General features: G+C 37.2%; 8 protein-coding genes across 10 annotated transcripts in view; 7 read left to right on the top strand and 1 right to left on the bottom strand.

Annotated features, from left to right (window-relative positions):
• The window catches only part of LOC139146794 (uncharacterized), an 11,037-nt gene extending 6,306 nt beyond the window's left edge, over nt 1–4,731 (bottom strand). For both annotated transcript variants that reach the window (XM_070717783.1, XM_070717784.1), the window contains exon 1: nt 4,645–4,731. In XM_070717783.1, the coding sequence (XP_070573884.1) occupies nt 4,645–4,714 (70 nt within the window). In that variant the 5' untranslated portion in view covers nt 4,715–4,731. The remainder of the gene's footprint in view (nt 1–4,644) is intronic.
• An 18,503-nt stretch (nt 4,732–23,234) lies between these two features.
• Nucleotides 23,235–35,825, top strand: LOC139151811 (uncharacterized). Its single transcript, XM_070724812.1, has 2 exons — nt 23,235–23,335; nt 35,095–35,825. Exons 1-2 carry the CDS (start codon nt 23,242–23,244, stop codon nt 35,823–35,825), a joined length of 825 nt encoding a protein of 274 aa, XP_070580913.1. The 5' UTR covers nt 23,235–23,241.
• Nucleotides 35,396–52,050, top strand: LOC139151784 (uncharacterized). Its single transcript, XM_070724771.1, has 11 exons — nt 35,396–37,999; nt 39,241–39,627; nt 43,160–43,234; nt 43,948–44,046; nt 45,376–45,507; nt 46,665–46,763; nt 47,649–47,777; nt 48,338–48,427; nt 49,291–49,419; nt 49,844–49,930; nt 50,466–52,050. The coding sequence occupies exons 1-11, from the start codon at nt 36,020–36,022 to the stop codon at nt 50,754–50,756; spliced, it is 3,498 nt and encodes a 1,165-aa protein (XP_070580872.1). The 5' UTR covers nt 35,396–36,019; the 3' UTR covers nt 50,757–52,050.
• Nucleotides 50,893–51,957, top strand: LOC139123818 (cylicin-2-like). Its single transcript, XM_070689973.1, has one exon. The coding sequence runs from the start codon at nt 50,893–50,895 to the stop codon at nt 51,955–51,957; it is 1,065 nt and encodes a 354-aa protein (XP_070546074.1).
• A 7-nt stretch (nt 52,051–52,057) lies between the features above and the next one.
• Nucleotides 52,058–54,295, top strand: LOC139123807 (enolase-phosphatase E1-like). Its single transcript, XM_070689962.1, has one exon. The coding sequence runs from the start codon at nt 52,058–52,060 to the stop codon at nt 54,293–54,295; it is 2,238 nt and encodes a 745-aa protein (XP_070546063.1).
• A 670-nt stretch (nt 54,296–54,965) lies between these two features.
• Nucleotides 54,966–58,938, top strand: LOC139151791 (protein starmaker-like). The gene has a single exon (XM_070724784.1). It carries the CDS (start codon nt 55,627–55,629, stop codon nt 58,936–58,938), a length of 3,312 nt encoding a protein of 1,103 aa, XP_070580885.1. The 5' UTR covers nt 54,966–55,626.
• A 107-nt stretch (nt 58,939–59,045) lies between these two features.
• Nucleotides 59,046–59,984, top strand: LOC139123796 (dentin sialophosphoprotein-like). The gene has a single exon (XM_070689951.1). The coding sequence runs from the start codon at nt 59,046–59,048 to the stop codon at nt 59,982–59,984; it is 939 nt and encodes a 312-aa protein (XP_070546052.1).
• Nucleotides 59,985–60,527: 543 nt separating this feature from the next.
• Nucleotides 60,528–64,507, top strand: LOC139151800 (otolith matrix protein OMM-64-like). 2 transcript variants are annotated; one of them, XM_070724797.1, is made up of 3 exons: nt 60,528–61,455; nt 61,766–61,881; nt 62,622–64,507. In XM_070724797.1, the coding sequence occupies exons 1-3, from the start codon at nt 60,528–60,530 to the stop codon at nt 62,661–62,663; spliced, it is 1,086 nt and encodes a 361-aa protein (XP_070580898.1). In that variant the 3' UTR covers nt 62,664–64,507. The 2 variants fall into 2 exon arrangements, with proteins under 2 accessions (XP_070580898.1, XP_070580903.1); XM_070724802.1 differs by lacking the exon at nt 61,766–61,881 and having other exon boundaries at nt 62,622–62,751.
• The last annotated feature ends 7,582 nt before the right edge of the window (nt 64,508–72,089 follow it).

Genomic DNA, 72,089 nt, shown 5'->3' with positions numbered 1-72,089 from the left:
AGTCCTTGATGTATCATTTGGAGAGCATCAGCTGCTAAATAGCCTTGCAAATTACACTTTACGAAACAACACTCGATATGAAATACGGTACCCATATAGTAAGCATATCCAGAAGATAATTTTGTGCAAATGTAATTTTACCATTCGTGGTATTCATCGGCGACTGGGTTCTATGTAGAGCTGACTCTTACCGTTCTCAGTCATTTTTGTTTTTCTGGTTTAAGCACTGTATATACATCTACATATACATGTATATACATTTAGATTTTGTGTATATTTTGACGTGAAATTGAATTTCATGATAATTCAGGCAACAATGTCTCTTTAGATTGTCGAGATTTAATTACATCTCGACAATCTAATGTTTTCGGACGTTGTTGTCTGGAAGAAGAATAAACTCCAAAGATGAAGCGAAGCAATACAATGATTCAACACGTGTCACATATTATGATTGTATGGTGCATGACTCTGAGATGCTGGAATATGCAAATATGAAATATATTAAATACTAAGCAATACTCAATATTCTTTGTAGAGATGATTATTGTAATGTCTGGTTTCGTGTTACAGTATCAGATGTCACAAACTCTATAAACTATATGCTTTCTAAGAAGTGTAGCTCGTGAGATCAAAACGGAAAGCAAATGTTGTGATTTTTACAGAATTGAGTGTTCATTAGAAAACAAAAATATTATCTGTGTAAGTAGTTTATCAACTTTATCTCAAAAATGATTAAATTTGATAACACTCATAAAACGACAAAGGAACAACATATGCAAATATGCAATGCCTTCAAGAATTGCTGTGGGAACCAATGAATGAGAACTGTAGTTTTAATATGTCACCACAAGATGTGACATGTCACATGGCATATGCGTACCGTGTCGAGAAGTGTGCCTCTTTTTAATTGCCTTATAGAAAGTGTCTTAAACCCATTGTCTTAATGCCTTATATTAATTTATGTAAAAATACTATATTTCTTTTAACTTGTTAATGTCATCCAAGAAACTGACATAGTTGTCCATCATTCCTTGAAATAGACAACATTTGGGCATAGCTTAAATTTAGGAAAATTGAAATGTATGAATCGTGTTCATTGAAGGATACTCGGTTGGTGTATGATGAGGACATAAACATTACAGTTGTGTTGATTTCAATAGCTGATGTTGTAATTCATCCACAGTCAGCAAATTTAGAACATGCTCATAAAAGGCCAACGTAAGGGCATGCGGAGTATTATTTATTCACAGACATTGAAAATACCGACGGAAGCTGGACCTTCTATTATTTTGTTTAATGTATCCCATCATGTGTTTAAACCTGGCTTTTCATGAAATGATACGCTTCTAGGAGACCGTGCATGACTTTAAAAGACACTTTACTTTGGAATTCGATAACACTTCAGAGAATACAATAAAAGTGTTATGCTCCAATTAATCACCTGCCAATTCAACCGATTCAAACATATCCAATTATAATATTGAAAACTACACGCAATACTAATTCGTTGGCGCAGTATAATGAACAGGTTACTAACTCTGTTTTAACTCTTGCATGCATAACCGTTAGCATTCTGCAACTTAATCGAACAAATTTAAACAACAGGTCGAATTTCATGCCAGCAATATATTTGAATTAAACTTGAAGAAATGAAATGTTCCTAATATAACGTCACACGTGTAATTGACCCTTTATTTGGTTCATTTTAACCAGGTAAACTTGATTCTGCTCATATTCCAAGCCCGTCTTGACGTCATTGATGACGTTTTGATGGTCCTCTAATACAACCTCACAACCACTGTGACGTAGATACTTGTAATAAGAACCCATGCTTTTCTAATATTGATTGGTGAAGGATCTCTAAACGCCCAAACATTTGAAAAAGTACATATTATTTGAAGTAACGATTCAAAGAGAGGGCATATGACCTTTTTTGCATCGTGACTGTGAATAACATTCTTAACCCGGGCATCTTACTACGCAAGTTCACGGAAGTTTTTAAATGAGAAATAATCGGTTGAACAGAAGCAGTCTTAAATCAAGATTAAAAAAATTATGGTTTAATTTAGAACATTGTGAACCGAACAAAGACATACGTCACTAAGATTTAAAGCCTCCTCGACTTCTAAAACTCTATTTCCTTTCATCAAGTGAACAATCCAACGAATCTTAGTAACTGCAATTACAGTTGTTGTTTGTAACGTTGGCACACACGTACGTCGTTCTCTGCTGACCAGGTGACTACTTGCCACTATGATAGAAGGTTTAACTCGGACGTACCACTTCACGTGTTGTTCTGATCATTTTTATCGACTTCACGAACTAGAACTACGTCACTTTATCATCATCATCATCATCATCATCATCATTATCATCATCATTATCATCATCACCATCATCATCATCATTGTCATATGATGATGATGGTGATGATGATGATTATTATTATAAACTTAATCTTTATTTAATTATTGTCTGTCTGTCTGTCTGTCTGTCTGTCTGTCTGTCTGTCTGTCTGTCTGTCTGTCTGTCTCTGTCTGTCTGTCTGTATGTATGTATGTATGTATGTATGTATGTATGTATGTATGTATGTATGTATGTATGTATGTATGTATGTATGTATGTATGTATGTATGTGCGTGTATGCATCTGAACACACGTCAAAACAAGTTTACAAGTAATTTGGTGAATTCACCAAATAACAATGGATTTGTCGCTTTGGGTCAATCTTGATGGGTGCAGCTAGCTGGCAGGGTACGCTTACATATTCTGGACACCTGGTACCACCACATTTCGTGGTTCAAGATGACCCCATTGCCTTTGTCATTTCGATATATTCCTTGGACCTGGTAAATTTCATAGTTACCTTGAATTATAATGATTATTAGACCTGATTTGATGTCTATACTATCTATACAAATGCCATTATCATACTGACCCACTACGGTGCAACATTCCTTGTGACTGTCCTCGTCTAAGTCACTCAAATTATGCAAAGATAAAAACCACCGAAAATGGTCAAATAAAGCAAAATCCTAATCACGTCTTGCCATATTCATGCAGATCTTCATACAGAATGCATTGTCACTGTGTCCCTACTCTTAAGACACCAATCACAGAAAGTCATAAACAACGATGAAAGGGGTCTGGACGGATGTTCACATCAAAAGTAATAGAAATTACATTGATTTCAGTATGGTATCAGAATGATTTTCCTATAAATAACACAAGCACTGAAGAGTTTAGATTAATCTAATTTTTATGCGTCGTGCCATAATGATCAGCACCGGACATAATTCTTCGAAATCGTGATTACCCAAAATACTTTATTTCTAATCTAGGATTACAGCTTCCCCGTGTTACCCGAGGAAAAATTACGGCAATAAGTAATAAAGCGATGTGATCGCTGTCGACATCGACGTCAGCCTCGTAAACTTTTCACGGAGTAGAATGAATGCTTGCATACTTTTACTATATGGTGGTAAATTCCAGAGGGTCACCAGGGTTCTCCTTGTCATAATTTGATCAACCCATTGAATCCTATTAAGTGGTACTTTCATTTAATAGCGTACTTTTGATCCTTCCCATTGCTCACATAGATTACATTTTTTGTGAATTTAGAATTTATTACCGGACAAGCAAACAAAACATTTACAAGCAATAGTTATTCAGGAATCATCTATTTATTTCTAAAAAAAGAATAAAAGTCGTGCGGGCAGCATAAAAATTAAAAAGCTTGCTTTACAGCCTCCTGATCGATTTTTTGCGAGTTACGTCACTGCACGGAACTCTTTAATGGCAAGACAATAAAAGATGACATGACGCGTACGACCGACGTAAAGAAACGCAAGATTGACTGACGTAAAGTGACGTAAGATTGACCGGTTTTACCGACGTTCTTTACAGGAGAAAATTTATCGGAATATCGTGTGTAGAATCGGATTCACGGCTTGAAGGCAACAAGTCAAACAGGCAGCAAGTATCAGGGGCTATTCTGTGAAGTTACTTTCTGTACAGAAAGAGTGACATTTGAATGGCTCGAATCTGCTCTAAAATCATTATCAGATTGCAAATTAGTTATCATTTAGTGATCCAGTGTAGTTGACGTTCCGATATTTCATTAAGTGTGAGATAACCTTCAATACAACTTTTATAACATAATTTTATCAGCCATGATGCTTTATTGATTTAGATAAAGGTTTCGATGACCCACTGAAGCAACCTAAAGGATCGTCTGTTCCAATTAAGTTTAAGAGTTTTCGCCTGAGAATCTACTGATCATTTTTTAACCTTTTGAAAAGTAATTATAAAGTTGGTGGACAGGGTTTTGGTAAGTAAAACTTTTTCTTTTCAGTAGAAAGTAAACGTCAGCTATTTTCGATCCGACACATTATAATCAGTCTATATTCCCTCTGCATTTCCAATTTTGTGGTCACCTAGATGTAACATCTATATTTGTTTCGTTAAGTGGCCATTCCATTTAATATGAACACTCTTGTGCTTCAGATCATGCGAATTACTGACAATATGTAAAACTTTGCCGGGACTCGTTACACAGATTGAATAATGTATACTCATTGTCGGAATAATAACATGGCTTGGATAACGCAAGTTTCTAGAAAGGATAAAAATAAAGGCACTTACCAAACTGTAGCAGTATGATAAAGCTACATGAAGAAATCACCAACAGCCTCGGCATACTTTCGCCGTTCATCTTGATGCTTATGAAACACACAACTGATCTGAACTGAATTTATAGCGTCGATGTGGCTCAGTCCTTGTAAAACGACACTCTCATTTGCATGAAAATGCCTAATTTGCATAACGATACTTAATGTAGGAAACGCTTTTCGAGGGCGAATAAGCTTTGCAGGTATTACTTTAGGGCGTTCCTACCAAAGTGGCCCGGAAACCAGAATACAGCCAGGTAAAGATGTGAACACAACTTGAAATTATGGTTTTAAAAGTGTACAGGAAATTGTCATTTTCTGCCTGGGGATATACAGCACACGATACTTTACTTGATTGATACAGGCTATGACAAGCTGTAGTGAAAATACATTTTATATCTATTTGACTTGTCATTAAAATACCAGGAACCCACGGAGATTAACGTTGAGGCAGAAACAGAGTAAATTTAATCCATTTAATGAACGATTGAATTCCAGGAATTTAAGGTGTAAAGAGGACTTTAAAAATAAGGAACTTAATGGAGAGAGTGGGGTTTTTTATTATTCGTTGAACAGTTTACCGAGAGGTGAAGAAAATACAGACAAACCATTGTAAAGCTATGAAGAAGGAGCGAGATAATTAAAGGCTATCAACGCCAATGATCGAAGACATTTAGCGAATAAACTATCTACTTAATCATGACACAGAGAGAGTTACAAACTTCTAACACATAAGCTTAGTGTCTGTGTTCTTCGATGCTCAACGGAACTGAATACGTCAGGAAGTAACAATCTCATTAAGCCTGCAGCGAACACGACTCAATGCAACAAACTGTGTATCAGTAAGTGAAACAAACGCTATGTGTGTTGCAATCAACGTCGAAAATATTTTATATTGTGTGTATGTATGTATGTATGTATGTATGTATGTATGTATGTATGTATGTATGTATGTTATGTATGTATGTATGTATGTATGTATGTATGTATGTATGTATGTATGTATGTATGTAGGTAGGTAGGTAGGTAGGCAGGTAGGTAGGCAGGCAGGCAGGCAGGCAGGCAGGCAGGCAGGCAGGAAGGTAGGTAGGTAGGTAGGTAGGTAGGTAGGTAGGTAGGTAGGTAGTAGGTAGGTAGGTAGGTAGGCAGGTATGGATGGATGATGGATGGACGGGTGGTTGGATGAATGGGTGGGTGGATGAATAAATGAATGGATGGATGGATGGATGGATGGATAAATGGATGGATGGATGGATGGACTCGAATGGGCATTGGCGAGTGATGGGCAGTCAGGGATGCCTGATTAGTTTGTTTGGTCCGTAGAATGACATTTTCCAGACCTTAATTATGCAAAGAAACATTTTGCACACCGGTAATACACAATCGTAACTTCCAGACGAGCTTGTGACAAAACGTACATCTCGGCTTACGTGGCAACCATAGGGATTACTTATAAATGTTAAGTGGAAGGTGAAATCGGTTGGTTTTACAGCTTGTGTCGCTTTGTGCTAGAACTAAGCCATTCAGCAAGGTCAGAGTTTCACGGACACCTTGTCTGCATGCTTTACCGTGGGTTACCATGGATATTAAGATCAACATGGTACTTAATCGGGATAAAGTTACACATCAATGACATTGTAGACTTGCCTCGCAAAACGTGTTCATCTTCTCTTAAAGACTGACCTACCGTCATTGACCCTTAAGGGATCGTTCACTTATTCTGGTCGCGGTGGGCCGACAAACTTGTCTTTTGCCTGTTAAAATTGGTAAGCTCCGTGCTCCCCCTCCCTGAAAAAAACTTGGTTACCCCATCAGAAGACGATAATTTTTTTTGTCTTTCAGTATATTATTAATATTACAAATTTTAGTAGTTCAATATCCTTGTTCTTTTAAAATGTGTTGATTACATTTACGCTAAAAATTACAGTATTTGGCTTAGCACACAGTATGCAGTTTATCTATCTATCAATCTACATACTCATTTACTCCTTAAGAAATATTTCAATCCATCCTCAGTTTGAAATACGTCTTTTTGATTTCGAAATCAAATGGCAAATCACAAAGTACCTCAAATACGTTTTTATGAAGGTGGATGATGATGTTTCGACATTGGATCGAGTTTCCACATTTATTGCCTAAAACTTGTTACGCTAGCAGACTTTCCTTTTTACGCCTATTCTTTCCTATTTTTAATAGACGTGCGTATGTCCTTCTATTAGACATTTAATTGTTATTTTACCCCGACCATGGTACCGGTACCATCTATACTCGAAATCTAAATCAATCTAATCTATGATAACATTGTGTCTTGCTTACCAACATACCATTGAGTACACCTGTGTTGAGTGTAGAAATTGTACAAAAACTGTTTTCTGTGTTTCTAAAAGATTTTTACTGTCACTGATTTTTGCAATTAAGAAAAGTCATACACTTAAACTGCAGCTTTTAATGTATTCTCGTGTGTTTTTTCCAGTATGTAAAAGATACAGTCTTGTTCTACTGCCCATATCATGTTGAAAAGCTTAGTGTTCAAGCTGTAAGCTATGCCAGTATGCTCGTCATATCAAGTGTCTTTGAAGAGAACTTCAAGGTCGTCCTCACCAGAATTTATTTGTCGATGGTAACTTTCAAATATGATATAATGCAGTGTTGTCAAGACTTGTGCTGTGATATTCAACATGCTATAGTCAGAGAGAATAAAACGAGAAATGTGTACTTGTTTTGTAGTGAAAAAAAAACACACGAAAATATCAATAAAAGATATAGCTACTTTCCCTTCAAAGTCCACCACTTTCAGTGGCTTGAATCACTCTGTAAAAATGAAACTGGTTCCACATCCATATCTGCGGAAAAGGTTTATAAGTTGGGTGATTCTGAGGGGAATGTAATGAAATCAAATGCATTGTACGTGCACGGTGCAAATATCCAGATGTACAGTGTAACATATCATTGCTCGGATATTCGCGTTTTTTCAAGCACACTTTCCTTTCGATTTCTGTAGTCTGATGGAGATGAAATTTTACTAGGCATTTGTCTCAAATATTGCTTCAAAATGTGTGGAAAGAAAAACAATCAGCATAGATGTAAACTTTTATCCATCAGTGAGCCATTTATACTAAATCTTCTTGAATACTACACATTCGTCAGGTGTTGCCCTACCCGTTATTATCATAGCGGGAAATTCACCGAGAACAGCCACATCGGGTGAATCTGTCACATGTCAAGGCCTTGCATATTCAAAATCCCTTAATTTGGCTAAATTGTTGATAAAAGTAGAACACTGAAATTCAGTTGTGTTCGAACGAAGTCCATTGAGTTGTACAATTAGGCGTTCAACGTGACCGTGGGTCTTTCTTCGGTCACATTCACTACAAGTCCATAGATTCTGAAAACAATAAACAAAACGCTGCTACATAATGACATTAACTGACAATATTGAATTTATGGAACCGCTATACAATCTACAATGGGAAGGTAAAGAGATTTGAGTAAAAGACAAATGTTCAAATAAAAGATCCCAGACTGATATTGTCCAGTATACGTGGTGGAAATTTATCAAATGACGTATCGAAGACTCTGGAACTAGGCAAAAATTGAGGAATGCCATGAAATACTGATATCGGGCAAAAACTGTCTTTCTAACCGGGCATGTGGCATTTCGACAGTGAAGCCTTAGTATTTAACGTCCAGAATGAGAAACCATATACTTTTGTAGACATGAATGTTTAAGTTAAAAATCACATGTTTCAGAAATTCAGGAATGTCTTGAAATGTAAAGATAGGCTGGTCAATTCACACTTCGCTCAAATGCCACAAAAACCAATTCAAGTTTCTGACGCAAACTTCTCATCACTCTGTATATATTGATTTTTGATCCTACTTTCCTTTCACATTTTTTAACATTGGAGGAAATCGGCTGATACAGTGATCTACACAAGTGATGAAAGTAGCTCTATGGAAATGAATCTAAATACGTGTAAACCTTGAAGTCCTATTATGAAAAATAGAATCGACGTGTATTTACATCATTATCGATTATATATTTAATGGATACATGAATGATACAGAATTTGTTACAACCGATTGTATGCACGTTCACTTGGTACCGACCATTTTTCAAAGTTTTTAATCGACGGAATATTGAACAAGTATCATTCTATTAAAGGTATAGAATAAGTCTCAGGGATAGACACTTGGGCTCTCAAATATTCACAAGGTCTTTTAGGTCTACCGTTTGTCGGGACTAATCTTGAAACTCGTCGATTACATACAATTTTCGCCATCTTATTTTGTGAAATAAAAACTCCCAACTTTACCCATAGAATCAACAAACGGGTGGCGGCCACTTGGAATTGCAAGTGTTGATACATGTGGAGTATTTTGTAGAGTGAATCCTGAATATTTATTCTTTACTTTAAAAAGGAACTGTTCAGTTTGCCTGAAGGGAAGTTCAAACATAGGTTTAGGTTATACAGTTTGAAGCTGCGCACTTTAACGATAAAGAATGATTTTGTTGTTATTTTAACGGCTTTCACATCACTTACTAATCGATGTGTTTCACACAACACCACCAAGTGACGTGAAATGGATAGTCGATACAAATCAGCAACAGTTGGATTTTGTGCCTTTATGTAAAAATGAAGATTTAATCAACCAAGTTCACTCCAGAGTCTACATGACAATACCTGCACGATTAAAACTCACCAGAGCTGCTAAATGTGCAAAAAATGTTCAAATGTTCACTGTATACGTTAACGTCGCATTATGTGTGTCTGATAGGATCCAGGCCTACCGAGTGTTTTCATGATTGTCAAGAAATTAACCTTAGCCTTAACTTAGACGTTATTTTAAGCATACAAAAGGAATTATTATCACATAATTGTGGGAAATTTGCATAATTTCAAAAAATGTCATACAATCATTTAATATATATTAAATACAACTGAAATTTAGTTGAGTCAGAACTGAGGGCTGGTGATCTGTGCCGTGATTTCATTAAATTTTACATAATTGATTTATCAAATCGTAAATCAAAATGGAAAAATTCTCGATTTAATGCTTAAAAGTGTATCGACTTTAATACTAATTCTCCTCTGATTTCATATTTCTATAGCTGGACATCACGACATTAAATTACGTAACTATTTTATGATGTAACAGTTGCTGCTGCAAAGGTCACGTCTTTGTCTCATCGTATTACACCCACTAAATTTCCTGCTGTTTTCAAAAACGAGACTATCTTTGTCGATAATCCTGACCAAGGCCTTGCAAGGCTGTGACGGCACCTGATGGTCGGTAGCTGATCGTCTCCCGGGGATAACCCTTGTATCTTGAGACTGTTTCTTCTATAGTGGTTCAAGTACTCGTGTCCGACGTTTGTACTTGAGATCTTGACGTCGATATATTTGAGACGAGGGGATTCGACTCATATCATGTCATGTAAACGTGACAAAACTCTGTTCTTTGCACGCAAATATCAGGGTACTTTTGCTGAGACTTCTTATAGTGACAATGCTGCAAAGTGGTATGTCTACTTTATCCAGTTAATTGCGTCAAACGCCCTCTTTTACTCAAGGTGAGTTGTTGAAACATTGTCAAACATGGCCATGGTTCAACAATCAAGAACTTGTGCCGTATATAGCCTACTTGATCCACATCACAAACCGATAATGAGAGAGTTATTTCGCTTATATCAAAGCATTGTTGTTTTTATCATGGGAAAACAAACAATGACAACAGACGATATTCTTTCATGCATAGATGGTTTCCTTGGTAACTATCTGTCAGAGCTAATTATAGCTGTCTGTATAAATACTGGCAAGTCCCTGAAATGAAATAAAACCGAGTAGGTTTCTTAGTGTGACATCTGCTTCGCTATATATCATATCTGAGTAAGCTCTTGTATCCTCTAAATAACATAGAAATTATTTCATAAAATGCATCATGACACTGTATAAAAATTCAATCCATATACTTTGTATTATACAGATTTCTTAAGAGTGGCCATCATAAATATCTGAACTTAGTCATGACTGTCAATGATCTGGCGAGAAGAGAATACAATGAAGACTTACACTAGGTACTTTTGACAAACCGTATTTGAAATGCTAGTAAATGCTATCATTGCTGTGTAAAACAGAAATGAGTGTGATATTTGGAATATTAAAATCAGTGGAAATAGATTGATATTAATAATCTACTTCCTGAGGACTGTACAGAGAGAAAGAGGGAAAGTTTATCGTATGGCAAATGGGATGACTTCAATGATTGTTTTGATATTGACTGAGAGTTAACGACCATATCAGCAAGTCATGAATAAATTAAGCAATGTGAGCAAACACGATATGTATATATATATATATATATATATATATATCTATATATATATATATATATATATATATATATATTATATATATATATATATATATATATATATGCAAAATAACGTACGATTGTACAATTGCTTGAGGTGGGATACGACCATAACACCAATGTATCATGTACAAATGTCTATTTTGTTTGAATGTCACGGATTGGGGATTATCAGAGATTAGCAGTCCTTAATTCTTTTTAGATTTGCCAGGATAGATGTCGTGTAAGTAAAGTTTGGATTGAAGCATACTGCTGTTCCTGAGTCGGGCATTTTGTCAGTACACAGCTCTGAGTGAAGTAAAGAGAAAGAGGCACGTTAAATCTCGCTGTCCGAAACTATCACATAACGTTAAAATGAAAATTTCAGCAGAACATTCGATTTCTACACTTACCCCATCCATAATTTCTAAAGTCACCTTTCGTCTCAGGACGTCGCGATGGAAACCGTATGACATATCTTAAAGCTATGGGTGCCGGAGTCGTTCAGTTTTAATTGACAAATATTTATGAGATGGCTTTCATTCTCTTTCTTGGGCAAAATATTGAATTTTCCTAAATGAAAAGTTCCGAGCTAATTTCCTAAATGCCAAAAACGCCCAGAGATAGACAGAGCCGGTACAGGAAATCAAAATCAATACAGTTGATCGACATTCCACGAAAGAAGACGTACTATGCATTATTTGAAATTAATTTTTGTAGCCTCAAAGTTCAGTCAAAGTTTGCGCTGTCGGGATTTTACAAAGCATGATATTTCCCAAATATCACAAAGAAAATTACTTCCTTTGGTGACCAATAGCTGCAGACTATCAACCTGGATATCAACTTTAAAAGTATTACTGGCTAAACCTTGCGAATGAACTTTCTCTTAAAGTCTCGACAAAGATTGCCGCTTCAGATCTGAATGTTTCCAGAGCAGTACTTCTGTATGTCTGTACACTTTGAATCTTTCTTCTATGACTCAACGTAGACGTAATTAACTTGTCTTAGTTATTATGATATTAGTCGCATAATAGGCGCCTAATTGACACCTGAGACCCATGTGTACATATTCTGACTTGGCGTATTCAAATTACAGCAGTCTCTTTACACACAAACAACATAGTTCTGTTTGCGTTATCTCAGAAAACTAAAACAATCGGTTCCTTTCTAGGGTAGTTTGGAGCGTTCTGAAAGTTATGTGAATGTTTTTGATGATAGGAGATCTTCGTCCTTTAGACTTTGCTTATAAAACATTGTATGCAAGAACAGATGATTTTCACTTTTAAGTGTGCCGTGCAGGTAAATCTGATCAAGGAAATAACACATCAAGTGAAATAACCTAAATATCGCTGGGTTTAATTATCAAATGTCAAATTTCTAACCTTAGAACACTTAAAAGCGTTTGATACTTGATCTTTAAATGTGTATATTTAAGCTTACTTCTAGAAAAAGAACATGTTTATTTGTACTCAATTCCGTTCATCTTACCGATACTTGTGCGATGACCAAGATCTTGAAACACTAATCTTGAAGTGGATACAGAAACATTGACAATATCTTATCAGGTGAAATCACGTCAAAAGCCTCTCGTCACAAATTTGAAACACTCTCCCAAACTTGTCATTGTTTACCATCGTCAACGTTAACATGATAAAAACCAACCGCACAACGTCTGTCCCGCAGGTTGGTTGTATGTATTGAATGTTCTTTTCATTTTAATGCATTTCTTTCCTTGCCACTGCCTGGAAAAAATAAAAGCCCTATGGCCCTATGGCCCTATTTTCCGTGTGTAGTGAAGGTAGAACTTGAGAGAGAGAGAGAGAGAGAGAGAGAGAGAGAGAGAGAGAGAGAGAGAGAGAGAGAGAGAGAGAGAGAGATTATTAGGCCTCTATTTTATTTATGACATGTCGTGGGCTTTGACAACGTCTCTTTATTGTCAGATAATTACCTTATTTGTCGTTTTGTCTTACGAATTTTAATCTACACAACTAATGACGCCCCATCGTGTCTGCTCAATACGGCTTTGTAACGCTATGTACCAGCGGTAGAAGATTTGTTCACGTATTTGTGTTGTTTTGATCACTACAAGATTCACGGCATCTCACCATAAATAGTATAATATTTGACAGTAATGATCATTTTACTGACAGTACTTTGTTATAGACTGTTTGATATTATTGTCGGTTAGAAATATCAGAGAAACGACTTTATGTTTGATTTATCTAGATGTATAAAGAATATTCAAGTGCTAGAATCATAGATCCACCAGAGTCAAGTCTACAGTTGGATAGATGAGGAAAGTGTTGTTAAGTTAGTAAAAGTTCCCGTATTTACAAACGGTAATGTACGAATATATTCCTATCAGTGTATCTAAATAAAATATATCTATATAAAATGTGCATAGTAACGGATGAATGTGTTTACACATGCTACTAATCTAGTTGTAATTTTCTGTTTATTAAGTTTGTGACGCGCAAAGTACACACGGCAAAGAAGCGTTCATCTTGAATTGCTCAATGTCATTGTCTATTAGGTTTTTACAGTAAACACAAGTGTTTTCTTTATCATCATGCAATGCAATGATACTCAAGCATCGTGAGTATAATTGCTGTAACAATGACTAAAATGTGCAAACTTAATATGGATATTTTCAGCCTAACTTTTGTGATCACAGTCGTTGAACATTCAACTATGTCACGTGATGGTTGTAGGTTTCGATTACTTTTAGTTAGAGCCTGAGTACATCCATTTTAGGGTTGCGGTGTGGGTCAAACTTTGCATTGAGATACCGGATATCACCATTGCATATTGAATGAATTGCACCTTGTTCACTGGATATCGATATAAGGGGAACGAACTCTGATCTACATACGTTTAGAGCAGCACCTGGTGTACGTCAGCTTGCCACCAACCAGCATAAAGTTTGCAAGTATGAAGTCATTAATTTGAAAGTGCATTACTAATTTGGAGTGCTTCCTAAAATACGAAATATATAATTAAAATGCATCTGCCGACTGCCTCGATTCTTATGTGTAATTAATTTATGGACTAGTTTAAACATTCTGAAAACGTACATGTCTTCTAAATTCCGCATTTCAAATGATTTGGAAAATAATATTGGTTGAGACAGGAGATAGTATTTTTTAAAAAACTTTGCACCTATTATGTTTGCAACATACCCAAACAGTTAATGAAAAGTAGGGAAACTAGTGGCACCTGTTTTCATGAAACAAACTTACATTCATTTTCCCGATGGAAATGACAAAATAAATTTTAGCATGTTAAGTTTCTCAGAGAATTAACCCCTTTAGTTTGTCATAACTTGTCCAAAGGTTTAGTATTTGCAGTATCTTTTAATAAGCAATAGTAATTTTCGCCGTGATATCTAAACCTGATTTTACTAGATTTAAGTAAACAATCATTTAGATGTTTTCACATTGGTGCTTACATGTAGAGGAGTAAAAGTTGGTACAAATCAACACAGAAATCTTGGTAACGTATGGTACTGGGCGCGAGACATAAGAACAAACAAATGTGAACTCTTGAAATCATAAATCATTATGCCGGCCACGCTTAACTTCAGTCCAATCGTATTAAAATCAGATGTAGAGTACGGCAATGTCTATACTTAGTACACGTCGGTGTTCTCTTGCTACCGGGTAAGTATAGACGTCGCCGTTCTCTACATCTGATTTTAATCAGATTGAATTTAAGTCATGAGGAGAGCAACTCCCAGGTTGAGCGTTAATATTTGTTAGTCATACCCGTCGAAACCGTGTAAAATATGAACATCTATAATATGGAAAATTACTCGAAGTTTGACGGCGCTAATACTGATTCTGAAGGAAAACATGGACTGGAGAGCCATCTCTGATTGTCGGAGAGTTCAATAAACAAAACTTTGTTTGTTTCAAAATGAAACTACTTCCGTCCCTTCACCTAAATGGTAATTGGAATGGTGAATGTGTTGACTTCCTACGGAGAGTAAAACATAACTGTTTGAGTGTAAGCGAAGTCATGAATTCACTTTGACGTGTGCCCAAACAATTAACTATACTATATTATATAAGTATGTAATATGTGAAAAGGTATTTCTATAGTTAATCTTAGCCCACCGGCTGAAGTTGTCAACCATTATGCAGTATGTCAATCGGTCATTTTGTAACATTCGCCATATACACTTTTTACCTTTCACCTATAAAGCAGAAATAAAAGTTATATGGCAGTGTGAGAGGATGTGATCACGCATGACCTCAACATATACATGGCATGATATAATTTATTGTACATTTATTGTATGCAGATAACCACTGTATATTATAACGAAAATCTCGACTACTTCTAGTTGGTAATTCCCTGATGGGAGACCGTTATGATGAGATTACCGCCACATATTTAATAGCATTTGCATATCACAATAGAAAAAAGCAAAATATTATAGGGAGTTCGTCGGAACTGCGCTCGAAGGTCGTATGGGTCTCGTAAGTACACATATGGTCTGATTTCTGAAAGTTAAAACATCATATGTTTGCCATAATGTGAATCGTAAAGTTTAAATGTTGCAGCTACGTAGATATCGTGCCTGACACACATTGGTTGTAAAGAAGAACATCTATTCTGTATTCATTTGAAACTTGGAAGATACTGAGTACCCGGACACAAGTACAGAAACGTCGCAGAGTCAAAACATTACTGACATTTCCTACAGAATCCGTGAGAAGGTTTTGCTTGACTGTGCTGCCAATGGCATTAACAGTTTGTTTCAAGAGTCGTGTCCTGGCGCCTTAAAGTTTATCAATCAATCAATAGAAAGATTGTCGGGGATACGATTTTATTGGTGTGTGGCTGTCTCTAAGGACGTTTATGCTCAGAAAATCGAAGGATATTTTTTCTCCGATGATTCCTTTACTTGTACATGATAGGATACGAACTGATTTTGTTTAACTGTCCTATATATATATAAAAAATTACACCACTCACAATGACATCAAATGCGAAGAACCATAATCTCAAAAATATCTATATAAGTTTAATTTTTAACTGAGTGTTCCATTTATTAACGTTTTGAATGTCAGCTATATCAAAAATTTCACACCTAAATTCCATTCTTTAAGGTAGAATGCGCCTCAGGGACAGACATTCGGACTCTTAAACTTTTACAATTCATTTCTGATACACCACTTGTGGGGGTTCATTTTAAAGCTATTCATGTAAGAAAACTTGTCACTCGCTTACTTTTTCGAAATTCGAAATTTTTATTTTTCTCCACAGAGTTAACACAGGGATGGCGGCCATTTGTATCGATAAATCTTGGGTTATTTGTTTCTGTAGTACTTAAATTGTCACGGTGACCCCCGATTTTTATTCTTAATTATGAAAGCAAATTGTTGAAAGATTTCTTGAGGAGAGTTTCAGCAAAAGTTGAAGTCTTTCACTTTCGAGGCGCGAACTACCTTAAATAAATACTACGATTATAGTCCACATACTTTATCTACAGCCAATGTATGTTATTTTGTGTAAATAATGTTTTCTTTTATTACTTTTAGGCGAAGTGTATAGTCCATAGAAATTGGTCGGTTTCTTTCGAAGTTATCAAACACTCACTATGTGTATAAAGAGTTTGAGTGGCCGGAGATGAAGAGAGATAAAGCAACGATGTGCATAGGCTGGCGAAGTCGTAGTCTAGTAAATCTAGACGGAGTAATTTTGCCTTCGGATATTTTTGGCCTTATGCAAAGGCAAAAAATCTCCGAAGGCAAAAATACTATGTCTATATTTACTAGACAAGCAAAGTAGATGTTCCACCATTTGATTTTGCTGGCTATCACATTTAACATCAAAAGGACGGGTATCTTATCATAAACTTGACTTAGAGGGCGCTGGGTGCTGAAAGATTGGACTTTTTCATGAATACATCAACACTGTCTGAGTATACATCAGATATTTTTGTGTACAAAACGTGTTGGGAATCTAGGATTAATTTGACTGGAAACGGTATTGTAGAGCATCAATAAGGTTACCATGTAGCTTATGAAATTGGTCCACTGCAATACAAGGCAGTGCTACACGAGTTACATACCCACAGAATGCTTTCTGTTTAAACATGGTGTTGTCATATCTGTCAACCGATTGCGTCGAATCCAATTCAGCTGGACGGACCAATTCACAATGTCAACTATAGTAGCAGTGATACATAAAATTATACATCAAGACGGACTTCGGAGTTCGATGAGGCTTCCCCTCCTCCTGAACACCGAAAAGGAATACAAATTTAACTTTGTCGTATTAAACTATTCAATAACTGGTCACTTACTCGAGGGAATTCCTGATTTCACGCTCATTTAATCACGCTCACGCCTGGTGAACGTTCCTCTTTCATTATACTTTTCATGTGAAATGCTGGCTAAATACGAGTCTTTCGTACGTGTTATGTCATTTCCTGACTTATGTTAGCGATGCTAGTGCCTTATCAACACATCTGTAGATAAACTCGACTCATACCACGTATTTCCGATAACGTTCTCTTTGTTTGAAATAGAATTTTACAAATGTTAGTCCTGTTTGGCAAGGAAAATTTACTATTTTTATTCAGCAATTGTAAATTTGTTGCCACACCCTTCATAACTTCAATTGTTATATCGACAACTTATACCAATCATGTCTTGAATTACAAGAAGGTGGCCCGTTTTCATAATAATAAGCTTAAGCCTGGGCAAAGCTTCTTGGATTGACCGAAAATACTTTTGCCTTTTTAGCAACCTGTCCATCATAACTTAACCTTCCATGTGTGTTTCGTGAAACTATTCCCAGATTATCAGATTATCGTTTATGTGTGAAGGACAGACTTCATACAGTTTCAAATTTTTCACAAACCTCCATTTCGTCTGATTTGTATAAGACCGTGAACTGCTCTCACAGCATGTAGGTATTTTTACACCCAAAAGATTTTAACAGCTGCTGCAGTGTCAACTGAAATGATTGATTAAGTCGATGGCATGACGTCATAACAGCAACGGACAAGTACTACTCAATGGTGAACTGTACATTTTCCTATGTCGACACTTCGTATCTTTGAACATTCGTGCAGAAGACGATGATGGCTCTGACTTCACACAAATTTTGTTTGCTTTTGAATCTGAGACTATCCAATGTCACCGTAGAGGGCTTACAGTAAAGAGAATAAAATCAGTCCTTTTTTCTACTCGTCTATTTAATTTTTCAAATTCACGGTTTATTTCTTCATCTCACTGATGTCCATTAACTTCTAATCTTCTTCGTCTTTGATCTTTATTTCAATGCTTATTAATTTCAAATTTCCAACTTTAACAGAGCTTTTGTCGATCAGGATCACATATTCTTATTGCACGGAATCGATGGAAAAGTGCCTCAGGGAAGTCTCTTTTTCACAGTTTGACGTCGTTGAAGATCAGATAGATTTCATCAAGGTAGTTCATCCTCATCAGATAATTCTCACTCGATGTTAAAAAGAATCGAAGTAAATACTCCGATATAATTTCATATACCTTAATGTCGGAATACGTTGGAATACACACATCCAGGGTTCATGCTTCCTATGAATTTCAGTATGGACTCGGTCTTCGCCTATTATCTGTATTCTGACATAAATTCGAAGTTAGATCTCTGAGAATTTATTCTCATGGTTGGGTTAAGTCATTTACCGTGGTGGTAAAAAACCATTGCTTGGTTTTTGAAGTGAACTGCTCTCAATTTTCTTTGTCTCGCATGAAGAATATCTGCAGCTAAATGATGTCAAACTATTGAGATGGATTCCTTAACAGGAGGACCTCTCTCTCTCTCTCTCTCTCTCTCTCTCTCTCCAGAATTGGCATGATTCGGCATCTCATCACGATCTACAATAGCTGCTATGGTATATTGTAGATCTTTTGGAGATCATACAGGAGAAAGGGTATAGAAAACGTGTAAAGTTGCTTTTTGAAAGTTTTCGATTATTCGTGTTTCAACTGCGGATAGCGCTCGTTCTTGCGACATCGTTTTCATAGCAGTGCTTGTGCTGACGCCCTCATCGTCAACGTAAGACAAGCTTTGTACAGAGACTTTTAGATGTTGAAGCCAGCTCTCCATTATACTACAAGTATCTCACTTCTTACATGTATCATTTGGAGTAGAGTATCAAAAGTAGTCTACGAATTATTTCTAGCGAGATATGCTCATCGGGAGGGTTTGCGTAAATACGTAACAGTGTTCTGGGCTTGTTTACCGAATTAATACTGATATGACAGAGCAACAAACCAGTGTTTGCTAAGCTCAGCCTAATGACAATATGCAATTTACAGCCTATGTGAACAATAAGGTTTTTTACAAGTTTATTTCAAAGATCAGTGGTGCAATTCAAATTTTGAGGTTACCTGCAGAAAAGACAATTATCTATAAACAATGACTTGGAGAAAAGTCCTCTAAAAGTTGAACCATGGTTATTTTTAAGAAAACCAACATACCTTTTATATGTAAAATCATGAACATTAAAAAAGAACTGCAAAAGTAATTACGTTCCTTGTTTTACATCCTTGCGTACGTAGATTTTTGAAGTCTTTTAGAACCTCTACCTCTAGAAAACAAAACACAGATGTGTGTATTAGAATTGGACTTTACGGCATAGCTGGTCTACCTACAAATGTTTATTACAAAGTTTTTGCAAATGTACTTCAAATGCACTAAATGTACTGAATACAACGTCATTGTATACAAAGACAAAGAAAACACAAAGTCTTTATTTTTATATAATTTAGATATATGTAAACCGTATATATATATATATATATATATATATATATATATATATATATATATATATATATATGTCTGTGTCTGTGTCTGTCTTTGTCTGTGTGTGTCTGTGTGTGTTTATGATTCAAATATAAGGATGATGACAAATTGTAATGCTCTAAATATATATATATATATATATATATATATATATATATATATATATATATATATATATATATATATATATATAATGAATACAATATAAATATAGTTAAAGACAAGAAATTGAAACCGCTTCGATATTTCATGTCAGTATAAATAATTATCTCAAACTCACGCATGTTTACCCTCGATTCATCTGTTTATCACGTGATTTGGTTTCTGAGTAAAGAAAACATAATGACTATTTAACCACGTATCTCGGAAATGAAATACTAGACCCAACTTCCTGAACTCATAAATCTGGTAGTTTGGTAAGTTGTTTGTATTTTGATAAAGTACATTTAGTACATCTTACCTGATAATATTGCTTTTGCTTAAAATTAAAAGTAACTACTTAGTATATATGAGAATGATTTGTAAAACTTTTACTGCCCATTCAACTCATATATGTCAAGTTTGCCGTGACCTTCAAGTTTTAAGATAAATGTACATATAAGTTATTTTGTAAAATGGTGATATTTTAACTGTGACATATACACTAGTCATTCGATGTCAATACAGCAAAGCGGTGAAATGTTTAAAGTTTGTTCTTTGCATTAATTCAAAATCAGGATTATCGGTAGTACATCGATTCATAGAGGTCATGTCATTTTCCTATATGCCCACTTATACAGACACTGAGGAGCCTTCATTCACAAAACATTGAGACAAGTTGACCTTTCACCTCCATTCATTGTATTTAGGTCACTAAAATCTAGTCAAGGAGGTCAATTTGAGAATTGAGGCCACGGATAATCAACTTAACAAATTAAATGTCTGTGTGTCATCCGGTACGTTTACAGACAAATGTTGTGAACTCTTGTCGGAGGCAATAGACATTCCTGGAAATTTATTTGTGTCAGCTAGCCCATATGCCACCATATTGTACATTTAATAATGTGCAAGTTTCTTTAGTCAGAGAGTTGAATCAGTAATATGTGGCAGTTTTACTTTGATAGCTAAATTTGTGACTGTAATTTTTGGAGTTTATTTCATTTTAAACATTTTGTTACAATTTGTTACTGAGGAAAGCTTCTTTGAGCAGGACAAAAATGAATATATTTTATACAAATAAATAAATGTATATACTTTTATATACAGTATACTTTACATACACATCGAATTAAAATCACACATTTGAAAGTATGCAAATATTGTTCTTTGCTATTCTCAGGCAAAATTTCACAAATTGTTGCAAAAATGTTCTTGGGGCAACTAGTTTTGTTTTATTCGTGGCAGTTCAAACTCATGTAGCCCCTCCCTCCCCCTCCACACGTACACACACACTGACAGGGTTTGGTTCGTTCTTCCTCATTGTGTGACATGTATCTTGACTTTTGCTCAAGGATCGATGTTAAAAAAAAATTTAGGCTGCGTTCACAAAAAACTTGAAGGGGGGCTGGAGGAATTCAGGGGAAATTCGAAAACTTTGGGGGTTGTAGGGGGAGTTGTTGAAAGTTTTGCTCTAGCTGTAGGGGGACCTGAAATGTTTTTGGATCCTTTTACTTTTTACATTTCCGATTCCAAGGTGAGTAGCATTCTAATGTCATTCAATTGTTCTGATGTTAGTAATAATTAAATAAAATCTAGACAATTTTGTAATATTTTATGACTTTTACCTAAAAAAATCTAAACATGTATGATTTTTCGTAAAACATAAAACGTGGGCCTGCAGCAATTTTTTTCAATATTTCTATGCAATATATCAAATACACTTTTTTGCTGTCTCCCTACAGCATGCTGAAACACACAATATTCTGTTTGTCGACAAAGCCTGTATACATAAATATGCATTTGGTGATGATTGCATTAGAGTCCAGACTGAAAGTCATTTAATTGTCAGTGATAAATGCACTGTACACATACACAGGCTGTGTTGGCAAGCTGAATACTGGGCAGTTAAACATACTGTAGGGAGTAGAACAAGTACGCAGTGCTATAAACTGAACAAAAAACATTGTCAAAATTATCAAAGTTAATACAGCTACAGCCCTGCTACTGCAATGTCACTGCCACTGCATACCGGCAGTGACAGGGATAGCTCTGACTCTGATGTCGTTGAAGAAAAATTTGGGCCAAATGACGCTCATGACAGTGAAATATACTGGTACACAAGATCAGGCCAGACTGAGAGCAACACATAATATGGAAGATATCAAGGAGACTTGAAAATATCAGGAACTTTCAATTTCTGGCATATAAGAGTAATCGAATATTGAAGAAAAAAGACTGGGCCACAGGATGCTTGATCGTCAAATATTACACAAAAGTAAAGCATTGAACAGTAAAGACTCTAATTAAATGAAAAAATGTGCGACTAAATGGAATTATTTATTTACCAACTTTGCCATTAGGCCTATTACATTCAAAATTTCAGAGATAGAAAGCGTGTATTTTATGGAATATTTAAGCTCCCAGCATTGTCAATTTTGAGCAGTATCTAGTTCATATATGTCCTGTACTTTTGGAAAAAAATATTTTTTGATAGGTCACTGTGATCAGTTTTTCACAATTTGGCAACATGTAGACAGGAATTCATAATTTGCATACTCTCTCATTTTTGTGTGCTCGTCAACAGATGCCATTGACCTGGCCGGAGTTGGATTAACTCAAATCGACTTAAATTGAAAACCCAAAAAGTCCACTGATGCGTTTAAAAATGAGAACTTAAGAACTTGCCTAAGGAATATGGCTCTACAAACTGCTAGTAACAGGCAATATCGAACATCTGTGAGCAGAACTGCCCAAAATTTTAATTTTGCGTTCAATCCCTAATAAATGTGCGGCTAAGCTTATATGATAATTGGGTGGGTTGGCTTGAAAAATTTTGATCATACAGACGGGGGGATCGATATTTTTTAGGGTATTCAGGGGGTGGATCTGAAAAAAAAGATTGTAATCGCGATTCCTCCAGCCCCCGCCCCTGTTATTTGTGAACGCAGCCTTACGCCCTTGCTTGGCTGTGTTTCCCATCGTGTAAATAACTGCTAGTTGGCGCATGTTGCAGCATTCATAAATCCTACCCTAGTTGTGGAGTTAGTAATTAAAATTTAACAAAGAAACACGCCTTTCAGCGCGACAGTTGCACTTCGACCTCGATCCGCCCCGTTTGGTGCGACCTCATTCCAGGCCACATATGCAGGCCACTGCACTGGTTGGCTGGACCTCGACTGTCTATGGCTGGACATACGAAAATGAGACTGCAATCGAGTTCCAGTAGCTTCTATTGGAGACAACAAATAACAAACACTTAGTAACACACATCGCAATGGCGTCGGAAGACGGAAGCAGTCAACAAATATCGCCGCAATTATTTGGTGATTTTCAACTTGAAAGTACGACGGTTGGACTACCTTCTTCAGGTACAGTGTTAAACAAAAATATTTTATTAGAATAGGTATACGGAGCGAAAGATCTATGGGGTTTAATGCATGCGCGACAAGGCGTATAGCGCCTGTCATGTCATCCGTTGCAACACGTAAGCTCACAATATGTCAATAATAAGTCTGACTGGGAACATTTTTGAGCAAGAAATGATTGTTATTTCGGATAAATTGGCCGCTCTTCTGAAGAGTGCGAAATTACCGCCGTATTTCGCCATTAAACAGCGCATATGGTTCGAAAATTACGATCATTTCGCAATATCTCCGCGGTATCAGGGAGAACTCTCTTCTGTAATATTTGACTCTAGACATTTTATAATTCTGTTTGTCCACTATGCTTCGAGTTTGTGGACTTTGGACACGATTCGATGATCATGTGGCTGACCCACAGGCGATGACGTTTCATTTTCCCTCGCTTTAGTGGTAATAGTAAAACTAACAATCGTTCCGAAACCGAATACACAAGTCCTTCGGAATTCGCTTGGTCAAAACAGCTCACTTTCCCGGAAGATCATAATAAAGGTCATCGGGACAAAGGCCGCCCTGTCCACATTCCAGAAATACAGAATAGAAAAGCAGTTTCGATTGCTTTCAGATGCCTTGAGGCAATATATCCAGTGGCCATGGCTTGCGACCCTAAAACTGTTAAGATAGTGGTTTTTTCTGAGGACGATTGAAATCCAACGCATTTTCAAATTGCAAAGGCATAGTGTCTACAATGTACACGCATACTATTGAGGTGTGGGTAAGGGGCCATGGCCGCTAGGGGTAGGTTCCTCCTAAGTCACATCACAGGGATCCCAGAAGTCTGGTTGTTTTTATGTTTATTAGTCGTGTTGTGGTTGACCACTAAAATTCAGCGAACATTATTAACTATTGTGTTGTTGTTGTTGTTTTAAACATAATGTAGTTGTCGTAAGAAGCACTACAAGTACACTGCTATAATTATTTGAGCCGATGCAACTTTCTCCCAACATACACACTCAACCTATACGTTTGGAGAGAGTTGGATTGGGTCAAATAATGATAGCGTCCTTGAAGTACCTCTCAGGACACTTACATTACGTTGGAAAGAACAACAACAACACAATAGTTATGTTTGCTGTATTTTATTGATCAACAACAACAACAACATGACTAATAAACATAAACAACAATACAAACAACAACAACAACCAGACTTCTGAGTCCCCTGTGGTGACATGAGTAAATTATGCAGTGTTGCAATGGTTGGCTATAGTTTAATGTAGGATTACACTGGTATACCAGCAGTATAATACTGTGAGAAAACATCCATGTCTAGTTTTCAGTACATTAATTCACCGTCAAAAATAAAGATTGAAAGAAAACAGTGTGTAAATTGACAGTGTCACACACACTGGCCTGATCCTACATCATTTAGCAATCATCAAAATCTTCAACTGACTGATTCCATCAATTTATTACAAAGGAATCCTTGTATGTTTATCTGTAATTGCTTGCACAGCTTTTGTCCTACAGTACAACACAGCTAGTGTTTGAGGATAGGTCATCTCTGGTCATCCTCCTGTGTTCCATCCACAGCTCAGTGTTGAAATGTATGTATTTATTTTAGTGATACAGCATCAAAAAGGATAAAAAAATTGATGAGAATTCAATACATATAGTTGGGGTCATGTATCATGTAATTAGGTGCTCTAAATTCTCCTTTGGGATTAGCATTTTTGAAGCTGAATTCACGTTAAAGATTGGTGTTGCACTGTGCTTCTGATTTCATGCTGGGTTTTCAATGTTTGCAGTGTTGCTGTGGTAGTTGTGATCCAGGATGACCTATCTCAAAGGCCCACAACGTAATATTGCATATTCACTGTACTAGGTCTTCACAATACACATACACTACTCCAAATCTATCAATAACATTAACTGAATGATAACAATAACCACAGTCCCTCTATCCACAGAGGGACTGTGCAATAACGTAACAGAAAGGATAGGAATTATTTGAATACGACAGATCACATTTGTACATGTTGCTGAATGACAGAAATACATGTATAAATAACTGCCAAATGTTGCAGCTCTATCAACAATAATTGTTGATGTGTAGTTTCTATTATTTTCCTCACATTTGGAAAGTACAGTTACTTATTCTACTCCTCAAATCATGTGAAATTTTCTGTAAAATGTGCAGTTTCACTTCGTTAAGACAGTGTATATGCATGGACATTGTAATGCTCAATGTCATTGTTGGCAACTGAATTTTAGTCCAGACTAGAATTCATTTGTCAAAAATACATTGCATATGATATTTTACTCACATGTTTGGCCTAACATGAAGAAAACGTACCTGTTACTAGAGCATACATGTACATATTGAAAATGTGATAAAAAAGTTCAGCTACATGTATTATTCCCACAACCCCTTTCAGCGCCATAGATTTGTCCACATTCATTGCCTTACATGGTGAGAATGGACCGGTTTACAGGGTATTTGGGGGTGAGTAGGTTAAACTACTATAGCTGCATGGTTGTCACTGTTTTTGTTTTTTACTCTCAGTGAATTTAGAGAAAGCAACTAAGAATGAAAAATGTTCAGCAATCAGCAAAGCTTTAAATAAAACAATAAGCAAATGTAAATACCAGTAGATAGTATTATTAATGTGGTAACCTTAGCAAATTTGATAACGTCATGGGTGGTACTTTTGCAGCTACAGTACATGTATTTTCTTTTTTGTGAATTGAAAAACTGAAACTGATAGCTGTGAGTAAAATAAGGTGGGCAACTGTGTTATCGAAAATTGAGTACACTGATGGCAGACAGTTTGTAAACAAATACAGCCTGCATGTGGCGCTGGGTTCTTTACATGGCAAGATAAACATAGCCTATGACGTTTTATAAGAGTAATTTGCCAAGCAACTATCACCTTTGAATAATTTTACTCGGATATTATCTGTTCTTTCACATCCACATTTAGTATGCATGACAATTGTAGTATCAGTAATACAGAAAATCTACATGTGTACAGTATCTGCCAGGTAGCAGTTTTACCAAATATTAAGGAGAGTATTCTAGTGCACGTAGTACTTCTATGTAGTACTACATTATTCTCATTTCATTCTCTCTCTGCTATGTCTTGAAGTGTCATCACAAGTCAGTCTTTACAGGTGATTATCTGTTGCGATATACCCAGGGTTACCCTCTGGACATTGCATTACAGTTACAGTTGAAGTCATAAGTACATTGACAGTGACAGATGTGTATGTAGTGGATATCTATCATGTGACAGCAAACACCTGTGTTTCCATATGAAAACTTATCATATCAGCAGCATTTCACTGATTATTATCTTGCCCTATGAATTCTAAATAGTAACTTAGAATTTTTACATGTCAATAAATAACATGCATGTTGTACCTTAGGAAGTTTGCTGACTAGCAATGAGTTTCTTAAGGCATGCCATGATTGAAACCATATCTTAGCATCACAAATGCGTATTATTTGGTGTGTATACATATATAAAGTGAAACAAATGGAAGTTTTCAGTGAAGGGGAAACCGTCATTGGAACTGCACCTGTGCAAGTTTCTTGTTTACAAATAATATATTGTATGCATGATTTCTAGATACACCTCATCATCATAGCTGCCACATTCAAATTATATGATGTACTGGTAGATTATGACAGACACGTTTTAACTTTCATTAATCACCATTGTATCGTTGATACAGTGTTTACATTGGATGTACATGTATGGGTCCCATACAACCTTAGAGCAGTTCCAATGACTATATCGCTTTAATATAAGAGCAAGAACTTAAATAGATTGGTTTAGCTTTGTGAAAAAAAGAAAATCAGTACAGAAAAGCTGCAGTGTTGCCCTCTCCATGGTACATGTATTTTGCCTTGTAGATCAAACAATTGTACATGTACGGCATATGTACAGTTTATGCATTTATACTTGTAGACGATACGAGCACAAATATTGTCCAATTATCAAAAATTTACTTATATTTCAAATTCAAAATGGCCAACATCCCTCTGTTAACTGGGGCAGAGGGGGGGGGGGGGGGGGGGGGTTGATTTTCCAGAAATGAAGATAGTGAAAGGTTTTCTGTTCTCCAACAGCTTTATAATGAACCCTCAAAAGTGGTAGACAAAAAAGTGTTGAAAAAATTTCAGAGTCTGAATATCTGTCCCTGAGGGACATTCTACTGTAATACAGGAAAGTAAAATATATGTAGGATTAACAGGCAAAACATAATTAAGACATACTGGTACTTTTTATGACAAAGACAACTTACCAACATACAAATCAATCTTTTGATTTATATTTTTGTCTTCAAAGTCCGTAGTCATTATTTGTAAAAAATCTCTATCAAAACCCAACAGATATTCTGCTTGTAATCTCAGCTTCTGATCATAAAACAAAGGTCAAATGGTCAATGTACACATGTAGATAGCCATGTTATCACCACAACTGCTTACCCTTGTTCATTTGAAATTAGGACAGTTTTATCAAGTAATTTACTTGCTCAATTGAACTACCAGTTACTGCAACACACAAACCACGATTAGACCTCAAGTATCATGCTAGTATGTGTAGCTTTTCATTATTCTGTCAATTGTAAAAACAAAATTCAAGTTATAAAGTAAATTCCATATGCTGAGTCAAAAAAGACATTTGAATGTTAAAGCGCAGTACACAGTAACAGTAAGTTATCAAGCATTGACTACTAGTACATGTACCAAATTTATACTTGTAGATTGTATAGCCATTGTAGTAAAAAGTGTACCTGTATTTCAATTCTGCATTCTCAGCTTATCAATGGTTTGATTTCAGGAACTGTAACTATGTTATCAGAAATTCCACAATTTGTATTCTGATTAGTGATTAGATAAGTATAAAACATTCTTATCATCATTAATGTGCCGTGTAAAATGGATAAATACTTCTCTGTAGCATTTTAATTGATGTTTCATTGAAATCAGTTGCACCAGCCTCATACATATTTGCTTGCATTTTATGATGCATTGTAAATCATATTGACAAAGGTGAGCAAGTAACAAACCTTTCACCATTCAATCAGTAATTTAAATAGTCAGTGTTCAAGTCTATATTTATCCTTTACCAATTTATCACATACTCTAGCATTAAATTAAAATATTTTACCTGTATTTACATCTGGTGATCTGCGAAAATTAATGAAAAAAAACCAAACAAAATTATCAGAGAATTTACCATTTTCTTTACAATTTATCCTGTTAGTGTTAGACTAAGTGTAAGGTGATTTATTAATGAAGGATATAGAATTCATTTTTGGTCTGTTTTGAAATAAACAACAAAAATGCAATTTCATGTCAGTTTTTACATGTACATCATGGCTCCACCTGATGCTACTGGTAAGCTTCCATGTCTTTATTTGTTGATTTGTAAAAATAAATAAAGGAATCTATTATTTATGGGATAATTATTCATCCATTTGAAGACTTTCAGGTGATAATTTTTGTATCACATTTACCTCAGCTGTTGATAAGAGTAACTATTCCCTATGCATGCATTGAACCATTGATAATTTCTAGAAGTCAGGTTGAACAGACATGCAGCTTAACCACACCATACAACGTAGATGATATCACCCATGACAGATGTGGTGTATTGGTACAGTGGTTAAAAATCATACCGGTAGTTTCCGCATGTTCATTTGATCAAACATGATATACAGATGGTATTGCCATTGTAATGATAATAATATTACTCATGTTTCAGTATGTACAGCATTGCCATTGCTCAATACATGTACATGAACATGTGTTGAGTAAACAACAGTTCAAAAGTGAGTTGCAAGCAGACTTAAGTATAGGATAAAGCCCGAGTACGAGGGCTCTTCTTGTATATAAAGTCCAACCCAACGATAAAATGTCGAGGCCGCAGGCCGAGACATTTTATCGTAGGGTTGGACTTTATATACCAGAAGAGCCCGAGTATGAGGGTTTTATCCGACTTAAAAACTATTGCCCCTAACTGATATATTTTCGTTTTCAATGTATTTACGTCAACCGTCCCCTTTGTCAATGTAACATGTTTAGGATATGAATTAAAACTTTTATTTGTGAAATAGCCTTCCAATGTAATGGAACATCCTATAAATGCCCTAGGGCACATTATATAAATGCCCTAGGGCACAGCAGATTTTGTGCTGCAGCTGGTTTCCGCTGTATTACCAAATTTGAATATTAAAACGTACCAGATGTCTACAGAATATGACATGTTCACTTTTGATTGGACAGTACTTTACTACGGCGCTGTCATTCGTTTCTGGAATTTGGTGACCAGGCTTTACGTGTAAATAAAACACCCTGAATTGAGCACTCTGATTGGTCAATCAACAGTGGATAGTTTTTAAATCCAGTAAAATTACTTTTTCCTTTGTACAAGCTCAGTAGTGTCACTATCACTAAGCACTTATATGTACATGTAGTGACATCATGAATGTCATTTCATGTGTCCTGTGACATCGCACCTATCAGTGCTTTCCACCAGGGAGGGGAGTGAGGGCCTAACAAGAATTGAACATCTTTTTTTTTCAAGCTATGTCCAATTCCCAGGCACAGGCTGCAAAAATATGTCAATTACCTGAGAGTAGGGAAAATAGAGCCTACATTGTACTTGTAGATAATTTAGGACTCGATTTCAGTCATATTCTCAACGCGCAGTATACATGTATCATAGCAATCAAATTCCTCTGTGCTAGAACAAGATTATGATCAGTTTCCCCCTGTTGCCCCACACCCTCACACTCTCCTCCCACACTTCCCCAGGTGATCAGTTTCCCCTGTTGCCCCACACTCCCCCCCAGGTGATCAATTTCCCCTGTTGCCCCACACTCCCCTCCCCAGGTACAGAACATGAATAGGTGCACTGACAGACGTCAAATGAAATATTAAGTTATCAGAGAGGCACAGAGGCCATATGTACAAAAATAATTCAACCTTTATGGAACAAGTACTCTACTGTAGTGTACATGTACACATCAATATTAAAGTACCTGTCTGCTTTAACTATACTGGGCAAATAAAACTTAGACTTTGGACTTTCAGTCTGTTTATTTGTGCAACAATATAAATCAAAGTTGTAAATGGTTAAATATGTACTAAATGTTGTTTATCCAAGCTGCATGACAAGATGTATGTGCCATAATATTGGTATACAACTTTGTAATGATTTCTGCAATTTCAATTTTAGTTGAAAATCAAAGTGTTATTACTGTTTGTGAAAACAGATAGAAAATATCACAAAGCTGTAATTGTTTGTGAAAACTTTGAAAAACAAATGCACTGTATAAGAATACACAAGTACATGTAGTTGATGGGTTCAAACAAATTCAAGCTTTTGTTTCCAATCCTCCAGGGCTTTGATCTAGACCTATGGCATCTGCCTTGTTAGAGTTGTTCACTTCAAAATGAGATACGTGAACAAATGACTGTCTTTTGCATGGCAGTAAATAACTTAATTTGTTATCCTTATAGTCATATGATTTAGGATCATATGCACATGAGCTACATGGCTGAAAAGCGTTATCACTGTCATTGTACCGGATGTTTGAATTGCCGTTGCATGTAAACATTCCTGGTTTGTTTTTCCAGGTCAGGAGTTGGAACTTCAGGGCTCAAAAAAATACTACCGAAAAAACAAAACCATAAAAACAAATGTAATAAAAACCCCTCAACACATCAAACTAGTGAGAGACTTTGGGTGGAAGCAAACTTAATATTATTTTTGGGCTAAAGTGGACTGGTAAACCATTGTCTGATTACATTTTCATCTGATGATTCAACTTTCTTGACTTGCATAGCCAAGACTTGTGATAATGACCGTAAAAGTTAAAATTCAAAAAGCAAGCATGTTTCACACCATACAATATACATTTGCATGTATCAACCCTTTGAGTGTGAACGTCAAGTTTTGTCACCTTTGAAAATATACCAAAGTCAATTTTTCTCAAAGTTTTGCCAAAATTTTGATAAAAAACTGTAGGCAATAAAATCTGATTTCCGTTTGATTTAAAATTCAGAAAAATTCAGAAAAATTCATAAGAGATTGGTAAAATGTGGCAGCAAAATTATGGTGGGAAAATTACAGCACTCAAAGGGGTTAAATGTACGAGTATATGCATATGAAACTCAGGCCATCAAATGTGGTAACACTTGAGATATTTGTCAACCATGTTATGTACAGAGGGAAGTCTCTTTGTATTTCAAGAGTGATATACCGTGTTGAGTAAATGTAGGTGTGATTGCAAGTCTCTTTGTATTTCAAGAGTGATATATTGTGTTGAGTACATGTAGGTGTGATTGCCAAGGTATGATAATGCAAATTACGGATATTGAAATGTTTCCTGAAAGTGAAACAGTTTTCAATACTGATGGTGGATATAATACACAGATGTCAATTTACTCATGTAGCTATGACCTTTTGATAAAGGTAATCTCAATAAAAAAATTACAGTCGTAGAATTTGACTTATTTGATAAAAGCGCATTCAAGTTTTTATTTTTGAATTAATATGGTGACTGGAAGAGTGGCTTTGCATCCAGGGTAATTAGTTGATGGAAACAGCAATAATTATATTAGCTGCACATTTATGTCACTTGTGTAGTTGTGTACACAGTAATCTACCTTACCGTGTCATGATATGCGTTTTGAAACATGTACAGTAGGTTTTGCACCTGTACACTGTAGTTAGACTAGCATCAATAGGTTAATTCAAATAGATCACGGTACAAACCAACCCATGTGCACAAACTCGCACATATTTCCATATGCATTTGTACACATGGGTTTGTTTATGCCACCATCACATGATCTCTTGGGCATACAGTCTGTAGAACATACTGCGTAGTAGAACCATTCTATTCAAAGACATGCGTACATGTATATTTGTATGTCACATGTTGTTTGTACACAGAGTGTTCATAATCTACAAGTACATGTACACGTATGTTCAACCTTATAAGTTGTGTATTGAAGCAAAAAAATGTAAATATTGAAACTACTATCGTGTGCATGTACATTGTAGCACTTGAAAGTGAAAGAGTAAAACTTTTGCTCAGACTTTCCTTGATGAAACTTTCAACCACATCTAGAATAAAATTCACGGCTCACCGTGCAAGAGAAACAAACTATCTGCAGGGTTCTCCCACGCCGGACGGCGCTGGTCGGGCCCGTCCGGCACTCAGAATTTCCGACCAGCATTGACAAGTGACCGACCGGCACTTGCAGTTCAATGCTTTTGAACAATCAACATGAATGTCTATGACACTTTTGAGGTCAAGCAGTTCATAAAATTGCATGAAGAGTTGATGAAAACAATGGTACTATAGAATGCCTTTCAATAAAATGCTATTTAAAACAATACCACTGGTTGATTACCGTACGCTGATTTTGCATATGAAAAACTGTTCAGCTGTTGAACGTACGTTCACAAGATCATCGCCCTATAAATAGACACGGTTTTCCTGTCACACAGTATCTCTGTACGATCGAAAGAAGGAGAAAAACTGAAGTTTTTTTGCTTTGTATCAAGGTTTATAACACCATAAAAATGAAGTACGGAAGCGAAAATCAACACAAAAAACAGGACTTCTAACTAAAACGTACTCTTCAATGTTCAGTTCAGACTCAATGAGTGGCATTGTGGAAAGACTGCATGCAATGAAAGTCACGAGCAAGTTTGGTGTCAACGAATCCAGTCTTTGAATTATCAATGAACACTCACTTATTTTTCAGGTCAATAAGCCAAAAGTTACTTGTCCGTGGCAACAAGCCTCTCTGTTTGTGAATTTCCCCATTCTACAATGACTATCAAGAAGCAATTGAAGTGAATTTGACATCGAGAAATTCAACTTTCAAAACTATGGCCGATTAGTCAACCCCTAAGTTCTTGGTTTAAACTCTAGAGAGTCTGCGCATGAGCAGTAACAAGACCACCTAGGTCATTTGAAAAAACACTGGATGCTGGTACAGTGCAATGGTAATCCAAACTTCATAGTGGTGAGGGATGATATAAGCACAGGAAAGTGATGACAAAAAAGGGGTACATTATTTTTCAGAAGCTTCAAAAGATTCCGTTACAACTACTAAAGATTGTTTTTCTTTCTGTTTTGTTCAGTTAAAACTGAAAAAATACTTTGAAGGTACAGCAGTCCGGGTCAGCTCCAAAATTGGAGACTCATTATGATAATGTATTCCGGCATTCAGCCAATCATCGACCAGATTACATCATTAATACAGTACAGGTCACGCTGGGTCACAAATTACCCACCAAGTGTGATCGGCAGTTTTGGGCCGCTTATTAAGCCCCTGTCTTGTGAATTTCGACGAATTTCGACAGTCAACATAATCCACGTGTTCTGCAGAAGGTCATGTCCAACAAGGAGTCCGATTAGTGAACAAATATTCGAAATATTGACGATTCATTTCTACCCCCAGTTTATCGATTTCGCTCAGTACCGAGAATCATTTTGTGGATGTTCGTCATCTCTATTAGAAATACTGTTATAAAGGTTATTTGTGTAGGTACGCGTATAACATTTTGCAAGGAAGAAGAGCAATGTCAGAGCTTTAAAACGATACCTGTTTTGTAGTTGTCAAACGCAGACTAAAAATGGTACGCGATTTGAAAATGTGTTGACAGAGTGGCCACACAACTGTTCCCCATACGGTAGAATTTGTATCGCTGCCATCACCGATACAAATGGGGTATTCTGAACGATCTGTGTAGGTACACGACTTATATTTCGCAGGACTTCAAGCAGAGTCTAGGAATCACAGCGATATATGGGGTTTGGTTGTCTTAGCCAGAATAAAACTGGTACGCGCTTTTGAAATTGTGTTTTGACAGAGTGGCCACACAACTGTTCGACATTATGACAGAATACGGCGCGGGAGTTCGACACAGTATGGCGTACGTAACTAAGGACGCATGTGGAGGTTGCCAGGAAATACAATTTTTACTGATGGCGCGCTGGCCGCTGATTGGCTAATGAGAGTGGGGAAATATTATGGTATAGCGCTCCAATTTTGGAGCTGACCCGACTGTACAGTGGAAATGGCTATTATTTGTATCAATCAAGCCCTCAGAATGTAAAAATACAAGCATATAATGTTACAGTTTTTTTCATGAATATTAATGCTCATGAATATTAATGAGTCGTCCAGCACTCTTGGAACTCTGGGGAGAACCTGTATCTGATATTTACTTATATTTGAAATTCAAAATGGTCATATCCCTTTGTCTCAATACCTTTACTGAAATATCTACATGCACAAATTTGTATTTAAGCAGTGTCTTTGCCGTGGTTGGCAAACACTAGTAAATACTTTTGCAAACCTGGAACCGTGATAACTTTTCTACATTTCCCTAGTATGAATATTGTCTAAGGGAAAGTCTGGTAAAATGACTGGAAATCCCAGTAACATTTACTTGCATACCACCTCTAACAGACACTGGTAAGAGCAGACTTCTGTTGATAAGATTACAGTTTTGTATGTTATATTTTCTGTTATTCTCTGTAACTCTTAAAATCAGATCAGATGTGAGTTTACATGTACCTTCAATACGTAGATGGCCATTGCAATCTGTGACCAGTATTTGTAATTCCTACTCTGATGAAAGTTGTACATGTGTTTAATATTGAAAGCAATTGACTCAAAGTTTTACAGTTTTTCATTTGAACTCTTTGTCACCCATATTTTGCAGATGACTATCAGACAACTCAGAGGATGTCCACACAGAATAGCTCAGAGACAGTGGAAGATGACAGTGGTCGTAGGGAAGACGGGGGTCAAAGTGGGAATATGGCTGAGGAGCTGGGAAGTCAGCTACTGGAAATCATGTACCGGAATGCAATGAGCAATGAAAAACCATCAGAGAATCAAGCACAGAAATTACTACAAATAGCACATCAGAGATTGCTGACTCAGAGTGTTCAGGAACATGGGGCAGCTGTTGGTGATAACGACACCCAGCAAACACACAACCCTCCTTGTGCTACTACTAGAAATTCATCTCAAGAGCATCAACCATTTGTCCAAAAACGCAGATCACGTCCAAGGTTTAGTACCATTCTGCAGCAGTCAGCTATGCAATCGTCACCTTCACCACCACCCCCACCTCCGCCCCCTCTGCCACCTCCACCACCCCCACCAGCATTGCCACCCCCACCAGTATTGCCACCCCCACCAGCATCGCCACCACCACCACACCTCCCCACCACCGATGAAAATACCTCCTCTGCCAAAGCAGCCACTCCACAACCTGTGCCGCCACCTCCATTGCCGTCAACACCACCTCAGTCATCAACTCCTGAACCACCACCTGTGCCGCCACCACCTCCAGTGCCCCCTCCACCACCGCCACCACCATCATATGCACCATCTCAACACCACGTGCACCCTCGTCGTCGCAAGGAACCTTCATATCTACACTAACAGAAATATCCACACCACCAGCTTTGCCAGACAAAGCACAACAGGAAGCTAGTGATGATACAGAAAAATAAAGACAAGCCCATTGCCAGCCAAAACTGTCTGCAGGAAAATCGCCAAAAGGAAAATCACCAAGGAAGAGTGATGGAGACGATGATAAGGCATTGCAGAAAGTCTCTACTGAAGTGGATGAACAGATGCAGACTTCAAGAAATGACATCCTGACCATCGTCAGAGAACAAGTGGTTATACTGAATAACTGTATACCTATTGGGAAAACAAAAGAGCGTAGTCAGATTGTGAAAGCAATGAGAAAACTTGTTAAGGAACAGTTGGATATTGGATCTATGGATAATGAAACTGCTGATCAGTTAGCAGAACTAGACACTACACTATCAAACATTTTACTTGAATCTGGTGATTCTGACAGACAAAGAAATGAACCTGACAAACAGACGTCTATAAATACTTTCAGTGATAAGCAGTCACCCAAAGGTTTGTCAAGATTATCATCAGATGAAGATTTAAGCATCACCTTTGTGAAATCTAAGGAAAGAGACGCTGTGCAACAACAGGTCTCTGATTTGGGGGAGAGTGTGATTTATCCTGCAAAACATCATGGTTCTAAAACAAATGATGTTGCACCTGCAAAGCTATATGAAGACATGAAGTCTACACAGGGCAGTCTGGCAGATGAAAGTGATGTAAAATTAGCTCAGCAGTACAGTAAGGATAGCCGTGGTGGGAAAGCTGTCGATCAGCTGATGTCAGATAACATAGATGTAAAAGTTACCCACGATAATCGTCTGTATGGAGGCAGTGTAAAAACAGTTCAGCAATTCAGTTCAGATGTCAATAGTAAAAGGTTTAGTGGACCATATGATAATGAGGGGGATAAGATGGTACATCAGTTTGATAGAGATCATGTGAGTGACATAAAGGAACTTCAACAAAGGAGATCAGACAGTGAGACTGTGGTGTTGAATGCCAGTGGTTTACAGTATGACACACAACATGCTGTAGGTGTACACAGTGGGAAACTTTTCCAACAGTCTAATCCTGTCGCTGGTTCTGCAACATCTGTTCAGAATTTTGCAAAACTTACTCAGGAAAATGTCGCTGTGGTTGAATCAGGTGGTCAAATCCAATCTTGCCAAATGAAAATGGACATGAGTGCAAACATTGGACCAGGGAATAGCAGTGCTACAGAGGAGGAGAAATTAAAGCAACAACTACTCACAGTTGCACGGCAAAAATCAATGGCTGAACTGACTGAAATGAATCATCAAACCAGAAATGAAAACCAAGCGTTGGACCAGCAAATCGTGGCAGTTCAACAACTTAAGACACTCATTGAAATGAGAGTACAAGCTGGTAACTTAACTCCTGAAAAGAGGGCGGAATACAACAAAGTCTACCAAAGTGTATCATCTCAAATTAAAGTTTTACAAACTCAAAAGCGACTCAATGAAGTGACCAGCCTGCTTGCTGAGATCAGTACTCCAGTACAATACAGCCACAGTGTGCAGACCATCACAACAAACGCTAGCGGTGGATTTCATCCAATACAGCGTACAGCGAGTAGCAACATCATGTTACCAAGGCAACCAAATCCAAACATTAGAATGAATCTTTATCCAGGCAGTTTTCAAGTTTTAGCAACTCAGGGAAATTTAAATGTCCTTGATGCAGCCAAAGTACACCATACTATTCAACCGCCAAATGCTCCGTACCTGGCAATGTCCACAGTGAACCCAAGAAATGTCGGTAGAATTCTCTTGGAAAATCCAACTTCTGGTGAAATCCCAAACACACATACTCATTCCAGCGGAGAGTACACAATGAATTCAGGAAGGCTGGTCACTGAAAACTGTCAGGAGGTTCACCAAAGTGGTTATTCCGAGAAGGAATCTAAAAACCCTGACATTAAAAAACTTATCAAGAAAATAGTGGCAGCAAGTTCAAAGGGTAAACTCCGAGGCAGCCTACCTCCACAGCTTTTGGAAAATGTTAACAACAATGATGACAGGAATAACTCCGATGATTTCAACCTTCAGAGTTCTCCTGATGGTAATAATGACATCACGTACGGTCGAAGACAGTCATCGCAGCCGGGACATTCTCATGAAAAGTATGATTACAATGGGCGGGAATCACAGGGACATTGGCCACGAAAGGTACGTGTCTTGTACATATTTCACTTTATTTCAAACTCTAGCTGTCCATAGAATCTTGTAACAGAAAGAGTGACACTGAAATAATGATGAGGCTGACTATAACTGCAATTAACTTCCTACCTGATTTCAGCTACATACAGTACATGTACATGTATGTATATTTAAATATTGCATTCAGAAATCCATACATAACTCTTTCATTTGCTTTACGGGTCAGCATTCCTGAAAATTTTAATAGTGGAAGATATTTAAGAATAAAAACTATGGGTAGATACAATGTACATGTATAAATGTGGTAAATGAAGTTTTAATTGTTGTGTTAATTATTTCACATGTGAAAAATCATGGTGATCATTATAATATTATGGTGATCATAATATCATGGTGATCATTAAATCATGGTGATCATTATAATAAAGTAGGATACTGATTACCCATACATGTATGTCCACCACTGATGGCGCTATCAACTTCAAGTCAAAAGAAGCCAGATATAGGAACATTCTTCATTGGTTTACCTGCTAACTGCACACTAAACTATGCTTGCATGTATGCTGGCGTAGCCCTGACAATTTTCACAAAGATTCTGAACCAACAATGTGTTGCAGTGTAACTTTATCACAGCAGGTTTGGAAATCTAGCCCTCAGCAGAATACAACAGGGCATTGCTGTGAACAATCTGATGCTAACCTTTTGGCGTGGTCAACATGCTTATCATGATCCCTACTCTAGCACATTGTACCTCAGTATGATAAATCTGTCCACACCTACACTGTAGCCTAGGTCATTCTAGGCGTTTACCAGTACAGCCAATACTAATTTATAAGCTGACACAATTGTACACATGTCAAAGGTCACCGTAATTCCAGAGTACACTGTGTTATCTGGTTTTACAGTGTATCATTCGAATGGAGTTTGCTGTATGAATTAGTCAAAGAATATTATGACACACCTTTCTATGCATCAATCATATACCATCAGGAAGGATACTGTTTCTTGGAATTGCTTGTTTTTTGTAAGGGACCTGACAGATTGACTTTGGAACAGTCTGTGTATTGCTTCTGTAGATCAGTGTGTAAATTTGTACACCACATGTGCGTAAACCTTGTACTCAGTGATATCATTCCTAGTGCATGCTGCTTGTCATCTGAGAATATTACCCCCAGTTAATTGAGGAGAGATCAATGTTTACAGACCTGTATAGATGTATACAATGGTTTTCTTTGTTTGTATTTTTTCAGGACTCAGACCTATTGGATCCAGATAGCAGAAGCAATGATGTGCAAAGGAAAAAATATCGAGACAGATCGCCAGGTGGTTATGGCGATAGAGGGCAGACTATAAAACCTGGGAGAATATCAGAGAAGTCACCTGTCAGAGACTGTGACAAACAGAGAGAGAGACAGAAACCCCATGGTAATGATCTAGAGAGAGCTGCACGGAGACGAAGTCACAGTGCATCTGGAGAGAGTATATCAGAAAGAGGTGACAGGGACAGTGGACAGTTGACTAAAAGAGATACAGAGAGAACCTCACAGCCGTGGAATATCAGTAAAGATATGCAGAGTCCGAAGAAGAAGGAAACTTACTATTGTCAAGTGTGTGGACGTCCTTTTGGTACTTTAAAGGTATGTATCTAGTGGTGTCTAATACAGATCTACAATAGACCTTACCCCATACATTCCCTTGTGCTATATGCAGCTTGTACTAAGTGTTCATTTACTATTGTTTAGTCGTAAAATCATCCGTATTCCATGAATTATCCTCTGCATCCAGCAGCATTCTGTTTCATCTTTGAGAAACTTATGTGTAGATAGTAAGCAGCTCAGCTTCTCGGCAGACATGACATTTGAGTTAATAAACAACTCACGGAGTGACATGCCTGTGGGACACTATCTCTGAATACTGTGGGCGTCACAGACCAGTGACCTATTCCAAGACGGGTCATCTCAGAAAAATACCAGTGTCCATTTGTGTTAATAGCAACCAGCGACAAACATGTTTGGACAATCACGGACCAAAAGCTGATGTGAATTATGATCGGGGAAAGCACAAGGTTGAAACCTGTTGATGTGTTCAGTGTGTGCCAAACTAGTTTGGAGAATAGTGGCTATGTTGTAATTTACAGGACTGGTCAGTACCTCGTTAAATAACCCTATTGAAGTGATGGTAAACATTAACTTAGACTCTCACATCATGTGGTTAGCTTTGCCGTGTAGTTTCGTCTTTTGCCCCTTGTACATGTACTGGACATGATTTGTCCTCTGTGAGCTGATATATTCTGGTATCAAAGAATCATTTGATGGTGATGATCTTGTGAAAAGTGCCTGCCATGCAGCGTACATTTCATAACCAAGCTAGCTACACAATACTTGCATATACACTGTGTAGCGTAGCTTGCTGTGTAGGGTCAATAGGTTAGAGCATTCTGGGCATATCAATGTACATAACACACAATAGTCACAGGGTGGTGTGAAATGAGGGATTGTTAGGTGTGTGTACCTTGCACAGTGGCTGCCGTGTTTAAGAGGTCTATCTCATCTTACCTTTCACTTAAGAGCTGTTTTATGCATTTGTGTAGTAGGCCCTACTTCTCTGTTTGTGGCTGTGTGTGTTTGACGTGTTTATTGATGTCAATGTGGTAACCAGTTGCTGCTGTCTTTGAAGACTGAGTTCTCAGGTTCATGACAAATCTCTGTGATATGTACCTGAACAATAGTGATATTGTACAAGTCATGGACCAGTGATATTGTACAAGTCATAAACCAGTGATATTGTACAAGTCATAGACCAGTGATATTGTATGTCTAAGTCATGGACCATGCTCAGCTATGTTCCATAGTGATACCATAATTTGTATGTTGAAATTAAAGAGTTAAAATTAAGTAAGAGAAGAGTTATTGTGGTTGTTAGTCCCCACGGACACCGTCCGGGGGGACTTATAGGTTTGGTCATGTCCGTGCGTGCGTCCGTGCGTGCGTGTGTGCGTCCGTCCGTGCGTCCGTCCGTTCACGCAGATATCTCAGAGATGCCCAGGTCAATTTCTTTCAAACTTTGCACAAGGATAGTACCCTACCCCATACAGATGCACATCGATTTGTTTCACAATGCGATCAAATTTGGCCGTGTTAGAGGACTTTTTAGTTTTCACCTCCATAGACTCCCATGTATAAGGCAGTGTCCATAGACTCCCATGTATAAGGCAGTCCATAGACTCCCATGTATAAGGCAGTCCATAGACTCCCATGTATAAGGCAGTCCATAGACTCCCATGTATAAGGCAGTCCATAGACTCCCATGTATAAGGCAGTCCATAGACTCCCATGTATAAGGCCGAGAAAAATAAAAATTTAGTTTCTCATCGTATTCATATTGCTAATAGATTGGGTCATGTCCGTCCATGAGTCCATCCGTGAGTCCATCCTTTCACGCAGATATCTCAGATATTTTGACAAAATGTCACGTGACCTCGGTGACCTTTGACCTCAAATATTACATATTTGTCCATAACTCAGGAACCACAAGCGGTACACCCTTCATAATGGCACAGCTTATGACGCCACATATTGTACCTCATTAATTATGCACATATCTAATTTTGAGCAAGCCAATAGAGCTAGAGGTCTGATTTTTGGTATGTAGGGATAACTTAGCAATAAAATTTTTTTGACAAAATGTCACGTGACCTCGGTGACCTTTGACCTCAAATATACATATTTGTCCATAACTCAGTAACCACAAGTGCTACACCCTTCATGTATGGTATGATGGGACACTTTATGATGCCACATATTGTACATCATTAATTATGTGCATATCTAATTTTGAGCAAGCCAATAGAGCTAGAGGTCTGATTTTTGGTATATAGGGATAACTTAGCACTACAATTTTTTTGACAAAATGTCATGTGACCTTGGTGACCTTTGACCTCAAATATACATATTTGTCCATAACTCAGTAACCACAAGTGCTACACCCTTCATATATGGTATGATGGGACAGCTTATGACGCCACATATTGTACCTCATCAATTATGCGCATATCTAATTTTGAGCAAGCCAATAGAGCTAGAGGTCTGATTTTTGGTATATAGGGATAACTTAGCACTACAATTTTTTTGACCAAATGTCATGTGACCTTGGTGACCTTTGACCTCAAATATACATATTTGTCCATAACTCAGTAACCACAAGTGCTACACCCTTCATGTATGGTATGATGGGACACTTTATGATGCCACATATTGTACATCATTAATTATGTGCATATCTAATTTTGAGCAAGCCAATAGAGCTAGAGGTCTGATTTTTTGGTATATAGGGATAACTTAGCAATACAATGTTTTTGACAAAATGTCATGTGACCTCGGTGACCTTTGACCTCAAATATACATATTTGTCCATAACTCAGTAACCACAAGTGCTACACCCTTCATATATGGTATGATGGGACACCTTATGACGCCACATATTGTACCTCATTAGTTATGTGCATATCTAATTTTGAGCGAGTCAATAGAGCTAGAGGTTTGATTTTTGTATATTGGGATAACTTAGCAATAAAATTATTGTGACAAAATGTCACATGACCTCGATGACCTTTGACCTCAAATATACATATTTGTCCATAACTCAGTAACCACAAGTGGTACACCCTTCATATATGGTATGATGGGAGACCTTATGATGCTTCATACTGTACCTAATTAATTATGCATATATCTAATTCTGAGCAAACCCATAGAGCTGGATGTCTGTCATACATATGCACATAGATTTGTTCTGTGATAGGATCCAATAAGGCCGCCATGTGGCCATTTTATTACAATTCTTTCATGTCCTGAATTACAGCTCAGACATGTATCAAGCGAATTTATTCAAAAGTATTTTTATCACAGACCTAATGAAGAGGCCTCTATCCTCTCTGAGGACCTGTAATCAAAGTACCCATTAACAAGTGGGGACTGTGTCATCAACGATGACTTGTTTTTTGAAGATGAAACTCTCCTAGTTTATTTTCATCACCTCAGAAATTACGATTCTACAATATCAGGTCCATAAACTACCACGCTTTTCTGTTGAGTGATAAATTTGTGGAATTTGCATTCTCAGGAATCATCGAGATGTTAAAAAGTAAAATTTTACGCTTTGTTTTGATAGGGATTCAAAGATCACTGCATGAGCAGAGGACATCACATGAAATACAATTATAAGAAGATTGGCAAAAAAATTCCGGTAAGTTTTCCTAGTTACCACTGCATTGTCATGACCAGGATATCATATAAACGAGAGTAGTTTAGAGTTGTGGAATATTGGTTTCACTTACTATGGGGAAAGACACAACAGTTCAGTGACTTTAGTAGTTATCTTATGATCAGAGGATGGTGAGTTCAAATATTATGTAGTATCACTCACAATGTCCAAATACCTAGAAGGAAAACACGTAGAGTACAATATTCAATGGCACAACTTGGGATATCTGGTCTTATACCCATGATTGCATAGCAATATTTATTGTCTTTTACAAAGGCAGGATCACAACTACTGTTATTTGACAATGTGTTACCTTATAAATAAATGTTATATCTTGTGATAAATGATCGCTTTGTAAGTCTGAAGTCCTTGTCAATCATTTGCTTATGTATATGCTTATGCCAACAAACGGCCAGGCCACTTATAACACTAGAAGGAGTTTGCAAGGTACACCAGTCGTTAGGCAAGCCAGTAACTCAGCTGCTGAGAAAAGCCAGGTGATGGGGCCACTCTAGTATTATTCCTTTGATCTTACCTTAAAAACTGTTCTCCTCAATAACCTTGATTTAAATTTATATTTTCCCCATGATAAGCTGATTTTGAAATATTTAACAATCAACATTGTTCTTTTTATGAATACTACTGCTTTAATTATTGATGATTGGTCTTTCTGTCTGTCATTTCAATATTTGCAGATTACAAGAAGGGATAGGGTTATTGTGGAAGGCTACTTGAATGATCATACAATGAAGTGGACGTGTTGTATCTGTGAAGTGAGATTTGATGAATTTAAGGTAATGTGTGTTGAAATGGTCCAGTGATCAGAAATAATGAGTATTTACTTTTAATTTTGCTATACAGCTAATACTATCTGGTATCTGATAGCCAATGACAGTCTACTGAAATATTTCAAAGTCAGGCTGGTTAATACTGGTACTGAATGCCTGTCTAAATTTTATTTGTGAATTTAATTATTTGGCTAGTCAGTGAAAATGTGATTCCATCCATCATATTTATGGTTTATACTAAGTTTATATCATTTAATCAAACGTCATGCTAAATGATGTATTTATTTGATCCCCATGGTTAATTTCAGTGACATATGCTTTGTGAACTTGAGTATTAGAAACTGTACAACCATAGACTGTGTTCAGGGATGTCCCAAACATTAGTCAAGAAAATTTGCTTTATAAAATGGATTGTTATGGGTTGGACTATATTTGTCTGTATAATGATAAAAGTGTTCATTATACCTGAAAGACAGTGTTGTTCAAAGACAGTATTATAAAATACTTTAATTTCAACATAGACCCTCCAGAAAATGGAATAGGAAACAGCACTTCCCTTGTACTGGCTAGGTTTGAATAAATTGAGTTTGTTTGCCCATATTGTGGTTGCATTTATTCAAACTGATGTTAAAATTACGTATTGTGTTTGGAATCTCATATATCATGTGATTTTGGATATGTACAGTTTACATTAGTTTTACAATGTAGTTACATCAAATATACCCACGTTATGAAGAAGAGATAATTGGCAAATTCTGATATAAATCATATTAATAGTCCAGATATCGATGAAGATGTTGTTCTTGATTCAAGCCAGAGCCAATAGGAAACCACTTTGCAAAGAAATAAATAAAAACATTATACATTTTGCCATAAACAACTACTCTAGACTTTCAAAGCAGACACCAAATGTTCTCTTGTTCCATACCAACAAACTCTTCAGAGTATGTACTGCATGGTACACAGATCTGAGCATAACTTATACTGACCTTTACACAGAACCTGTCACATCACTTTGTGACTGCTGAACATAACTTATACTTGTCTTTACACAGAACCTGTCACATCACTTTGTTACCGCTAAACATAACTTATACTTGTCTTTACACAGAACCTGTCACATCACTTTGTGACTGCTGAACATAACTTATACTTGTCTTTACACAGAACCTGTCACATCACTTTGTGACTGCTGAACATAACTTATACTTGTCTTTACACAGAACCTGTCACATCACTTTGTTACCGCTAAACATAACTTATACTTGTCTTTACACAGAACCTGTCACATCACTTTGTGACTGCTGAACATAACTTATACTTGTCTTTACACAGAACCTGTCACATCACTTTGTGACTGCTGAACATAAAGATAAACGAATAAGGATGATGAAAGAGACAGGTATCACGTTGGATGGTATCCATGGCAACCACGGACACAGCAGTAAAGCCAAACATGAAATGAAGGTATTCTTTTAAAAAATTCTATTATTTGAGCATGCAGGGAATTAATGTTAGCACATTTTCAAGGCCGTGTTTGTTGCTGTGTGATTTTTTAGTGCTGTACTATGAAGAAGTCAAACAGATAGATTTGCAAACATGGAGCTCAAAATTCTAAGTACATCTTTTCCAGTGAATGCTTGATATAACTGCTTTGACACTGATTGACATGTGACATCGGATTTCACTGATTTGTAGCCAGTGTATTGCTGCCATACAACAAATCATTTATTGCTGCCATATAAAATAAATAATTCTTGGTAACAATTAATGATTGAACATATATCTTGAATGCTTGGCCAGTAAATTATGCCGAGTTCCTTTAGTGCAAACCAGAAGTTATCAGAGGCATTGTTTTATTGTGTCTTTGTTTTATAAAATTCACAGCTTCATTAACAGAGCAATCAAGGTTTTTAAGGACAAGATTATTGAATGTGGCATATTAAGTCATTGTGAAGAAAACTGTGATTGTGGATACCTTGGATTGTCATTTGTAGCATACGTTGTAATGTTTGGTGTGCTTGCCTGTTGAGGGCGCTATGCCCCAGGACATGTACAGTGTAGTCTGTATATGCTGATTGATATAAAGAACCAGAAGGTGCTATGACACTTGATATAAATTTGGCTCTAATTTATCTTTGCCTAAATGAGTACAAGTCAGGGTAAGTCTGTGATTTCAAATGCAGATGCCAACCATTTGAATAATTTGCCGCATACTATAAAACAACCATGATAGATCAGATATATACTAGTGATAATAATCCCTTCATGTTGAAATGTGAAATGTAAAATTGAATATTAGACCAGACTCAATTACTCATAATTTATGGCCATGATAGTCACCATCAAATTGTCAAAGGGAATAAACATTTTAATTCCAGGGTTTGTTACTGTCATATTGTCTTTCCTTATCAATTACCCGCTTCACTGTTTCTATTGTTTCCGCTGGTGAAAATATAGCTAATGCTTTGTCCTAAAGATTGAAAAATATGTTGGCCGTTTGTCCAGAAACCAATGTAAAGTGTTGAACATGTAAGAATTTCAGCATGTTCTGTACACAGTAAGTGTTGTCTTCCATCCTATTTACAATTATTCTTGACTGGTTTGTATCATGATGTTTTCAGACTTACTCCGTTCAAGAAAGACTAAAGCTACAGGTCTCTGCAGTCAACCATGGAGGATTTTATTGCTTGATTTGTATGCTGTCTGTGGATCCAACAATTGTAAGTATTAGTAACATGAAACAACAATGAATTTGTCATTTGGTAGTGAACTTGACACAATACATTTTTAATTCATGATGCTAAAAGCATGATCGACTCTGTTCCTTCACATTGTACTTTGATTTTTGGTCTTGCTGTATTAAATTTTACAATGCGACGTTTGAGTCATTTTCATTTGGTTTTAAATTCAATGATATGTCACTTAAACAATAGAATATATTGCTACTTAATATTTTTAGTGGCATAATATAGGGATTTAATTTAAAGGATTTTAGCCAGCAGTGAAAATAATGAAATTAAACTTCAGTGAATAACTACAGTAACGTACAACTTTGAAGTGGGTTATCATGTACTGTATAGTGATGTAGAGGGCGCTGTTGTATATAGAAGTCTCAAAAAGTAAATGTTGTGTTCACAGTAAGAACAAAACTCCTTGAAGGCGTCCCACATTACACTAAGACATGTATGCAGTTGCAATTTTATACATTTGGTGATATTTCAACGATTTCATTCAATGAATCAGACAACATGTAGTGTATTGCAGGTCAGTGTAACATTGCTGTGGAATTAGCAAAGCTGTTTACATTACTGTAGTCTAGATTTTTAGTGTATTAATTCCTTCTTTAACTGAGTATATGTCACTATTTTGAAATCAATTCATGTAATATTGCCTTCTTCCTGATGGAAAACAGGAATATTAATGGGATGAGGTATTTTTTTGCAGTTTTCAACGGAACATTTCAACTCTTTTGATTGTAACCCACATGATTCCATTAGTTAGTTCCAAAGAGTGAGGTCTGGTTGTCAGATCATAGCTAAATATATATTGAATGTCATTGTAATGTAAAACTGAATGCTTACAATTTTTTGTTTTTAAATTGACAGCAAAGAGCCCAGCATTTAGCAAGTAAATCACACCACCATGCACTGGGTTATCTGAGAAGAGTTGCCAAATTGAAGAATCTTATCGCTGATTTATCCAAGGAGAAAAATCAAAGTGCAATGAAACTAGCGGTATGTAGTTCATACATCTTTGAGTTGTATTGAGTGAAAGTCTGCATCTGACAAGTTCGGAAATGCCACCATTACTTTCATCTGAGAGTTTGTTTTTAACAGTATTCTAACAGCTTCAAGGACAGGCAGAAGATGATTTTTTCTTCAGAACTGTTCAGTGCACACATGTAATCCTACAGATATTTAACATTTTCTGCCATGGAAAACAGTCATTTTCTTACACGTAAGTTTTCCAAGCAAACTTGAAAAAAAAAGACGATATGGTGATAGTTGAACAACATACACAAGGATTAGCAACAAAATGTTTTCTAAATCTAGCTTTGTGGTCTCTCTGCTTTCTTCCTAGCATGAAGATACTGCAAGAAGCAGTTGGACTTTGCAGAAGCATTGATAATGCTGTTCAAGCATAAAGTCCTTTCTAATTCACAAAGACTAAGATTATAACTTGACTTTGATTTCAACTCGTAGGTTACCATTGCCTGATTGGCTTATTTTTAATAGTCCGATGGAGCTTACTAAAATAGTATTGTATTAAATGTGGATTGTTTCCCTTTTTTCAGGGTGTAATAAGAGACAAAATGAAGTCTGGTGAGAATGAGAGTGAAAAGCTGTACTGTTCACTGTGTGAGACAAAACACTCAAACAAGCAGGTAAGCTGCTACATAGCTTAGGTACCACAACAAGATGCTTTTCAGTAGGCTATTTGCTCCATGAGATCTATGACAATAGCATCCCCTTCTATGAAACACATAAATTGTCTATTGTCTGTTCCAAAGCTCTGAAACAGCCAATATTATAACTTTTAAGAAGTATTGGGGTCTGTACACTCCTGGAAAGTCCTGGAAGATTGATAATCCACCCACAGTTTTCAAATAATGACAAATATGGTCAGTCTTGATAGCATAGAAATTTTCTGTAAAATGATAATTAACAATGATATATTGTACAAATGATATCTAGCCTCAAATAGTCTTTGACTTTCAAGTGACTATCAGTGTATGGATCCTGAATATTCCATAGGACATACCATGGGAATTTATTGGATGATGGCTGGACACAATATTGCCATTTGACAGGAGGCTAAGTGGTCATCCACTTTGAACCAAACAAATTTTCATGTTTGATGAAACTATTTTGGCATGCTCTAAATCTGACACATCACATATTTTGCAAAGAAATTGGAGACAATTATATTTTCAATACAAAACAGAAAACACTTGTATACCCATAGAATTCTAAGAATAATATTCCCATGGGAAGCTACTGGTATGCACAATAAAAAGGGTTGACATGTGCTGTAATTTGTACATTTGTATAGTTGAACGTCATATTCATGCAGAATATTTGTGGAATAAGATGATTTCAGTTGCATAATGAACCTCAAATCTCCCAATGTTAACTAGTATTGTACATGAAAAGGTTTAGGGTGTAATTTAGAATAATTGAGATATATTCAGTTTTGAGTTATTAATGTTTGGTAATACAAGGTAACAACTTTCTATGTTTTTTACAGGACCTTGAGGAGCACTGCAGTTCCTATGCCCCTCAGCATTCTGGGATTTATCACATGTTGGAGGTCATTGTGAAGATCGTTGAAGCTCTAGAGAAGTCAGAAAACAAACATATTGTGAATGCCATAAAGGTCAGTGCAACTCTACCATTGTCAAGTTCAGTTAATAACACTTCAATTCATCTGGATCGTGTCTTGTTCAACCCATGAGACTTTTTAACGTGGTATTGTTTGCACATATTCAGTCATGACAGTTTTGAAATGTTTCCAGTTTGAAAAAGTTCTCTGTTCACATTTAGATTTATTCTTGCAAGTATTGCCCATGTTTGTTGTGTGTTTTATTAAGTTGAATCCTCAAGAGGGTTATCAAGTTTCAAGCAAAGATTGATTGATGAAGTACAGTATAGTGTATGTAGGGGTTACGCCAGTGTTTATCACTCATGTAACTTGTTTGATATGTTATTAGCATTACACTACAGAAATTGAAATAAGGCTTTCTTTACAACCAAAATGATTAGCCTATAATTACTGACTGCATAATCATTGTTTTTTTTAGGACCATGAGGAATACACATCATATGTTTCTAGTGATAGAAATCATTGGCTGTGTTTACTCTGTGAAGAAACACATCAAAATGAAACCGTGAGTATTTATTTCTGAATTTGTATATTTTTAATAATCAATCATCTCAAAATCTTTGCTTGCATGGCTTACATTCTCTTGTCAAGTTATTCCTAATTTGTTTATTGAAATTTTGACCTAATGTCACTTGAATTGCAATTTTAGAATTGTATTCAGGCAAAGTAACTCAATATTGCTATCAAATTATCAGTGTGTTTGTTGAGTCAGAGCTGAGCAGTGAGTCAGCAGCTATTGACACTCAGGAGTACATGTTATGGGACAGAATATCACAAGACAAGAAGACAGTGAGCTTGTGTAATTTACAATTCAACAACTATTTTGTCAGGCATAGCTCAGTCTTTTCAGCCTTTCACCGCCATGGTTTGGCTCAAACCCATTGTTATCAATGGTGAGTGTGGACCTGTTTACAGGGAACTGGGGGTGAACAGGTTAAAGATTTCATAGGAAGGTACTGTATACTTCAATGTCCTTCTGTTATGATAAAGAAATTTGTTTTTACTGTGTTTGACACAACCTGTTTTGTTGTATATTTCAGAGATATGAACGTCACAGGAACCAGCCTAAGCATGTGTTTCGGAAATTTTGCTATCAAGAAACATACAGTGCTTTGCAGTCTTTCAAGAGGAAAAACAACCCTGCCGATGTGAAATCAAATTCAGGATCTTCACAACTTGCCAAGAAAGCAGTTCCAGCTCCGGAGACGGACTCCAGCCATGCAGCTTCAAAAGATTTCAAGCCAACGATTCCATTAACATCAGAATCTCCCAGAAAGAATTCCAGTCACACCGGACACCAGTCAGAAAGATCCAGTCAAACCAGACTCTAGCAAGAAGAACCCAAGTGATTCTGAAAAAACAATTGGAAATGAGAAAGCTAAGACTGAAATGCCAAAGACAATATCAGAAACAATAACTACATCATTGCCAGTCAGTGATAGAAATAGACAGACAGAATCAACCACAATGAGTCGTGATAAAAACCTTGCTGAGGAAAAACTGAGACCAAGGACTGAAAGGCAACATAATGGAAAAATGAAAACTACAGACGCTGAGTCAGATTCAAGTGTGGCTGCTGGCAGATCTGATCAGCAAGATACAGGTACTGATGTGTTGAAAATGCAAGACAAAACTCCAAGTGATAAAGTGAACACAGGAAAGGACACTAAAAACACTTCAGTTAGTTGTAAGGAGAAAGAAAAAGCCATGAAAGATAGAGCAGAGAAAGATTCTAAAGGGAAGCAAACGTCCAAAACAAAGTTATTTTCAAAAGTGAAAGATCTTGAAACAGTGACTGGTAATACAAAGCAAGATAACAAAGACAGACAGGTAGAAGAAGATGAAAGATGTGAGCATGGAGGGACATATAATGGTTCAATGGAAGATGGAGAGGAAGAAGATGGTACAGAGACTCCAAGCAAGAAAAAAGACAAGGCATTGCAGGAAAGAGGAAAACACAAAGATGAAAGGAAAGTCGATAAAGTAGTAGAATCGGAAACAGAAAATGTCAGAGAGGATGTGACTGATAGAAAGAACACAGATGAGAAGACGTCAGTCGAGAATGTCAGGGACAGTGATTCTGATGATGAAAAGGGAACAGAGAAAGGTTCCTCTGGATCCGTCAATGGTAAGGACAGGACAACAAGTGAAAATGATAACTCTGTAGATTCTAAAACTGTTGAAAATACAGTGAAGCAAAGTGCAGAAATGACTTGTGAGAGTAACCCAGTCCATGTTAACGCACAGAATACTCATAAAAATAGTGATAATGGTGGAAAAAGCAGTCAGGAGAAAGACAATAAGAATCCTGGGACGGGAAATCCAAGAAAAGATACTAAGAAATCTGGAAGTCAACATCCGAGAAAATCTGTAGAGAAAGCTATGAGACGTGATAGAAGGCGGAAACAAAACACAGATGATGATGGTGATGATGATGATGACGACGATGATGAACTATTTATGAAGAGGAAAAAGAAACAGCATGACAAGCTTTCTTCATCAATTGAAAAGAGAGAATTGAAATTGTGTTAGTTGACATTGCAAAGGTAAATCCTAGAAAATAAAACTGGACCTTGTCAGAAAATGGAGACGAAGTGTAGTGGATCTTGGAAATGTACAAGCTGCAAAGAAAATGAATGATAATATTAAACGTGCTCCAATGAAAGAGTTATCAAAAAGCTTCAAAGAAACAGAATCTTCATCTTCTCATGAGTCAGATGTTGAGAAGATGACTCCAGAAAGCCCAGTCAGAGATGCTGAAGATTCAAAAACTGATGATGGCTCAAATAAAAAGGTTAAATCAACTACAACACCTAAGAAGATATTGCAAGAGGAGACGCGGGAGAGGAAATCAGGGAGAACAAACAAATCCGTTTATGTGGAAGACACAAAAACTGATGATAACCGAAGTGAAAAGGTTAAATTAACTACAACACCTAAGAAGATATTGCAAGAGAAGACGCCGGAGAGGAAATCCGGGAGAACTAACAAGTCAGTTTATACCAGACAAACAGAAAATGTTGATGAGTCATCAGGAGACAAAACAAAGACAAAATCAAAAGAGGGAATGTCACGTAAAGATACTGAGAAAATTGATATTCTGGTTACGGAGAAAATCCATGCAGAATATGATGGCAATGAAGACAGAGAAGACGGCTTTGATGAGAAAAGAACACCAGATGGTCGTGGTAGAAGAAAAAGAAAGAAACAAAGAAGAGAACGGCATACCGGTACATCTGTGGATGAAGACAATCAACAAGACAATGTTGATGACATTATTGATGAACAAACAAAGGATGAGTCAGAAGCAGAAATGCCAACCGAGTCTAAAAGAAGAAAACTGTCTGAGAAAAAGAGCCCCATAAAAGTGACAAAATCCAGCAAAACTGAAAAACCTTGTGATTTGGATTCTGAAAATATTAGCAAAGAGAGTGATGTCAATGTTAAGCAGTCAAAACACCGTAAAAAGACAAAACGGAAACGAGAACGCCATTCAGAGATACAGATCTCAAAGGATGATGACAAGAAGACAGTAATTGTAGACACTGTTGAAGAAAATATTAAATCAAGTGATGACAATGTGGAAAGCTTACAAGTGACAGGAATTCAAAGTGAGTCAAAGAATGATGACGAAGATATTCATGAAAAAGGCAGTGAGGCAGATATTCATGAAAAATGCAGTGAGGAAGATATTCATGAGAAAGGCAGTCGGAAAGAGATGAGTAGTGGCAGTGATAATGATGCACTTGACAATATGATTGATCTCAAAGTTGATGACAAGGAACATGAGAAAGTGGAAAAAGTTACAGTTAAAACAGAGGTAGATGATGTAAAGAAAGTCAATAGCCAGGCTGTGAAAGAAGAGATTGGACCTTCTTTCAACAATGATGTAGAGCAGTTTATTGACATTGAAAAGGGACAGGAAGTAGAATGTTCCCAATGGATGATGGACTGGTTGTTAGATGCTGATGTTACCTCTCCAATTCCAAGCATTGAAGATGAGCTAGGCTTGCCAGAAGACATGGCTTTGTTTGGAGGAATGATGGAACCAGAAATTATTAGTGAAGTGGTCAGTGAGAATCCTATAGAGATAGAAGATGAAGATGTTTGCCATGGAGGAAATGAAGATGTCAGTGCGGCAGCTGTCGATGCTGGTAGCACAGATGACAATATAGACAGTGAGCTATCTTTGCAAGGAACAACGTCAGTGAAGGAATATATCACTGAGGACATTGGCATAGATGTCACCGAAGTTGTTGTTGATGGCAAGAGTGGGACTGTTGATGACAAAAGTGGAAAAGAGACCAGTCATGATGAGAAGGTTGATTGTGACTACAGTGTCGGTGAGAGGATTGATTATGAATCAAGGAAAGATTTAGACATTGTACCACTTCAAACAGAAGGCGGTGTTGCGAATGGTAGTTGTCAAACTAGCAGTTCCATGTTGAACGAACATCATGGTTTGGTCAGAATAGATGAGGAACAAACTGAAGCTGTGAAGATTGATAGAGAGACAACAGACACTGCCATGAATGATGATGTAAAGACAAGTCACCATGGTGACAGAGTCAGTGAGAGAGAACTTAGTAGCAAAAAGAAGAGAAGTCGTCGCAGAGTTAGTAGAAGTGACATTGACAGTGTACAAAGTAAAAAAGACAGTGCCAATGAGAATTTGGTTGATCGTGTAAAAGCTACCTCTGTTAAGGTCAAGGGTCATCAACATGATGATTTGTTGACTGACAAAAATCAGACTGGCACTGACACTGGTGAAGATACCATAGTTGATGGTAAACTAAGTGGCAGTAAAAAGAGACAGTGGAGAGGCAGCCGGACACAAAAAACTGACAAGGATCTACAGTCAATAGGCTGAGGGACAAAATAAACCAGCAAGAGCAGAGACTGATGTTAAACCCAGTCATGGCAGAAAACTTATAGTGAAAATAAAACGCAGTATGATAGGCAGACTGAAGACAGATTATGACTATGCTGTCAGTACTGCAAATGACCAAAGTAAGACAGCCAATGCCAATGATGTAAAGACTACTGAAGATGCTGATGAAGATGTCGAATTCACTTGCAAAGAAAATGATGATGTCAAGTTTGATGAGGAACAAGTTAATGAAAGAGTGCTGATTGAACCACAGCAAGAAAGGCAAGACTCTGAGAATGATGTTAAGCTCTCTGATGTTGAAATTGACTCTGGTAAAATTATCGGTGTGCATAATGTCAGTGACGTTGAGAATGATGATGGTGAACAGTTTGGCAGAGTCATGATGAAGCGTAGGAAAACGGTCAGAATTGCAGATGACAGTGATGAAAGTGACCGTGGTCTCGCTACTGACAAAGAGCTGTCTTACAGAGACTCAAGTAGTAAACATGATGGAAGGCAGAGTGGCAGTGCTGAGGTTGAAGATGGACTAAGCAGCAACCAAAAGATTGATATTGAATGGGATGGTACCACAAAGATGATACTGGACGCAGTGATACGACAACAGATGGTACTGGACACATTGGTACCACCAAGGTTGGTACTGACACATTGGTACCACCAAGGTTGGTACTGGACACAGTGGTACCACCAAGGTTGGTACTGGACACATTGGTACCACCAAGGTTGGTACTGGACACATTGGTACCACCAGGTTGGTACTGGACACAGTGGTACCACCAAGGTTGGTACTGGACACAGTGGTACCACCAAGGTTGGTACTGGACACAGTGGGTACCACCAAGGTTGGTACTGGACACAGTGGTACCACCAAGGTTGGTACTGGACACAGTGGTACCACCAAGGTTGGTACTGGACACAGTGGTACCACCAAGGATGGTACTGGACACATTGGTACCACCAAGGTTGGTACTGGACACATTGGTACCACCAAGGTTGGTACTGGACACATTGGTACCACCAAGGTTGGTACTGGACACATTGGTACCACCAAGGTTGGTACTGGACACATTGGTACCACCAAGGTTGGTACTGGACACATTGGTACCACCAAGGTTGATAGTAGACAAAGGAACCGAGTGAAAGCTGAGACGAGTCAAAAGTATGACGAGGACACTGAGATAAACATTGAAGAAACAAGCAGAGCGGTGGTTCAAAGAAAGTCAGGCAGAAAGAGACGTGATCAAGAACAGAATCTTGATACTGATGATGAACACAGTGATGGTGAAAATACCAATATTATCACAGTTGAAATGACACCAACTCATAAAGACACTGATAGAGATGTTAAGATACATAAAGAGAAATCTAAGAAAGAGAAAAGTCGTCGAAAGTCTCACAGAAAGACAAAGTATAGTGACCAAGATACCAGTATTGATGATGAAGTTTCAGTGAAAGGTAAGAGCAACATTAATTTGGCAAGTCAGAAGTATGACGAAGATGTTGAGACAAACATTGAAGAAACCAGCAGAGTTGTGGTTCAAAGAAAGTCGAGCAGAAAGAGACGTGATCAAGAACAGAATCTTGATACTGATGATGAACATAGTGATGGTGGAAATACCAATATTGTCACAGTTGAAAGGACAACAACTTATAAAGACACTGATAGAGATATTAAGATACATAAAGAAAAATCAAAGAAAGAGAAAAGTCATCGAAAGTCATCAAGCAACATTAAACAGACAAGCCAAAAGGAGGAGGATGATGATGATGATGAGATTAACATTGAAGAAACCAGCCGAGCTGTGGTTCAAAGAAGGTCAGGCAGAAAGAGACGTGATCAAGAACAGAATCTTGATACTAATGATGAACATAGTGATGATGGAAATACCAATGTTGTCAGAGTTGAAAGGACGCCAACTTGTCAAGATACTGATAGAGGCATTAAGATACACAAAGAAAAATCTAAGAAAGAGAAAAGTCATCGAAAGTCTCACAAAAAGAGAAAGTACAGTGAACAAGATACCAGTATTGATGATGAACAAACTGAGACAGTTAAGACGGACAATGAAATGACAATTCAAAAGTATGACCATGAAGAAGATGTTGATATAAACAGTGAAGAAACAAGCAGAGCTGTGGTTGAAAGAAAGTCAGGCAGAAAGAGGCGTGATAAAGAACAGAATCTTGATACTAATGATGAACATAGTGATGATGGAAATACCAATGTTGTCAGAGTTGAAAGGACGCCAACTTGTCAAGATACTGATAGAGGCATTAAGATACACAAAGAAAAATCTAAGAAAGAGAAAAGTCATCGAAAGTCTCACAAAAAGAGAAAGTACAGTGAACAAGATACCAGTATTGATGATGAACAAACTGAGACAGTTAAGACGGACAATGAAATGACAATTCAAAAGTATGACCATGAAGAAGATGTTGATATAAACAGTGAAGAAACAAGCAGAGCTGTGGTTGAAAGAAAGTCAGGCAGAAAGAGACGTGATCAAGAACAGAATCTTGATACTGATGATGAACACAGTTATGGTGGAAATACCAATATTGTCACAGTTGAAAGGACAACAACTTGTAAAGACACTGATAGCGATGTTAAGGTACGTGATGAAAAATCTAAGAAAGAAAAAAGTCGTAGAAAGTCATCGAGAGACATTAAACAGACAAGCCAAAAGTATGATGATGATAATGATGATGATGATGATGAAGAGATAAACATTGAAGAAACCAGCACAGCTGTGATTCGAAGAAGGTCAGGCAGAAAGATGTGTGATCGAGAACAGAATCTTGATACTAATGATGAGCATAGTGATGGTGGAAAGACCAATGTTGTCACAATTGAAAGATCCCCATCTCATAAAGATATTGACAGGGGTGATAAGATACATAAAGAAAAATCTAAGAAAGAGAAAAGCCGTCGAAGGTCTCACAGAAAGAGAAAATACAGTGAGCAAGATGCCAGTATTGATGATGAACAAACTGAGGTATCTGAGAGAGAGATTGAACTGACAAGTCAAAAGTATGACGAGGACACTGAGATAAACAGTGAAGAAACCAGCAGAGCTGTGGTTCAAAGAAAGTCAGGCAGAAAGAGACGTGATCAAGAACAGAATCTTGATACTGATGATGAACACAGTGATGGTGAAAATACCAATATTGACACAGTTGAAAGGACGCCAACTTGTAAAGACACTGATAGAGACATTAAGATACACAAAGAAAAATCTAAGAAAGAGAAAAGTCATCGAAAGTCTCACAAAAAGAGAAAGTACAGTGAACAAGATACCAGTATTGATGATGAACAAACTGAGACAGTTAAGACGGACAGTGAAATGACAATTCAAAAGTATGACCATGAAGAAGATGTTGAGATTAACATTGAAGAAACAAGCAGAGCTGTGGGTCAAAGAAGGTCAGGCAGAAAGAGACGTGATCAAAGAAAGAATCTTGATACTGATGATGAACACAGTGATGGTGAAAATACCAATATTGACACAGTTGAAAGGACGCCAACTCATAAAGACACTTCTAGAGATGTTAAGATACATAAAGAAAAATCTAAGAAAGAGAAAAGTCGTCGAAAGTCATCGAGGGACATTAAACAGATAAGTCAAAAGCATGTTGATGGTGATGATGATGATGAGATAAACATTGAAGAAACCAGCAGAGCTGTTGTTCAAAGAAGGTCAGGCAGAAAACGATGTGATCGAGAACAGAATCTCTATACTGATGATGAGCACAGTGATGGTGAAAAGACCAATGTTGTCACAGTTAAAATGACACGAACTCGCAAACACACTGATAGAGACCTTAAGATACATAATGAAAAATCAGAGACAGAGAAAAGTCGTCGAAAGTCTCACAGAAAGAGGAGGTATATTGAAGAGGATAGCAGTATGGATGATGAACAAACAGAGACATGTGAGAAGGACAGTGAACAAAGTGACACTGCTGAGATTGATAATGTGGAAACTGATAATGTTAGGAGAATTGAAAGAACTAATCAAGATTATGATGACAGCTATGAAGAAACTATCAAAGTCAAGATTAGCCACAGAAAGTCAGGCAGAAGGAAAAGTGATCGTTCTAATTATGAGTCAAGCTATAGACACAAGAATGATAGAACACACACTGATAGTGAACTATCCGACACAGAGACTGATCTGTATGATAGTGATGTCATCAGCAAAGCTAGAAAGAAGCTCAGGAAAAGTAGGAGAACTCGAAGTCATTCCAAACAGACCTACTCTGAAAACATTGATAGTACCGGTACAGAGGCTAACGAGCCTGACTGGAGAACAACTTACACTGCTGATAGTGGACACGCTGCAAAACTAGACATGGTAGAACAGTATGAAAAATATGCCAGTATGTGGCAATTGAAACCATTGTCTATACAATTAACTAGGTTACCAACCATACTTCACAGAGTCAATGTAAAAGATTTTGAAGACAAAATGCACTCTGAGAAAAGTTTTGTCAAACCCAAAAGATTCAAACACATTATCATGGTAGAAAATCTAAGTGAGAGTGAACACGACGAACAATATAAACTAAAACCAATTTTGGACTGTAGAGAGCCTAGCTATAGAATGTTTGCCAAAATGTGAGTAGTGAAACTGAGTGTCAAGAAAGCCAAGCTGAAGATACTTCTGCAGCAGATGATGAAAGGCAAGTGGAAGTTTCAGCTGTAAAGCAAAGAAATGAAGACTCTGAGATGTCAGGAAGGGAAAATTTTGAAAATGCAGACGATGATAAATTAGAGTCAGGAGGAAATGATGTAGTTGAAAATCAAGATGATTGTCAGTCTGAGATGATAGACAATGAAAGGTCAGCAACGCCAGAACATGAAGAGTCTGAAAGACTGGGACATGGTCAGTCTGAAAGTCAAGGACATGGTCAGTCTGAAAGTCCAGAGCATGCAGTTGAGATGCATGAGCAAGATGTGGTAGAGGAGACAGGAGATAATGACTGTGAAGTGGCAGAGAGTCAGATGGATGAAGAGTCAAACAGTGATAAGTTACATACATTGGACAGTGAACATTCAGAAAGACCTGATATTGTGAAATTTGAGATTCCTAAAGATGATGGATTTGAAAAGCCTGACAGTGATATTTGTGACGAGCAAGGAAATCTTGACACTGAACAAGAAACTGATATATGTGACAAGTCAGACAGTGATCACTTTGAGAAGGTGGATGAGCCTCAGTATCAGGTGGATGACAGTGATGTGCCGTGGATTACAGACAAGGAAATTGAAGTCAGTGACGATATTGAAATGCAAACAGGTGATTCAGGGATAGCAGGCAGTGAAAACACACAGATGCCAGATGGTTGCAGCTCAGAGATGCCAGCCAATGATATGCAGGAAACCAGTTGTATGTCAGAAATGCCAGCCAGTGATATGCAGGAAACCAGTTGTATGTCAGAAATGCCAGCCAGTGATATGCAGGAAACCAGTTGTACGTCAGAAATGCCAGCCAGTGATATGCAGGAAACCAGTTGTATGTCAGAAATGCCAGCCAATGATATGCAGGAAACCAGTGGTACCTCAGAAATGCCAGCCAGTGATATGCAGGAAACCAGTTGTATGTCAGAAATGCCAGCCAGTGATATGCAGGAAACCAGTTGGTACCTCAGAAATGCCAGCCAATGATATGCAGGAAACCAGTGGTACCTCAGAAATGCCAGCTAGTGATATGCAGGAAACCAGTGTTACCTCAGAAATGCCAGCCAATGATATGCAGGAAACCAGTGGTACCTCAGAAATGCCAGCCAGTGATACGCAGGAAACCAGTGGTACCTCAGAAATGCCAGCCAATGAAATGCAGGAAACCAGTGGTAGCTCAGAAATGCCAGCTAGTGATATGCAGGAAACCAGTGGTACCTCAGAAATGCCAGCTCAGTGATATGCAGGAAACCAGTGGTAGCTCAGAAATGCCAGCCAATGATACGCAGGAAACCAGTGGTACCTCAGAAATGCCAGCCAGTGATACGCAGGAAACCAGTGGTACCTCAGAAATGCCAGCCAATGATATGCAGGAAACCAGTGGTAGCTCAGAAATGCCAGCTAGTGATATGCAGGAAACCAGTGGTAGCTCAGAAATGCCAGCTAGTGATACGCAGGAAACCAGTGGTACCTCAGAAATTCCAGCCAGTGATACGCAGGAAACCAGTGGTACCTCAGAGATGCTAGCCAATGAAATGCAGGAAACCAGTGGTAGCTCAGAAATGCCAGCCAATGATATGCATGAAACAAGTGGTAGCTCAGAAATGCCAGACAAGTGATATGCAGGAAACCAGTGGTAGCTCAGAAATGCCAGCTAGTGATATGCAGGAAACCAGTGGTAGCTCAGAAATGCCAGCTAGTGATATGCAGGAAACCAGTGGTAGCTCAGAAATGCCAGCTAGTGATATGCAGGAAACCAGTGGTAGCTCAGAAATGCCAGCTAGTGATATGAAGGAAACCAGTTGTAGCTCAGAAATGCCAGCTAGTGATACGCAGGAAACCCCAAGAACTGAAAAGAGAGAGATGTCTGGAATTTTGACTGAAAATGATGATGTTGTCATGAAAACTGAGGGAGAAGATCATCACCGTGGTTCAAGTGAAGTTCATGATGATGTGAAATCAAATTCAAATGATGGAAAACCAGAAAACTACAGTAACACAGCAAATGAAATCATCGGTGATTGTGTGCATGGAGAACAAAATGAGAAAGAAGAAAACACTGATAGTATTGGAGAGTGTGTGAACACTACTGCTGCTATTGAGAAAAGTGAGTGTGATGAAGATAAATCCAGTGGAATGGATGATGAGAAGAAAACTGATGTAAACAGATCAGAGGATAATACAGCCACTGAGAATAGAGAAACAGAAAGTAAAGATATGGGTGATGATGATGGTGTTGATGATGAAGAATTGAATTTGATCATGAATCTTGATCCAAGTCTGCTGGTAACATTAGATGAAGCTGCAGATGACAGTGGCACAGAGGAAGCTACACCTGACATTGACAATGGCATCAGTAGCAACCAGGATGATTTCAAAGATACTGATTTGTATGATGGTGAAAATGGTGACGACTGTGATCAGACACTTACAGAAGGATATGATGGACAACAAACAGGTAATTGAAGATAGCTTCTAAAATTGATAATTTTATTCATTACAACAGTTACATCACCACACTTTCTTCTTTTAACATAAACTAATCTAATCACCACACTTTCTTCTTTTAACATAAACTAATCTACTACTTTATGTGATCTTGTTAGACCTAAGTATTGTATTATTGTGCTTGTCCAAGTATATATATTTCTGTTGTTCTAGTTTGTGATTTGTGATCTATCAATAATGTGGTCATTATGACCGGTGACAAATTCTCTCAAATTGTTCTAACCTTCCCATACTTTGTCTTATTCTTTTTCTTTCTAAAGGCTGTGAGTTTATCAGAACAGGCTTCTATTGTCTTCTGTGTCAGGAAATGTTGACGGGTCCAGAGTCAGTTATGGAAACACACTGTAAGACACAAGGCCATTGTGCAAATCTTCAGGTGAATATTAGTTCACTTGTTGTCTTGTCTGTACATGTACTGTCATAGCTTTCTTTTCTTTCTGTTACTTGCAATGTGTTCCTTGTTTATGGTTGTACAATGTATGCGCCTTGAAATTTGAAAAAAAAACAACTTTTGCTCAAACTTTCTGTCAGGAAGCTATCAATCATTCTGTTTTTAATTCAAGAACAAAATTTAAGGGTCTCTCCACAAAATTTGGCACTGCAGAAACAAACTGCCCAGTATTTTCCAACACTTGAAATTCAAAATGGCCGCCATCCCTGTGTTAAATCTATCGAGGAAAAGTGACTCTGCAATATTCACAAAAATAAGCCGGTGAAAACTTGTATTTACTTCATAAGCTTCAAAATGAGTTTCAAAAGATGGTAGGCCAAAGAGTATAATATATACCGGTATATAGAGAGAGAGAGAGAGAGAGAGAGAGAGAGAGAGAGAGAGAGAGAGAGAGAGAGAGAGAGAGAGAGAGAGAGAGAGAGAGAGAGAGAGAGAGAGAGAGATAGATATAGATATATGTATTGTTGTATCACCATATATTTCAATGTTAAACAGTGTCAGCAATGATGTTGATATGAGTAGAATTTTGTAACTGTTAAAATTGAACTGTATTGGTTAAATTCAGTGTGTTGATATGGCCAGATAGTGGTTGTAGGCAACACCATTTAGTTGTTGAAGAGTTTTCACACTTTCTGAAAAGCTGTCTTTCATTATTTCTGTTACAGGAACACAGTAAACTGATGGAGGAAAAGACAGATCATGTGTGAATTAATGTCCAAACATCGCAGGCAATGAAAAGGGAAGTTGAGAGAATGGCATTGAAATGGAAAACTTTATTACAAAAGATGAATGCCTGTGAGCAGTGGAAACTATATTTCAGAAGATGAATGATGTAGATGGTTGATGAGAACTATGCAGTAAATAAATGATAACTGTTGAGACTGGAAAACTGAGTGATAAATGCCAATGGAAAACTGACTGATAAATGCCATGGAAAACTGACTGATAAATGCCGAATGGAAAACTGACCGATAAATGCCATGGAATGGAAAACTGACCGCTAAATGTCATGGAAAACTGATGGATAAATGTCATGGAATGGAACACTAGCCAGATAGATGCCATGGAATGTGAAAAATGATTTGTAAATGCCATGGAATAGAACACTGACTTGATAAATTCCATGGGATAGTGGACTGATGATAAATGCCATGGAAAACCTTGATCATGGATTTCTCTAAGTAATAGATTGAAGTGATTCCATCCAAGAAAGATGAAATGTTGTACTTGTATAAATGTAAATACACAATGTAGAAGATTACCAGACAAATGAAGATGAGGTTGGAGTATGCTTTCAAAATTGATAAAGTGATTTTATTTTATCAGCAAAGCTGACTGAGTAGTACATGCAGCAAATGTATATGAGATATAAAGGAATGTTTGGTCTGATCCCAAGACTAATATAATGGTTACAAAGTTGGTATGAGACAAAGGCTGTACATTTTGGAACTATTCCAATACATGTACATGTACTGTTAGCATATCAAAACTTGGTATATACTCTATATACAGAATGATTATTCAATCCTTTGGCAACTCTGCCAAAAAAAATTATTACTGCCAGTAGATTTCATCTTTCTGCATGCATATGCCAACTCTAAGTTTTATAATAGATGTCTGTTGTGTCATCTTTAATTTGTTGTTTTATTTTATGTTAAGATATTTCTGTATCCTGTTGCCAGAATTATTACGCAATTCTGATCTGATGTGAAACAAACAAAACATAGTTTATTTGCAAAAATCATATATTTGCTTATATGCACGTTACATGATATTATATGACATTGCTATTTCTATAACATCTCATCATCATGTGATAATTGACGCCATTACTGTTTCTTTGTCCTTAGAATGACTGATACTCTGTTAATGACCAAAGTAAAATTTTTGTGTTAACCAAATGTGTTTTAGCTTGAAATTCCTGATTTTTACTACTTTTTGCCCATTTAGTTCTTAAGAATTGTAAAGATGGTTTTTGTTGTGATAATGAAAGTCACAGCCTTTTTGTGTTGTTGCAAAAGTATTAATATTTGCAGAATATGAGTCATGTAAAATTTGTATTATCTCAGAGTATTTGTGTAAGCAGCTATAGAATGAATGGTACTAGTTTTTACAGAGTAGTACAACTGATGTTTTGTCATTAGATGTTATTGTAAATATCCTACTTTGTATTCAGAACTCAACACAGACAGCTTCAGATGAAATCTTACACACATAACGTTCTCAGTATCTTCCGTGCCATTCACTATGTATCTCACTGAATTCTTTAGTTGCCTGAAACTTGCATCAAAAGTCAATTTTACAAAGTATACGTTGCTGTTCTGAAGCTGATGTGATCAGCTGATTTACTCTCCTTGCTTGTAAAGTAGCATACTCTTCAAGAACAGTGGCTGGATTGACTTTATTTACATCGGGTTGTTGTAAATGTAACATCTATCAAATTTATGATATGACTTAGTATGTTACTGTAAACTGAGATGTACAAAGCTATAGCATGACATATTTTCAAGATGAAAAGTTTTGTTTGAATAAATCAAGGAATGATAGCATATCCATATTGTGAATGACATTGGATTAAAATTACCACACAATATTAAAGGTATACTGTCACCTGTTCCAATTTTGCCACAGTACCATGGAAAGAGAAAATCTACCCATCACAGATTTTAAGCAGATGGCCGCTTTTTAAAAACAGCGCCCTCACATGGGTGCTTTGAATGCCAAGGAACGCCCCTTTGACCATATATGGGCACATTTAGGTTACAGGTGATTGTATACCTTTAATCATGAATGTCTGTCTGTCAACTCTACAGATGGAAATTTTGGTGAGTGTGGTTTACAATATTTGTCAGCCCAATTGCCCACCTAAACTTTGGATGAAAGTTTCAAATGGCAGTAATGGTATTTAAATTTGAACTTTTCAGTTTCCAGGGTGAAATTAAATACAAAATAAGGCCTAGTTAGAATATAAAGTGATAACTATACTCTTCTTTGGGTGAGAGGAAGTATTCAAACCAGAGGTTTTCAGTTGATACATGCCGGCATGTAAGCACTACAAATAGATGCATTATTTAGTCCAATAGGCCCATATATGCATTGTGCTAATGGGAAAGATAAAATAGGGTGACTATGACACTAAGTTCAATTTGTTAGGAAGTATAGAACAGCAGACAAGACTATTGTTCAGAAAAAACTTAGACAATTGGATAGTGTTTAAAGCACTGCACTAATTAGAAATACGGCATTACTGTGTATATTACAAACCGAGTGATGAAAGAATGAATTTTCAGCCATGAATTGTAAATTGACCCATAGTGGTAGTATTGCGGTATCAGTGAGGAATAGGATTGAAAGGGTGGAAATGTCGTTTGGTGCTGGTGTCAAAGATGGTGTACTTTTAAAAGTTGTACAGTTCAATAAAATTTGAAACCCTTTTTGACATCTTGACTTAGATAACCAGTAAAGTGTGGTTAAAATAGTTTATCCCATGGGTGTATGCATGGTAGTGTCCATTGTCAAAATAATCAAAGATAGTTTACCTCATGGTGTATGTATGGAAATCTCCATTCTCAAAATAATCAAAAATAGTTTATCCCATTGGTGTATGCATGGTAGTCTCCATTCTCAAAATAATCATAGATGGTTTATCCCATATTCTGCATGCGTGAGTCTCCATTCTCAAAATAATCATAGATAGTTTATCCCATATTCTGTATGCATGGTAGTCTCCATTCTCAAAATAATCAAAAGATAGTTTATCTCATATTGTGTATGGTAGTCTCCATTATGGAGTAACAAACAGGTAGATTTACTGGACTTTGAAACTAATCCGTGTCACCATAGGGATGTGGTAAGTCCTGTTTCACTTGAAATAGAATGGAAGTAACAATTGAAAGATGGAGAGTAAGTACCCAAATTGATCTTTTTGGTTATTCACAGTAAAATGTTTATCAAAATTCACCGATCTCCTGAAGGAGATGTTTCACACTAAAAGCAAACACACAGATCATGCTGTCATTTTGAAATCATCCTTCTCTCATTCGAATTATAATGCGCAAGTGGAAATCAGAAACTGACTGTCATCAAAGATCACTGAATACATATCCCCCTGTAACTTTGATTGATTTCATTTTGAGATTGAGCTTGTTCCGTCAGATGTTCAATGGAGCTGACAAGGCATACACAAAAATGTGATTCTCAGCCAGCACTCTCCGACTATGCAGTATTGGAATAGAATTTCTCCCGTCTGTAGTACTCTGTTGCTGTATCATCACTAATTTGTGAATCATTTAACCAAAACTTCTATCCTCATGCCATTCTAAAGCGATAACTGTCGGGAACAAGAGACGTGTTGCCACGGTTACCAAATCGTGTGACAGCAATGAATACCTTATTATTGCAAGATTTGAAATTTAATATTTGGCGCAAACTAAGCCATCACTTTCGATTTTTTAATTATATATGGTACTATCATTATAGATTTGGTCTTGTGTCCTCATATTATGACAAAACTAAGGACATTGGTATAGTTTTGCCTCTGTTGTGTAAAACCATCTTTCAGAAAGTTTGTAATCAAGTAACCTGGTGAAAGAATGAAGAACTGGCACTGTATCATCTTAATACTTTAGCAATTCAAAGTTCCACTGATTGTCAAGAAATACTTTCATCTATTCATTGTCAATAATATGTATATTTATATGTCAGATACCGAGCAAAACTTTCAGTGAACTGAATGCCGACAAAAAGATTCCAGAAAAAGATATAGGAATCCAAGAAATTCACAATGAAACAAGAAGTTATGTAGTTTTCCAAATGTCTAAGATCGTTTTAGAAAAATCTCTCTTACGTGGTTAGAAGTACGCAGAGAAGACGGCAAAAATAACTGAATATCATTGAACTCAGGTAGAAAACTATATGATAATGGTGATGAAGAACAGTAGGGATTCAGATTGGAAAGCAAAGCTGCCAGGTAAGTGTGAACGGCCATGCAGTAGCTGTAACGTTTGATGATATTTGTTTTGTATGTCAGAAATTCTTGTTCTAACTCCAAAACATGTTTAAATACCTAATATTTAGCTATTCAACAAAGTGTCCATACACGTAAAAGACACTTTTATTGTTTACTTTTGAACTCCGGTCAGACAAGGCTTAAAATGTCACAAGTTTAAACATGTAAAGACCGAGTTTACAACAAACTTAATTGTGTTTTTCAAGATGCTTTAGGAGTAGAAAAGGAAACTATAGTTGACATTGACTTGGTTCAAGTTGGTGAATTTTACAAAAATGAAATCATGTGCAACCGTTTCTCTTGTGTCTCTCCTATTTCATACAAACCTATTTGAAATCTTGAAGCCCCGGTCACTGAGGTTTTCCTAGCGACCGTGAAACGCATTACCTTGCGTCTGCGCAGTAGTGAGTTAGAGATTTACCCAGTGAAACTCCCCTGTATCGCGAACACCACACTCATCGCGTACACCCTGCTCACAAGTTTCATATGAAAAAATAACTGCAGAAAACATCGCGTACAGGCAAAAGTGAAAAATCACCAAAAGTTGCAGCTACGTCCCTTAACCGAAGGCACTAAAAAGGACTCAGTGATGACAATTGGCAGATCGACGCAGAGAGATGCGGATATGTTGAAAGTAAAGGATCGATATCCAAGCTTGGAAAAGAGAAATAGTGAAATGCCTTCGGTCAAAAGTTGGATAATTGTGACCGACGAGAAAAGCTACGACTCACAGTTTCTTGTTTCTCTCAGGTAAATTGAGTAATAAAGAAGGGGATCAAATACAGGTCCTGGAAAGGAAGGGCGAACTGTAAATTGAAGAGGGGGAGAGAGAGAGAGAGAGAGAGAGAGAGAGAGACGGACGAGAGAGAGGAGACGAGACGAGAGAGAGAGAGAGGGGCCGCGTTCGTCTCATCATCGAGCACTTTATGTTATCGCATGACAGCTGCCGTGTCCATGCTTGCCAACCAGAGGAAAACTTCAAGTCCAGAAAATTGCTGTCACGTAATTCGCAGTCGATAAAGAATATACGCGAGCCATTTTTCGTAAGGATTCAATGTTGCTAACAGGTCTGTCCCTTGGTTTGGAATACGACTATCGTGAAGTTTCTCTAAAGAAGTACAGAAAATTAGAAATTATTGCTTCCAAGTGAGCTGTAACAATGACTTCTCTTTATATTTGTGTTCGTCTGATGACAAGATTCTCTGATATTGAACCGTGATTTTTATCGGTGTTGTTATAACATTGAGTAGGCCTACGCCATCTTCTCGCCATGCTCATTAGTTTTATAGGGAGCGTCCAGTTATTATGGCCGGGGTAGGCAGGGCATCAGTCAGAATAATAGGAATTGTAGGTCAGCAGCACAATTTTACTCAAATTCACAAGTTTAGATTGACTATTATGAACTTCGTCAACTGTAGAATGCTTAGAAGTATATTTTTTGTTGAAACCTTTTTCCCCACGTTGGCGTAAATGTGTTGAGGTCATATGTCAAATAGCGTCCAATAACACCTAAAATGATTGTGCTCCGCGTCAAAGTTATTATTACAACCGATAACGTAGTAACTAACCGATAACGTGTCAAACCCGATAACGTAGTAAAAATTTACCGATAACATATCAAATCAACCTATGACGTAGTAACGAACCGATAATGTTGTATTTTTTTCTAACTGATATAACGTATCAAAAAATTTACCGATAACGTAGTAATTTTTTCTAACCCACAACGTATGAAAAAAAAATCAACTGATAACGTAGAAAAGTCAGCCAATACCGCATCTAAACAACCCATAACTTATTAATTAACCTATAACATATCTGATCAAGCGAGTCATGGGGAGCGATAGATTGATCAATTTACAGATCGAAGAGGGTGGGTCATTCCGGGGGAGGGCAAACCTGAGATTTCAGATTTTATACTTGTCATCTTTATTCTGCGTCATCAATGTCAGTTTGGCCGAATTGAGGACGGGTGGAGTAATTCTAACCATGATGGGCACATAGATGTTTACAAAGAATATAAACTGAGGCAATATTCATTCTCAATCACCGTTTATTGACACGAATGAGAACAAGAGAATATTATCATTGTAGAAGATAATTATAACTTAAAGTCTTAGAGTAAACGACACAACCATTATAAAAGACTTGAACTGCTTGACATAAGAAATTTCATCATGGTCAATGAATAAAAATATCAGTGAAAAATTTCTTAAAATTCTCTGCTATCTTAATTTTTTATATCTTTTATCATGCAGTCTCTGCGTCTCTATTCCCCCCATGTTTCCAATGGTGTCTAAGTAAAATATAACTGGTTTCAAATCCTATGTCCACATAGCTGCTGACTGTTTTGTCAGTTTATTCCTTGGAAACTGACACCGACCGTGTCGTGTTTTGTTACGTTTTCGTTATAACGATGTAAAGAAACTTGAAGTCTGTGCAGTTTCGCAAACGCCGAACAATTTGGAGACAAAACCTTCCTGTGGAGATTTTGTTTGTGGGAGGGGAACGCTTGAACCGTATTCCATTCATAACCTTGAATTGCGAAGTTCTTGTGAAAAGTTGCAATCATTACGCGATTGCAACACGGAGTCTGTGTAGAATTTCCCTCTCACTCGATCTTGGCCATGGCTTTTAGTTTAGCGAAGTAATCTTCGAATGACCTATCCTTTTGGATGGCAGCTCTCTCTTCTCTTTTCTGTGCACTGCGCATCCTACTCTGAGTGATTTTCTCCCTTCGTTCGGCCATCTCACGTTCGATGACGTCATCCTCACCCTGGCAAGCTTTTCTTTCCTTGATCCATTCCTTGCATCTCTCAGCCCCTTCCCTCTTTTCAATTTTCTCAATTTTCTCCTTCAGACTTTCTTGTGCGTCTTCTAATATCTTTCTTTCGCGCTCTTTCTGCTCCATCGTCTCCTGGTTTTGTATTGCGTCATACGCCACCAAGCGGTTTTTCTTCATCTCACTGACCATTGCGTCTCTGATGTTCCAGACAGCGTCAAGAAATTCCTGCTGGCGTTGGATTTCTTTTTTCGCCTTCTTTTTAAAAAAGAATCTCTTCTTCTTGCTCTTTTTCTCAATCCTCTCCTCCAATGCAACAAGATGATCTTGCATAGCTTCCCACTTCTGTAGCAATTCTGCGTAGATCTCCTCTTCGTCTCTAAAAGATGAATTTATCAAGAATTATATATATATATATATATATATAATATATATATAATATATATAATATATATATATATATATATGGTAAAGTAGTACCAGTCGGGGGAACCCAGATCGTACTACCATTTTTACCCGAAGTACGTCTACATTGTACTCCCAAAGTCACAATCGATTTGCTGCACGCAATGTTAACAACGTGTACATTGCGCAACGCCGAGAAAATCATACAAAGGACGCGCCTGTATTATCTTTCTTCAATTTGGAACCATTTTTTTTTCATGTGTAAGCCTTGCAGAGCATCCCTTGCAGGGCATGAAAACGGCGCAGGTAAGCCCCAACACACGTCTCTATCATATAGTAATCAATTAGAATTGAAACGGTATCCTCAAGCACTATGTCAAATTCATATTAGGCTTATAAAACTTGTATCGTTTCCACCAGACCGTACAGTGGGTTCCGCAGTACGGATCAGAGAGATGTAAACGCCAGATAACAATTACTGAATGTCGGGTATACTAGCAATATAGGTTATTTAAAGAATGCACTTCTGCAGAGAGAAATTTACAACACTACACGAAGTCTGAAAGACTTGTGATTTTGTTGTCATGTAGAAAGCATTAGGCCTACTTCAGTTGTGCATATATTGCTACTGCAGATAGGCTGCAGCTACTCTGGTTTGTAGAGTCCGATTCGCTCGTTAACTCACCTTTGCAATACAATTGTCTCGAAGATGTTAGATTTCCTTGAAACTCTGTTACCCATTTTTGATGTTTTCTGTAGAAATTACAAGATTTATCGCTCAGTTTGAAAGTTTTTTTTTTGCAGCGCTGACACTTCGCAAGTGATTCGAACAACTTTGCTGGCTGTGGTATTGTTGCGTTCTATTTGCAGAGAGAACAAAAGTGTGACGTCACTATAGTTTCACTTTGCACCAATCATGATGGCGCTCACAGCGCCCTCGGAAGTTCAAAACGCCAAGTAAACATGTAGTAAGTCTATCTCCGACGGGGAATTCGGGGGCCTCCGACAACATATTGTAGGGTATAATAGACTGTCTTTCAAGCGATTAATGTTTACAATGTGTTTAAAATGTTAAAAATGGAAGAATAAAGAAATTTGTAGTGAGGGCAAATCAATGCATATTGATTTTAGGGTATTTTTATGCAGGGCGTCTTCCACGTAAAAACGAACTTATAAAAGCTGTTCAAACCATTCTACCCCACTTCATGGTACCCATTTCATCCAACGTAACCAACGTATCAAAATATGATCATTGAGGGCATGGTTTACCGCGTCCTCTGATACTGAAAGAGGTAAATATTTCACACGTTTTCAAATCTTTTCAGTCTTTTTTTTATTCGAGGCAGTTTATCATCATTGTTCACATATCGACAGTTCCGTGTTTCATGGTCGTTGTCGGCTTCGAACCCTGGGACCTGTACTCATCACAGGATCTTCGGATCGGTCGAAGTTCGGTGGAGGGACATACCAACACATAACGTTTCTGGTCTATTCTTTTAGTTAAAGATCGTGACCTTTGACATTCAGTCTGACCATTCAAGAAATTTCAACATTGTATGTTTCCGGCGTTTACACTATGCCCCTTGTCTAGCCTACTACCACGCATACAACTTCTTATTCATCGCTATTGCTCTGTTACCATTAATTGTAGATGACCTGACGTCATTGGTTATGATATTTGACATTTTGATCCTCCATCATTTTCGTATTTTGCAGCTATGTATAAATTTCGATATATTTTGTATGTATATATATCGTTGCCGTGGACGACTCTCATATTGTGCGCGCGGCGCGGCGTCCCTATCGCCACAAGTTTTTACCTAATATGAGATATCTGCCCTGTATGCGATGAATATATCGTGGAAATTTACGCAGACCAAAATTCTGTCTCTGGCCAGGCCTATAGAAGTAGCCATTGGTCTGGCTGAGTCTGAACCT

This window comes from Ptychodera flava, chromosome 2 (genome assembly GCF_041260155.1).
Source record: "Ptychodera flava strain L36383 chromosome 2, AS_Pfla_20210202, whole genome shotgun sequence".
NCBI lineage: Eukaryota > Metazoa > Hemichordata > Enteropneusta > Ptychoderidae > Ptychodera > Ptychodera flava.
Note: the sequence above shows the minus strand (reverse complement) of the source record. Positions and strands in the feature narration are given on the sequence as shown.

Bases quoted from the DNA above. Each gene is read 5' to 3' on its own strand.
- LOC139151791 (XM_070724784.1), top strand. From the start codon at position 55,627: ATGACACCAACTCATAAAGACACTGATAGAGATGTTAAGATACATAAA.
- LOC139123818 (XM_070689973.1), top strand. From the start codon at position 50,893: ATGAGTCGTGATAAAAACCTTGCTGAGGAAAAACTGAGACCAAGGACT.
- LOC139151800 (XM_070724797.1), top strand. From the start codon at position 60,528: ATGAAATGCAGGAAACCAGTGGTAGCTCAGAAATGCCAGCCAATGATA. The intron at 61,456-61,765 runs GTAATTGAAGAT...TTCTTTCTAAAG, and splicing joins ATATGATGGACAACAAACAG to GCTGTGAGTTTATCAGAACA. The intron at 61,882-62,621 runs GTGAATATTAGT...TTTCTGTTACAG, and splicing joins GCCATTGTGCAAATCTTCAG to GAACACAGTAAACTGATGGA.
- LOC139123796 (XM_070689951.1), top strand. From the start codon at position 59,046: ATGTCAGGAAGGGAAAATTTTGAAAATGCAGACGATGATAAATTAGAG.
- LOC139151811 (XM_070724812.1), top strand. From the start codon at position 23,242: ATGGCGTCGGAAGACGGAAGCAGTCAACAAATATCGCCGCAATTATTT. The intron at 23,336-35,094 runs GTACAGTGTTAA...CATATTTTGCAG, and splicing joins GGTTGGACTACCTTCTTCAG to ATGACTATCAGACAACTCAG.
- LOC139123807 (XM_070689962.1), top strand. From the start codon at position 52,058: ATGAATGATAATATTAAACGTGCTCCAATGAAAGAGTTATCAAAAAGC.
- LOC139151784 (XM_070724771.1), top strand. From the start codon at position 36,020: ATGCAGACTTCAAGAAATGACATCCTGACCATCGTCAGAGAACAAGTG. The intron at 45,508-46,664 runs GTATTCTTTTAA...TGATGTTTTCAG, and splicing joins AAGCCAAACATGAAATGAAG to ACTTACTCCGTTCAAGAAAG. The intron at 49,931-50,465 runs GTGAGTATTTAT...TGTATATTTCAG, and splicing joins AAACACATCAAAATGAAACC to AGATATGAACGTCACAGGAA.